General features: G+C 42.3%; 1 protein-coding gene across 1 annotated transcript; it reads left to right on the top strand.

The window, feature by feature from the left end:
* The first annotated feature begins 24,037 nt into the window (after window positions 1-24,037).
* LOC118371166 (delta-type opioid receptor-like) lies at window positions 24,038-49,467 on the top strand. Its single transcript, XM_035756499.1, has 5 exons — window positions 24,038-24,424; window positions 44,008-44,240; window positions 44,407-44,529; window positions 44,807-45,101; window positions 45,228-49,467. Exons 1-5 carry the CDS (start codon window positions 24,180-24,182, stop codon window positions 45,466-45,468), a joined length of 1,137 nt encoding a protein of 378 aa, XP_035612392.1. The 5' UTR covers window positions 24,038-24,179; the 3' UTR covers window positions 45,469-49,467.
* The last annotated feature ends 22,622 nt before the right edge of the window (window positions 49,468-72,089 follow it).

Raw genomic sequence — 72,089 nt, 5'->3', positions numbered from 1 at the left:
TGTACTCGATACCATCTATTGCATCTTGCCTATGCCGTTCTGTACCATCACTCATTCATATATCTTGTAAGTTTACAAGTTGATCACTCACATGCAGTGTATGATATACCATTTTGTTGCTCTGAGTCTCTACTTTTATCCAATGTAAGAAACAGAAGTTCAAATTTAGCTACATAAGACCAAATCCAAGTGGTGAGTCACATATGGCATATGGTCTATTTGCATATAGGCTTACTACAGCTCTGAATGTTGATTCTGCACCAGTATGTGTAGAGTACGGGCTGACTTGTGCATGTCAATTCAATAGAATCCTACTTGCATAGTTTGTTTTGTTTCGATATGTTGCATTGGAAGTGGCTGATATAACTTTGATTAGATCACAATTGCCACAGTAAAAGGGAAATGCTGATAGTGTTAAACTCTAGCACAGTGGTCACCAACCTTTGTGGTCACCAAGGATCACTTTCTGACTCAAAATGCAAGCCGTGATCTACTGCTCAGATAATTGTTTGACATAAAAAAAAACATTAAAAAAGGTACGCCTATACAACGTTAACCAATTAAAACAGTGCTGTAGCAATGGGGTTTGTGCAGTAAGCTATAGGCTCAACACATTATCACTGCATATTGGCTTTACTAGAATTGCCCTGCCAATGCATTGTCAGCCATTTTTTTTCTTACCCTTTGATTGGGTGGACATGTCAGTTCATGCTGCAAGACCTCTGATAGGTTTGAGGACATCCTCCGAAAGTTGTCATAATTACTGTGTAAGTTTATGGAAGGGGGTGAGAACCATGAGCCTTCTAGGACTTGTATTGAAGTCAATGTACCCAGAGGAGGACGGAAGGTAGCTGCCCTCCGGCTACACCATGGTGCTACCCTACAGAGTGCTGTTGAGGCTACTGTAGACCTTAATTGCAAAACAATATATTTTAATCAATTATTTGGTGACGTGAATATATTTAGTATAGGTTTATTTAAAAACCTTTACAATTTGGATTTTATTAAATTCACTAAGGTGGATGCTCATCCCCTTCCTCCTCTGAGGCGTTATGGCTTATAAAAGTGTTGAATACAACATGTTGACAGTGCTGAGTAAGAACTTAAACATGAAATCACTCATAAAAACAGCAGTTCTTTGCTTCTTTGCTGACAGTCTCTCTCCAGTCATTAAACATGAAATCACTCATAAAAACAGCAGTTCTTTGCTTCTTTGCTGACAGTCTCTCTCCAGTCATGATTGTAAACGTTTTGAAATATCACAGCATCAACTTTGATGTAGCTTTCTTTTATGCCTGCTAAATTACTTGATTTGCTCTCCAGGCCTGCCAAGAAGCCAGAGTTTGGACACCATGTACAGTATTATATACCAGTATTATATACAATATACCTTTACCAACACCTCTGTATTTTGATACATTGTGCTTCAAATCCTATTGCTTCTAACTTCAATATGCTCTTTAAATAAATTAGCTACACCACTTTTAACAGCACATTACTCAACACTAGTGAGACTCATGTTGCCTACAGTAGGCCTACAGTATATCGAAAATGACGACGTGACTCCGCCAATAATTACATATAGAGGATTGGAGGAATATAACTTAAAACCAAAAGCTACTTCATGGGTCTCCCGGTGGCAGCCGGCACGGGTATTGAACCTGCATCTGTAGGTTACGTAGCATTGCTACAGATGCAGGTTCAATAAGCGTGCCGGCCGCCACCGGGAGACCCATGAAGTAGCTTTTGGTTTTAATTTAGAATCCTCCAATCCGCTATATGTATTATTTCGCGCTGCTCTGAGACAAGCATGGGGACTGGTCTTGGTAAATCAATGAGATTGTTATTTTCACTGAATCTCCGTTTGGGTATTGGTTAGACTACAATTAGGGTGTAGAAATGTTATGCTCTTACTGTGACCTTTATTTAACTAGGCAAGGCAGTTAAGAACAAATTCTTATTTACAAGGACATCCTACTCCTTCCTCTCCATCGGGGAATTGAACCCCGGTCTCCCACGTGCCCGCACAACATGGGATTCTTTAGCAAAACAGCCCAGTACTGTAGCCTACTCCCGACCATCACGTTGTACAGCACCATATTTTTCGTTCCATCCTAACGGAAACTCGGAGGGTTAATATTAATATTCATCTAATTAAGCAACATTTCTTAAAATCAGTCCCATATACTATGTTCTTACAACAAAAGGTTTTAGATTCTCTAGTATAGCCATTATTGAAGGCTTTCAAATGCTTCTCAAATATGTCCTCTGGTTGGCAAACTAGCACTAACTTTCATTAATGGTACCAGTGGTTCACACTTAAATAACATGCCATAGAATTATTTTGGCACCATGCAAGCTGCACCGCAGTACGCTGCAACTTTTAAAGGATGAACCATTGTACCTTCAGACACATGAAATGGTTCAAAATGGCAATAGTTCCTTATCCGGTGCGCAGGGCAGCTGAATAGAGTGCACCTGTTTGGCGATCGACAAGGAATGCCTTGGAGGTCGACCAGTCAATTGCTATCGACTGGTTGGTGACCACTGCTCTAGAAAGTTGAGTGAAGTTAATTCTCGTGCTTCTCTGTGGGCTAATATTTCTTCTGCATGGCAGTCCCGGGGGAGCCTGCATGCGCAGCTTAGAAGGAACATTGTTCACTACTGTATGTTGCTCTGGATAAGAGCTTTTGCTAAATGAGTCAAATGTAAATGTAAGTGGATGAATAAGATATTTGGCTACAGAAGTGTCATTTCCTACCGAACTCTACAGCTTTCTTCCAAAAACAAATCCTGAAAGAGTTACTGGCTAGCTACAAGTGGCTAGCTTAGCTAACGAACTAGCTACGACGGGAACGACTCGCATGACCAGAATGACACAGATGAACCACCCAAAGCCACACCTCATTTCTGTTGGAAAATTGAGAGAGGAGTTTAACTGTTTTTCGTGCCCAAAGTCGCCCGTTAAACCTAATTTCCTGCAATTTGACACATTTTGTTATCGCTTATGACATGTTCATATGCTATCTGGGGGGCACCCTGGAGGTCAGAAATTATTGGGGAGGAGGAAGAACGACGACAAATCGACCTGTTCTGAATATTTGGGGGACATGTCCCCTCCTCCCCCCTGGCAATTTCGCCTAGTTGTGTAGCCTGTCTGCAAGGAGCTATTGTGACATTTCATTGTGACATTTAATTTCATCATTATGCCAGTCCTATGTTCTCTAATTTGAGAGATACCATATTTATAGCTTCAAACCATTCAATTAGGCCAGGCAGTGATGCGGATGTAACAGTTTTATTTGCGTATTTAGTGTGTGTGTGTTGTTGAGACGCCTGTGATAATTAGAAGATCAATATCTTTGTGTTTAATAAATAATATATACATTTTATCAGGAACCAGTCTAGACTGGGTGAGTCAGAAAGTAGACGTGACGGGACATGGTGAAGAATCAAGAGATCTCTCTCATATATAACCTTAAAGAGCTGGCTGGCAGGTGATGATGTGCTTGATAATGATGGTTTTGTCCTCCGCCTCTGCACGTTGTTCCACAGACAAAACAGTAAAACGGAACACAATTAATGTCATCACAACAAGACAAGCTTCTCAAAACGTCTACTTTTATACAGTAGTTTTAGTTTGTCATAAGCCCATTACATAGCTAATATGCATATCTTCATTATTCTGTTTTACTAAACCAGCCTGAGGCTACCTGATGTTTGGGCACCCCTTTAATCTTTAACGGAGCCCGTTTACCCCTCTATACCATTCTGTTAATTCTTAGGGCTGAGATCCCGCTAATGGGATCGATATGACAACAGCCAGTGAAAGTGCAGGGCGCCAAATTCAAAACAACAGATATCCCATAATTAAAATTCCTCAAACATACAAGTATTTCACACCATTTTAAAGATGCACTTCTTGTTAATCTCACCACGGTGTTCCGATTTCAAATAGGCTTTGCGGCGAAAGCACCACAAACGATTATGTCAGGTCAGAGACAAGTCACAGAAAAACACAGCCATTTTTCCAGCCAAAGAGAGGAATCACAAAAAAACAGAAATAGAGATAGAATGAATCACTAAAGGAAAAAGGGATTGGTGGCGGTGAGTAGACCGGCGACGACGACCGCCCGAACAGGCAGGGGAGGCACCTTTGGTGGGAGTCGTGACAGTACCCCCCTGATGCACGGCTCCCGCAGCGTGCTGCCACCAGCCTTTCGAGGGCGACCCGGGGGGCGAGGCGCCGGGCGATTCGGGTGGAGGCGGTGGAAGTCCCTCAGAAGTGAAGGGTCCAAAATGTCCCCCACCGGTACCCAGCACCTCTCCTCCGGACCGTACCCCTCCCAGTCTACGAGGTACTCAGGCACCACGTAGTGCCGGAAGACAGGGGTAAACAGAGCCTCCGCAGTCTGCAGGGCCGTAGGGAGACCGGGCAATGGTATGAGATGGCAGGACTTAGAAAACCGATCCACAACGACCAGGATCATGGTATTTCCCTGAGACGGGGGAAGGTCGGTGAGAAAGTCCACCGACAATTGCAACCACGGCCGTTGTGGAACGGGGAGGGGCTGAAACTTCCCTCGAGGCAGGTGTCGAGGAGCCGTGCTAGAGCGCACACCGAGCAGGAGGAGACATAAAAACCTCACATCTTTAGCCAATGTGGGCCACCAGTACCTCCCCCTAAGACTCCGCACTGTCCTCTCGATCCCAGGATGACCTGAAGAGGGTAGTGTATGGGCCCATCGAATCAACTTATCACGGACACCAAGCGGCACATACAGAAACCCTGCTGGACACTGAGAGGGTGCAGGTTCCAACCGTACCGCCCACTCGATCTCCGCGTCCATCTCCCATACCACCGGTGCCATCACACATGAAGCTGGGAGGATGGGAGATAGCTCGATGGACCGCTCCTCGGTATCATAGAGGCGGACAGCACATCGGCCTTCGTATTTTAAAGAGTTAAAGAACATGGTCCACCTGGCCTGACGCGGATTCAACCTCCTCGCTGCCCGGATATACTCGAGATTACGATGGTCAGTCCAGATGAGGAAAGGGTGCTTGGCCCCCTCAAGCCAAAGTCTCCACACCTTCAGGGCCTTGACTACAGCTAACAACTCCCGGTCCCCCACGTCATAGTTCCACCAAAGCGCAGGGGCGGAGCTTTGGTGGAGTGCCCGAGCGCCGTGATCGCACGGCTCCCACCCCAGCCTCGGACGCGTCCACCTCCACTATGAACGCCAAAGAGGGGTCCGGATGCACGCCCAATTTTTCAGTTTTTGATTTGTTAAAAAAGTTTGAAATATCCAATAAATGTCGTTCCACTTCATGATTGTGTCCCACTTGTTGTTGATTCTTCACAAAAAAATTACAGTTTTATATCTTTATGTTTGAAGCCTGAAATGTGGCAAAAGGTCGCAAAGTTCAAGGGGGCCGAATACTTTTGCAAGGCACTGTATATACACACAGTGGGGAGAACAAGTATTTGATACACTGACGATTGTGCAGGTTTTCCTACTTACAAATCATGTAGAGGTCTGTAATTTTTATCATAGGTACACTTCAACTGTGAGAGACTGAATCTAAAACAAAAATCTAGAAAATAACATTGTATGATTTTTAAGTAATTCATTTGCATTTTATTGCATGACATAAGTATTTGATCACCTACCAACCCAGTAAGAATTCCGGCTCTCACAGACCTGTTAGTTTTTCTTAAGCCCTCCTGTTCTCCACTCATTACCTGTATTAACTGCACCTGTTTGAACTCATTACCTGTGTAAAAGACACCTGTCCACACACTCAATCAAACAGACTCCAACCTCTCCACAATGGCCAAGACCAGAGAGCTGTGCAAGGACATCGGGATGAAATTGTCGACCTGCACAAGGCTGGGATGGGCTATAGGATAATAGGCAAGAAGCTTGGTGAGAAGGCAACAACTGTTGACACAATTATTAGAACATGGAAGAAAGTCAAGATGACGGTCAATCATCCTCGGTCTGGGGCTCCATGCAAGATCTCACCTCGTGGGGCATCAATGATCATGAGGAAGGTGAGGGAACAGCCCAGAACTACACAGCATGTCATATGTCTGTACTGTATGTCTGTACTGCATGCAATACCTATTTATATTGAGGTGGACATCTGCTGGTGCAAGACTTCCCTCAAGAAGAAAACAAACAAAGGAGGAAACAAAGGAGCAAACGCCAGCTAGCTCCAACCATGTTGCTTCGAGGTGCGTCCATCAGAGACAGACGGGCAGACAGACCAATGTGCTGCAGAGATATACACATACAGTCTAACTCTGCCAGAGGCCACCTCCATCACCCACAATGGCTAGCTCAAAAAGCCCAGTGGAGCTGCTGACAGATTGGGCCTGTTGAGAAATGCAAGCCAAAGTGTTGGCTTCGTCCCAAATGGCACACTATAACCTATTTAGTTTACTAATTTTGACCAGGGCCTATAGGGTTCTGGTCAAAAGTAGTGCACTGAATATAGAACAGGCTGCTATTTGTGATCGTAATGAAAGCAAATTTCTCATATTTGTTACATGAGGGGGCTCATCTCCTCTCGTCTATCTGTGTTGGTTATGAGTAGTTAATGGGGTCAGCTTCCAAGACTTCAGAGTAACACATGCACACACTGTTACATCCGTCTCTTGGAGGAGGGAACGCAACTGCTACATCTCAACTCCCTGTGGAGTGAAAAAGTATGTGATCATAGGTGTGGGGAAGGACAGAGGCAGAGAAAAATACCATTTACAGGGATTTATTATTCCTTTAACATGGGGAAAAGAGGCTGGACGGAACCAAAGAAAATAAAGTACAAATTAAAGACTCCCCCTCTCCTACCTTACCTGCCTTCCCACTACTTACCTAACTTTTAGCACCACCTGGCGCACTAACAAAAATACAGGGGGTCGTCCGCCCAGGTCTTAGCTAGTGTGCATAGACAGATTAAATACTACAGGTTATGTATGCCCGTATGCCTCAACACTCCCAAGGTGCGTTCCCCTTCCCACCCTTGGGAACAAATGAAACAGAATAATTGACCAATAATTTACGTGAACAATTTCAATGAACCAAAACCACTAAGTCCTCTTGGCATACACATACCTCTGAAGGAGCGGCCTCAAAATCATATCAACACAACTTTCACTAACCAACACAGGACATAAAAAGAAGCTCTCTTCTGACAAAGGAACACTGGGTTTTATCAAGCTGGAGAAGGAGTTGGTAATTGCAGAGACAACTGTTTCCCCTGACGAGAGGGAGGAGTCATTACTTCAATCAGCGATGGGGCTGACCAATCAGCTGCTTTGGGATTCCAGGAAGCCATTTCCTGAAATACACACACATACAAACCCACAACAACACACAAACTGGAGAACGTAACACACACCCACACACAGACACAGGCACACATGCAGAAACATAGACACCCACACAAACAGACACACATACACACACGCACACCTATCCTTTTCAAAATATGAATCAATCCGTCTTTGAAATGAAAAGAATCTCAGAGAGTCATTACTTCAATTTTCATATCACACTTTGTGCTTTTTCAAATTATTCGGCTGACAGGCAGCATTCGATCTCCCTCTATCTAGTTCTGACTTGATATGCCTCTTGACATTATAAAGTATATCAAGTTTCTATAGGAGTGCAACAGCCTTCGAAGTCAAAGTTTTGGCAGTGCTGCTAATTGGACTTCCAGACAGGGATAGAGGACAGGCGAAGCATATAAATAACTCCAATATCATTCAGTGGCGGTCGATGCCGTTTAAGATGAGGGAGGACGTTTTTTTTTATGAACATGGCCTCATTTCTATTATAGCATATTAGATGCTTGTCATTCATATTCCATTCACCCAGTTCAATGTAACATCGATAGGTTACATGATACTCTAATTTTCCCTATACCCATCATGAGGTTGCTGCAACCGAGCCTATGAATGAAAGTTTACAATGTAGGCGTACACAGGTAGAGAGAAAAATTTGAGGTGACAGACAGTGACACATGGACAGACAGTTACACATTCAATACCGCCTTGCACATTCTTCAATGCGTCTAGCTAATGTAGGGTTTAATCATGAGTCCAACAGTTGCAAACAAAAGTTTCTATTGGACAAATTCAGGTATGTTTATCCCCCGTTTTGTTCCGTTTGCCTCCATTTAAGAACCGTTTAACAACACAATCTGCAGAATGAATGCACCCCTAATCGCGTGTATACACAGTTCCTTCTTGCGTCTATGCGCTCTCCCCCTCTCAACCTTTCCCTTCATTTGTGGACTTCAGTGCACAACACATCAGCTGTATGTTCCCCTGCTCGCCCAGTGTAGTAGTGAATACCGTACAGCACCCTGTCTCACCTATTACTCTTTTCACCCTATGATCACTCGGCTACACAGCTGATGTCCCCTGGACTGTTTCAATAACACGGTACCTCATTTTGTTTACCTGTCGGCCCCAGCCTCGAACTCAGGTCCTGTATGTATCTAACTGACTAGCTCTGCCCTTTCTTCACCATTTACCCGTTGTTGTCTTAGCTCCCCTGATCAACACCTGTGATTGCTTTATGCCTCTCTCTAATGTCAATATGCCTCATCTACTACTGTCTTGGATAGTTTTTATTTTATTTCACTGTAGAGCCCTCAGTCTTGTGCCTTGAATCTATTCTACCACACCCAGAAATCTGCTCCTTTTATTCTCTGTCCCCAACGCACTAGATGACCAGTTCTTATAGCCTTTAGCCGTACCCTTATCCTACTCCTCCTCTGTTCCTCTGGTGATGGTGATGAGGTTAACCCAGGCCCTGTTGCCCCCAGGTCCACACCTATTCCCCAGGCGCTATCATTTGTCGACTTCTGTAAAAAAGTCAAAAAGCCTTGGTTTCATGCATGTTAACATCAGAAGCTTCCTCCCTAAGTTCCTCCCTCCGCCAACCCTGATGTCCTGGCTGTGTCTGAATCCTGGCTTAGGAAAGCCACCAAAAACACTAAAATGTCCTTCCCCAACTATAACATTTTGCGCCAAGATAGAACTGGTGGAGTTGCAATCTACTGCAGAGACAGCCTGCAGAGTTCTGCAGAGTTCTGTCATGCTATCCAGGTCTGTGCCCAAACAGTTAGAGCTTCTAAAATCCACCTTTTCAGAAATAAGTCTCTCACTGTTGCCGCTTGTTACAGACCCCCCTAAGCCCCCAGCTGCGCCCTGGACACCATATGTGAATTAATTGCCCCCCATTTATCTTCAGAGTTTGTAATGTCAGGTGACCTAAACTGGGATATGCTTAACACCCCGGTCGTCTTACAATCTAAGCCAGATGCCCTCAATCTCACCCAAATTATCATGGAACCTACCAGGTACAACCCCAAATCCGTAAACCCGGGCACCCTCAAAGATATCATCCTGACCAACCTGCCCTCTAAATACACCTCTGCTGACTTCAACTAGGAACTCAGCAATCACTGCCTCATTGCCTGCATCCGTAATGGATTCGCGGTCAAATGACCACCCCTCATCACAGTCAAACGCTCCCTAAAACACTTCAGCGAGCACGCCTTTCTAACCGACCTGGCCCGAGTATCCTGGGAGGATATTGACCTCATTCCGTCAATAGAGGATGGCTGGTTATTCTTTAAAAGTACTTTCCTCACCATCTTAAATAAGCATGCCCCATTCAAAAAATGTAGAACCAGGAACAGATATAGCTCTTGGTTCACTCCAGACCTGACTGCCCTTGACCAGCACAAAAAACATCCTGTGGCGTACTGCAGTAGCATCAAATAGCCGTGGTATGCGGTATGCAACTTTTCAGGGAAGTTGGGAACCAATATATACAGGCAGTTAGGAAAGCAAAGGCTAGCTTTTTCAAACAGAAATTTGCATCCTGCAGTAGAAAATCCCAGAAGTTCTGGGACACTGTAAAGTCCATGGAGAATAAGAGCACCTCCTCCCAAATGCCCACTGCACTGAGGCTAGGAAACACTGTCACCACCGCTAAATCTACGATAATTGAGATTTTCAATAAGCATTTTTCTACAGCTGGCCATGTTTTTCACCTGGCTACCCCTACCCCGGTCAACAGCTCTGCACCCCCCACAGCAACGCCCAAGCCTCCCCATTTCTCCTTCACCAAAATCCTGATAGCTGTAGTTCTGAAAGAGCTGCAAAATCTGGACCCCTACAAATCAGCTGGGCTAGACAATCTGGACCCTCTCTTTCTAAAATGATCCGCCACAATTGTGGCAACCCCTATTACTAGCCTGTTCAACCCCTCTTTCGTATCGTCTGAGATCGCAAAGATTGGAAATCTGCCACAGTCATCCCCCCTCTTCAACGGGGGAGACACTCTCGTCCCAAACTATTACAGACCTATATCTATCCTACCCTGCCTTTCTAAGGTGTTTGAAAGCCAAGTTAACAAACAGATCACCGACCATTTTGAATCCCACAGTACCTTCTCCACTATGCATTCTAGTTTCCGAGCTGGTCATGGGTGCACCTTAGCCATGCTCAAGGTCCTAAACGATATCATAACCACCATCAACAAAAGCCAATACTGTGCAGCCGTATTCATCGACCTGGCCAAGACTTTCGACTCTGTCAATCACCGCATTCTTATCGGCAAACTCAACAACCTTGGTTTCTCAAAGGACTGCCTTGCCTGGTTCACCAACTACTTCTCATACAGAGTTCAGTGTGTCAAATCGGAGGGCCTGTTGTCTGGACCTCTGGCAGTCTCTATGGGGGTGTCACAGGGTTCAATTCTCAGGCCGACTCTCTTCTCTGTATACATCAATGATGTCGCTCTTGCGGCTGGTGATTCTCTGATCCACCTCTACGCAGACGACACCATTCTGTATACTTCTGGCCCTTCTTTGGACACTGTGTTAACTAACCTCCAGACTAGCTTCAATGACATACAACTCTCCTTCCGGGGCTTCCAATTGATCTTAAATGCAAGTAAAACTAAATGCATGCTCTTCAACCAATCGCTGCCCGCACCCGCCCGCCCGCCTAGCATCACTACTTTGGAAGCTTCTGACTTAGAATATGTGAACAACTACAAAAACCTAGGTGTCTGATTAGACTGTAAACTCTCCTTCCAGACTCATATCAAGCATCTCTAATCCAAAATTAAATCTAGAATTGGCTTCTTATTTCGCAACAAAGAATTCTTCACTCATGCTGCCAAACATGCCCTCGTAAAACTGACTATCCTACTGATCCTTGACATCGGCAATGTCATTTACAAAATAGCCTCCAACTCTCTACTCAGCAAATTGGTGCAGTCTATCACAGTGCCATCTGTTTTGTCACCAAAGCCCCATATACTACTCACCACTGCCACATGTATGCTCTCATTGGCTGGGCCTTGCTTCATATTCGTCCTCAAACCCATGGGCTCCAGGTCATCTATCAGTCTTTGCTAGGTAAAGTCCCGCCTTATCTCATCTCCCTGGTCACCATAGCAGCACTCACCTGTAGCATGCGCTACAGCAGGTATATCTCACTGGTCATCCCCAAAGCCAACTTCAACTTTGGCCACCATTCCTTCCAGTTCTCTGCTGCCAATGACTGGAACGAACTGCAAAAATCACTGAAGCTGGAGACTCATATTTCCCTCGCTAACGTTAAGCATTAGCTATCAGAGCAGCTTACAGATCATTGCACCTGTACATAGCCCATCTGTAAATAGCCCATCCAACTACCTCATCCCCATATTGTTATTTATGTTATGCATATATTTGTTTTGCTCCTTTGCACCCCAGTATCTCTACTTGCACATTCATATGCTGCACATCTATCACTCCAGTGTTTATTTGCTAAATTGTCATTATTTCGCCACTACGGCCTATTTATTGCCTTACCTCCCTAATCTTACTTCATTTGCACACAGTGTATATAGAATTTGCTGTTGTTTTATTGGCTGTACGTTTGTTTATTCCATGTGTAACTCTGTGTGGTTGTTTGTGTCGCACTGCTTTGCTTTATCTTGGCCAGGTCGCAGTTGTAAATGAGAACTTGTTCTCAACTGGCTTACCTGGTTAAATGAAATAAAGGTGAAATAAAAAATAATATAAAAATGTGATCAGGCAAAAAAAACTTTCCAAGCCCAACCATATCATATCATACACACAGTCTACATATTTGTTCCCATATTAGCTAAAGTAACGTCGTACTCAACATAGCTAACAGAACTAATGCGTTAGGAACCCTTTATATAAACAATTATGCAGTAAGTTACAGTAAGCAGTCCATACCTACACGTACGCTATCGTCAAAAGAAGCAGGCCTCCTTACTGTCCCTAGAATTTCTAAGCAAACAGTTGGAGGCAGGGCTTTCTCCTATAAAGCTACATTTTTATGGAATGGTCTGCCTATCCAGTGAGAGACTGAGACTCAGTCTCGATCTTTAAGTCTTTATTGAAGACTCATCTCTTCAGTAGGTCCTATGATTGAATGTAGTCTGGCCCAGGAGTGTGAAGGTGAACGAAAAGGCACTGGAGCAACGAACTGCCCTTGCTGTCTCTGCCTGGCCGGTTCCTCTCTCCACTGGGATTCTCTACCCTATTACAGGGGCTGAGTCACTGGCTTACTGGTGCTCTTCCATGCTGTTCCTAGGAGGGGTGCATCACTTGAGTGGGTTGAGTCACTAATGTGGTCTTCCTGTCTGGGTTGCCCCCCTCATGTTCGTGCCATGGGGGAGATCTTTGTGGGCTATACTCGGCCTTGTCTCAGGATAGTAAGTTGGTGGTTGAAGATATCCCTCTAGTGGTGTGGGGACTGTGCTTTGGCAAAGTGGGTGATGTTATATCCTGCCTGTTTGGCCCTCTCTGGGAGTATCGTTGGACAGGGCCACAATGTTTCCCGACCCCTCCTGTCTCAGCCTCCAGTATTTATGCTGCAATAGTTTGTGTCGGGGGTTAGTCTGTTATATTTTCCCCTGTCTTATCCGGTATCCGGTGTCCTGTGTGAATTTAAGTATGCTCTCTCTCTCACTCTCTCCAACTCTCTACTCAGCAAATTGATGCAGTCTATCACAGTGCCATCTGTTTTGTCACCAAAGCCCCATATACTACCCACCACTGCGACCTGCATGCTCTCGTTGGCTGGGCCTTGCTTCATATTCGTCCTCAAACCCACGGGCTCCAGGTCATGTATAAGTCTCTCTCTCTCTCTCTCTCTCTCTCTCTCTCTCTCTCTCTCTCTCTCTCTCTCTCTCTCTCTCTCTCTCGGAGGACCTGAGCCTCATGATCATGCCTCAGGATTACCTGGCCTGATGACCCCTTGCTGTCCATTTACATTTACATTTAAGTCATTTAGCAGACGCTCTTATCCAGAGCGACTTACAAATTGGTGCATTCACCTTATGACATCCAGACTACTGTCCCCAGTCTACCTGCTGCTCCAGTGTCAACTGAGCGGCCTGCGGCTATGGAACCCTGACCTGTTCACCAGATGTGCTACCTTGTCCCAGACCTGCTGTTTTCAACTCTCTAGAGACAGCATGTGTGGTAGTTTTTCCAATCCACCATGCTTCTACACCTGCATTGCTTGCTGTTTGGAGTTTTAGGCTGGGTTTCTGTACAGCACTTTGAGATATCAGCTGATGTAAGAAGGGCTTTATAAATAAATTTGATTGATTGATTTAGCAGTTACACTGGTGGGCCCCGGTGGCAATTAATTACCTTGACTTGGAAGAGTTCTGGTGTTGTTTTAGATCATCATAGCCAGCTAGCTAATATAGCATCCCTCTCGTTGAGAAGGGTGTTTGAGTAGGCTAAACTAGCAAGCTGCATTTTACATTGTACAAAATCTCTCTCTTGATTCTCCTTCATTTTTGAAGAAATTAATTTGTTAAAAACTCTTTACCTTTTTCCCCCAATAAAGTGATATGTTGTATGGTGTGAGGATCTCTACAGTATATAATTCTGTCAAACAATCCATGATTTTGTTAGCCTGGTCCCAGATCTGTTTGTGCCGTCTTGCCAACTCCTATGGTCACTGTCACATTAATGTCATGTCAATGACCACAGATGTTGGCAAGAAAGCACAAACTGATCTTGGACCAGTCCATAGGCTAGCCTTGTATCTTTGTGCTTTTTTCTTTATTTCTTCTTTCTTTTTTCCAGCATGCATCCTCCCTCCATCTCTCTCTCCCTCTTTCACTCCCTTGCTCTCGCTTCCTCACCCTCTCCCTCTCTCTCTCACTCTCTCCCTCTCTCACTCCTTTCGCTTTCGCTTCCTCACTCTCTCAATCCCTCACACTCGCTTTCTCACTCTCTCCCTCTCTCAATCCCTCGCTGTGGCTCTCCCTCTTTCTCTCTTTCCCTCTCTCTCACACTCCTTTCTTCTATCCCTCCCTCCTTCCCCTTCCCCTCCCCCTGTCTTCTGTCAGGCATCAGGAGAGCAGCATGGAGGGAGAGAGAGAGTAGAGTGAACGCTTGGCTAGTAACAAGCTGGGGTGGAACAATATGCTGTTTTTTTCCTTCAGTTCTTGCCTCTCTTCTGTTCACAACCTGTTGGGTCCTCATTCCTTAAACACACGAGCGAGCACACACATGCACAAACAGATGCACAGACTCACATGGACACACGCACAAACACACACAGACACAATCACGAAAACAGCACGTGCATGCTCCCAATATCAGTCATGATCACACACACACACACACAAACTGCAGCCTGTCCTTCCTAACAACACTGTCTCCATCCCTAACCACAAATACTATACGTCACATAAATTTGTGCTTCTTTCACCTCCTTCCCCCCCAAAAAATTGGTCCCTCAACGGATTTTTCTTCCTGGTTTGGCAGAACTACTCCGCCATTCCTTGTTTCCGGCAATCATCTCTCTTCTTTACACTGTTCTCATATAAATATAGACAACCATTAATTGTAAGCAGCTGTAGGGTGATATATAGTACAAAGCAGTTATGGTGCAACAACAACATGCATTAGTCTTTCACTCTGAAGTGTGTGTGTGTGTGTTTGAAAGAACTTTGCCATTTTCCTGAGTTTATTACTGCAGAGTCTGCCGTTGCCACAGTTACTACCATCTGATGGATGTTCCTTAATGAGCATGCAAAGCAATCGCTACGGTGTTCACACACACAGACACGCACACACGCACACACACACACACACACACACACACACACACACACACACACACACACACACACACACACACACACACACACACACACACACACACACACACACACACACACACACACACACACACACACACACACACACACACACACACACACACACACACACACACACACAATAGTCTTTGCTTCAGTTCATATCATATAGCACCTTAACTCTAACAGTCATTAAATCCTGTTTAGTCCCTTACATCAAGGAATGAATGCCATTCTTGTCAGCCACAGTCATAGTAGAGTGACGGCCAAGTAGAGAAGAGAAAGAGAGGTGAGGCAGGGAGAACGTTTTCTAAATATAGGAAGAAAAACCAAGGTAGAAAAAGGATACAGTATATCACTGATTCAACAGAAAAGGTGCAATGTTAGATAACGGGCAGAAGAGAGGAATGGGGAGGATGGACAAAAGGTAGAAAAACCGCCAAGTAGAGAAGTGGCAGGGAGGAAAGAGAGAAAGGTAAAGGAGATATGACTGATTCTATTGAGCATCTGTGGAGTAGAACGGCTGTGATCACGCAAGAGGGGGAAAGGTGAGTTAATGTCTTTCTGTAAATGCTGCTGTGTTCTGCCAGTCAGCCTGAGCCTGGTGCTATTTAACATATGCTGATATAACACTGAACATGTTCTGCTGATTCACTAACTATGCCGTGAAATGTAAAAAAATAAATAAGACCTCAAGAATAACATGTTCATTTCTAGCATCTAACCAAGAGGAAATGGAGGGAGACAACTAACTAAATACAAAACACAGGAAATAAAGGTCAGAACGTGACAGTACCCAAAGGTGCGGACTCCGGCCGCAAAACCTTGACCTATAGGGGAGGGTCTGGGTGGGCGTCTGTCCGCGGTGGCGGTTCTGGCGCGGGACGCGGACCCCACTTCACCATTGTCTTAGTCCGCCTTAATGTCCGCCTCCGTGGCTTTCTCACCATGGCGCGTATGTGCTCTCCAGTAGTTCTTTCTCTATTTGTCCATACCTTGTCTCTGTGTCTGTCAAGGCTCTGGATGCATAAGCGATGGGTTGCCATGTGTCATCATGCTTTCGCAGAATAACTGCTCACAGGCCAAACTGTGACACGTCTGCAGAAATCCTTGTGCTTTTCTCTGGATCATAGAACTTGAGCATTGGCTCTTCTGTGATTGTCTTCTTCAGGTTTTTGAAGCACTTTTCCTGTTCATGGGACCATTCCCATTCATTTTTCTGTTCCAGAAGACATCTGAGTGGAGTGGACTGTGCTGACAGATGAGGTATGAACTTTGCAAGGTAGGTGATCATGCCCATGAGGCGTCTCACGTCGTCCAAGTTCTTCGGGCGCTCCATGTTGTTGATGGCTGATGTTTTCCTCGGGTCTGGTTTGACTCCATCCTCTGAGAGTACATCTCCCACGAAGGTAAGTGTTTTCACAACAAACTCGCATTTGTCCTTGTTTAGTTTTAGGTTGACTTTCTGTGTCAGGTCCATTACTTGTCTCCCTCTCGCATCGTGTTCTTCTTTTGTGGACCCCCAGACGATGATGTCATCCATCATAGTCTCCACTCCAGGAATGTGCTCGAAGATCATGTGGATTGTCTTGTGGTAGACCTCTGGCGCTGAGATAATTCTATATAGTAGATGAAGAAATCTGTACCTGCCCTGAGGTGTGTTGAATGTGCATAGCCTTGAGCTTGCATCATCTAGCTTCATTTGACAGAATCCTGATGAGGCATCAAGCTTACTGAACCACTTTGCTCCAGCAAACTGCAACATTATCTATTCTCTGGTTGGCTACTTGAAATGCTCTCTCTTGATTGCTTTGTTGAGATCTCTCAGGTCTAGACATATCCTGAGATCGCCGTTCTTTTTCACCACAATAACCAGTGAGATTACCCCGTCTGTAGGTTCATCCATTTTTGTGATGACGTCCATCTTTTCCATGCATCCGAGATCCTCCTTGAGCTTTTTCTTCAGTGCAAATGGAACTTTTCTGCATACATGCACAACTGGAGTCATTTTGTCATCAGTACATATTTTTTGTTCTCCTGGTAAACATCCAAGACCCTCAAACACCTCCTCATACTCAGCCAGTAGCTATTCTTGGTCATTGTCAGTCTGTGATGTCACTACTTTTTAACAAATTGAGCTTTTCACATGCATTGATTCCTAGAATAGGCTGTACACTCTTTTCCACGATCAGCAGTTGTGCACTGAACTGTTTTCCTTTGTGCTGTAAAGTTATTATGCAGCTTCCTTTGACTGGTACGTTCTCCCCTTATAACCTGGTTTACCTGTGCTCCAGGATCAAGCTTGAATGGTATTACAGTTTCATTCACAGTCAATGGCACAATCCATTCAGCATTTACTGCATATTTCCACAGAATCAACAAAGACTTCTTCAATCTTCTCCTTGACTGTGTGAACCTTTTTCTTTGTAGCCTCAGCTTTGCAGTATTTTGAGAAGTTATTATTTTTCACACAGTTGTTACATGATTTGCCACATGCAGGGCAATTTTGGGGCTTGTGGATGAATCCACATTTTCCACATGTAGTGTTTTGATTTCTCTCTTTTGCTTGTTTTTGTTTTGTAAGGAATTGTGTGTGGTGCTCCTCTCTTTTTATTGCATGCACTGACATCTCATCCCTGCACAGCTCTTTAGCTTGTGCTCTGGTGGTTTCAGCTGCTTTATCCAAAGTTAAATCTTGCTCACGCAGCAGTCTCTCCTTGAGTCCATTATCAAGTATGCCACAGACTATCCTGTCTTTCACTAGTGAGTCTTTCAGATTTTCAAATTCACATGTTTTCCTCAGTGTGTTCAGCTCAGCCAAATACTGATCAAAACTGACTCACTGTTTCTGATCATGAGAGAAAAACTGGTATCTCTCAAATGTGATGTTCTGGCTTGGTACAAAGTACTCCTCAAATTTAGCCATTAGCACAGTCAATGTCAAGTTTGCCTCGTCTTTGTAAAGTTATTGTAAATGTCCAATGCATCCTCTCCCCCTGCACCACTGGCTGCTAGGTAGATATTGAATCTCTGCTTGAAACGTTTCCAATTGTCAGCTAAATTGCCTGTTAACTGCATAGGAGTAGGAGGACTAAGCCTTTCCATGACAGAGAACAGGAACAGTGTCAATTTCTCTTACTTCAGTATGTTGCTCATCAACTTGCTCGTCAACAGATTCCAATGTAGCCTCGCTCTCGCTGCTGTCACTCTCGCTGCTGCGGCTCGTTGTCCTCGCTCTTGCAAGCTAGCATCTTCGACTACTCACGTCACTAGACTTGTGGTAGAATGTTCAATTGGGGAAATTTTGGGGGAAATTTTGGGTAAATTTGCAGAGTTACTCCTTTCTTTTCTCTGTCTCGTCATAGTGACTACCAATCTGACACCATTGTATGTTTGTTCCTTAAATAATGACAAACCGGGGCGGTATAACTACTTTTATTGAACTTATACCTCAGCTAGAATACTCCTTGTTTAGCCACGCAAGGCATTCTTCAACCACCTGCCCCGCCCGCATAGCCTGCTGGGTAACCTAGTCTAAATGTTATTAACAGATAACAACACACTAGGCGGTGTCAGAGGAATATATTATTATTATATATTATTATTAGGAAAGCCCAAATAATTGTCAAAGACTCTAGTCACCCAAGTCATAGACTGTTCTCAGGAGCGCCAAGTCTAGGACCAAAAGGTTCCTTAACAGCTTCTACCCCCAAGCCCTGAGACTAATGAACAATTAATCAACTGGCCACCCGGACTATTTACATTGATCGCTGTTTATTATCTATGCACAGTCACTTTACAAATGACCTTGACTAACCTGTACCCCAACACATTGACTCGTACCAGTACCCCCTGTATATAGCCTCGTTATTGTTATGCAATTTTCTTGTTACTTCTTTTAATTTTTTACTTTAGTTTATTTAGTAAAGATTTTCATAACTCTATTTCTTGAACTGCATTGTTGGGATTTTAAGTAAGCATTTCACGGTGAGGTCTACACCTGTTGTATTCGGCGCATGTGACAAATAACATTTGTATCCAGGAGAGTGTGAGGATTCACGGGTCTAGATAATGTGTCTGGACAAGACATCTCGCCCGTCTCTACCACCATCTGCTCTGGCCATGATGAAGAGGCTGTGTGGTGCAAACCGTCCCATTTGGCTGTTTGAGAGGGAGATTTAATAGATTTCAAATAAGCCACTTGCCAGTCGCCTGTTACCAACTGGGCGAAGAGGGGAAGCCATTGGCATTGTCACGTTTTACCAACTGGGCAACTGCGCATAGGGGGAACACGATTGGCACATCACCTGTTACCAACTGAGCAAAGAAGAAAGCAACTGTTATGAATTGGGTGAAGGGGGTAAGTCATTGGCACAGGAACAATAAGAACCATAGGAACACTTATACAGTACGTGCCAACCATCAATAATTGCCATGTGTCTCCTAAAAGTGCCACTATCAACATGATCGTGTCTCTTGTGACAGACTGGGATATAAGATGATCAAAATAAAGACAAACATCTATTCAATCTGTATTGCTGAAGTGTCACAGATTGTGCCACATACATTTTAAGGTAATTTCCCAATGAGCAGACATATGCAGTGTTTACTGTGAATGCACTCTCTGTTTACGAGGGAACATTACCTTTCAATTCTAATCATGCCGTAACGCTGAATGACACGGATTGAATAGAGCCCGCAGGTAGCCAAATTAAACCATCCGCAGGCCAAATTCAGTTGAGGAGCCCTGCCCTACACAAACAAAGACTGAGCAACACCTATGCCTACAGTTACATCAATCGAGAAACAAAAATTGGTGATCAATTCTAAATGTAATTCTCACTCTACATGTCTCCAACGGTAAAGTGATGAAAGGCAGTCAGAATAATACCAAAGTGAAAGTGATAGTTTGTTCCATTCCAAAGTGGGGCTGGCTCAATGATTTTGTCGCTGCCATGAAATTGCTTCTTTGCAGCTTGGTCTTTTGAGCTGCAGAACATGTTCGTCCTCAGTCAAACGAACAAAGATGCTAAAAAATGTCAAGATTACTTATTCAAATTAAGGCGATAAAAAACATCAAGATTTTATTTCAAATGATCGTTTGAGCCTGGGTGTACGACACCAATATTTTCTCATCCAAACTAAGATGCTAAAAAAATGTTAAGATGACTTTTAGGACTAACTGTGGAAGTTAATGTTTCACTTAATGTTTTGCTCTAATCAGACACTGGTATTTTAATCATGAGATCCTATATTTCCCTGACACTAATGTTACAATCCATAGATTAGGTCTCACACCAACTCCTCCATTCATGTATGAAGTCATGTTCAAGCATACATTACTCTGTCACTTGGTGCTCGCTGACAGTCAGTTACAGCACAGCTCATGCCTCAATAATGCTGTCCACCAACCAATGCTTCAGCACCCTTTGTGAGGTGTCAGCAGCCAAGTCATTACATAGTGAAACCAGGGGGTTGTATAAAGGGGAGATGAGAAAGAAAGGAGGGAGGAGGAAAAAGAAAGGGTGTCACCAGAGATCTAGGCTGTCCTGATATATTATGGTGAGGAGGAGGCTTACTTCTTTGACTGTGGCATGAATCACCCGTTCACTCTCTCTCTCTAATTGGTAGAATGATGTCCTTAGAACCAATTTACATCAAGAAATGCTGCTGGGCTTGCTGTGGCCAGGCTGTCTCTACCTAACTCAAAGATTGGCCTGCCTAGTCGTGGTCTCTGTACCTGTTGTGGGACTGTGTACCTTTCTCTTTAATGGGGAAGCCTTTCCCCTCCTCTCAGCCAGGCCCAGATGGAAGGCTGCTCTGGAAGAGGCCTCCGTAGTTCAGCGAGATGTGTCTGTCTGTTTGTCTCTCTGTCACCATGAAAGGTAGAGGAACAAACCCTTCTAACATGCTCTGTTCTCTGTGTTTTAATGAGAATCCATTTCTATTTGGATCGATGGAGGTGGAGGTGGTTGTCAGACAGACACCGGGAGATTGTAACATATATGCAGGGAATCAGGAAGCAGGTGATTAATAATAATAATAATAAACATGATTAAAATACAAAACAGGAGCCGCGTACTGAATGTAACCAAATCCAATACTTCCAATACTTGACTGAGGCTACAGAGGGCTATATGGAGGGACAGTAATCAGGGTAATGATGAAGTCCAGGTGTGCGTAATGATGGGGAGCAGGTGTGTGCAATGATGGTTGCCAGCTGTGCGCAATGTGGCATCCAGGACCGGTGGTTAGTAGATAGCGACGTGGAGTGCCCGAGGGAGGGAGCAGGAGTAGGCATGACAGAGATAGAGAAGAGATCGGAGATGGAAATGTCTAGGCTGTTTTGATGTAATGTTCTACGTTAAGGATTTCTCTCTGCCCCATTATCCCCATAACCTGGGTTCTCTATGTGTCTGTTGCCAGTTTGTTTTGTTGGTCATGCCTAACAGTGGTTTTCCCCTTGCTCCTGTCTCTTTCTAGTTACTGTTTTCTAGCTTTCCCAGTTTTGACCACTCTGCCTGCCCTGGCTGGAACGAGCTCCAACGGACACTCAAACTGGACAGGTTGATCTCAATCTCTTCATTCAAAGACTCATCATGGACACTCTTGCTGACAGTTGTGGCTGCTTTGCGCGATGTATTATTGTCTCTACTGCCTTGCCCTTTGTGCTGTTGTCTGTGCCCAAAAATATTTGTACCATGTTTTGTGCTGCTACCATGTTGTGTTGCTACCATGTTGTTGTCATGCTGTGTTGTTATGTGTTACTGCCTCACTATGTTGTTCTCTTATGTCTCTCTGATGGCAACACCGCCATCCTGACAGTAGAGGACCGGTTTTCCAAAGCCGCCCGAGATCTGCCCCTCCGGGTGGAGTCCCGCAATCTCCAAGATACTTACTCTGCTGTTCGTCTTCTGTTGCCCTGTACCCTCCGTATATATCCCACTTTTCATGTGTATGGGATCAAATCCATGTCTCACAACCCTTTGTCTCCTGTTTCCAGAATACTTTAGTGCACTAGCCATAGGGCTCTGATCAAAAGTAGGGACCTATATAGGGAATAGGTTGCCATGTGGGATGCAACCTGTGTGAACTCCAGAGGTACATGAGGCTTATATTATTAATAACGAACTGGTCCTCTAAGCCCTGTGGGTGGAAGAGTGTTGTATATTTCCTGAAGGGTTTAGTGGTGTGTGAACAAGAGCTTGTATAGCCACTTTACATAGCAGGAAATTAATGGCCATTATGGAGCCTGGTAAAGTGGAGAGTAATGAGGAGCGGAATTCAGAATATAGTCATCGACACAGTAAGAGAGGAATCAATGAAATGATGAAATGAAGAAAGTGAGAGGGAGAGAGAGAGTGGGAGGAGGGAAGAAGTGAGTGAGAGAGTGAGAGGGAAGGAGAAAGAGAGAAACTATAGACAGAGAGAAATGAAAATCTGCCTCTTTCTGACAATCTGATACAGTCTGATACTGTAAAAGCTCTAAAGCTTTGAATCATTTCAATCGATCTACAGTAAACACAACGTTTTTTTGGCTGTCATGTGTTATTAAGAGAACCCTTTGAAGAAACGTTTTTGGTTCCTGGAACCAAAACAAAGGTTATATAGCTCACAGTTATATCACTCCAATATATTGGTAACACTCCGCTGTGTGTACTGTGTCACAGGAGAAGGAGATTCCCTGCCATAAGATGGAGGCGGTGTGACCTCAATCCACACTGATGGTTGATGTAAGCCACCACTGTTGTGTTGTCCATTCTCACCAGGACATGTCTTCCCTTCAGATGTGGAAGGAAAGTCCACAGGGCCAGCAGTACAGCTCGGAGCTCTAGTGTAATGAAGCGCCTGCCGCTCCAAGGAGAGCTGGCCGACCTGCCCTTGATATGACCTGGCCGACCTGCCCTTTAATATGGAGTTGGTCCCCCTTTTCATGAAGCTCCAGACGAACAGTTATTGTGCGGTTGTTGCTTGCAGAGGCAGTTTGGAACTCAGTAGTGAGTGTTTCAACCGAGGACAAATGATTTTTTACCTGCTATGCACTTCAGCACTAGGTGGTCCTGTTCTGTGAGCCTGTGTGGCCTATCACTTTGTGGCTGAGCCGTTGTTGCTCCTAGACATTTCCACTTCACAATAACAGCACTTACAGTTGACTGGAGAAAATCTAGCGGGGCAGAAATTTGACAAACTGACTTGTTGGAAAGGTGGCATCCTATGATACTGTCATGTTGAAAGTTATTGAGTTCTTCAGTAAGGCCATTCTACTGCCAATGTTTGTCTATGGAGATTGCATGGCAGTGTGCTCGATTCTGTACACCTTGTCAGCAACTAGTGTGGCTGAAATTGCCGAATCCACTCATTTGAAGGTGTGTCCACATACTTTTGTAAACATAGTGCATGTTCTGTCACATAGCCTACAATACGTGTAGAGATGAATCTATAGCTGAGCGGAATAGGCTAAAACAATTATCAGCCTACTATGCACAGCTTTGATGTGTTAGCATATGAAAGAAAAAAAAACACTTGCAGTGCGCGAGTGTTTACATTATTAGACGTTTGGAGAGCAAGACCAAATCACCGCATGCACCTTTCCCACTAAAGGCTACCGTCAACATTATACAGACCGATCCTCCTGAGAACAGGACTCCTCTCTTTCAACCAGACACAAGACCGAACAATTCTTGAATCATCCTAATGTTCTGTGAACTCTAAACAGAAGTGAAATCATTTATGCTCTTCTATTCTTATTTTTGGGGTTGGGAAGTCTGTCATCGTTCTGTTTTTCATGTTCGACCCCTTGGTGAGACAGACCAACAGTAAACTGTGCACCTTGCCCTTTGGCGCGTGAGGATCAGTACACACCTTCCAGCCAATAAAACGCCGAGCAGGCGAAACAAAAGCGCGAACCGTGTCCGACCAGTCGACCAGTAGTGCTTGGATAAGTTTTCAGCACCACAGACCAGAGAACAGTAACAGTCACAGGCGCGCGACAGTCCTAGAGCCATGGAGCCGTCCACTGCCCCTGGTGCTGAACCGGCTGATTTCGACATGTACTCGGTGATCCCGTTCAATGTCACCTACCCGGACGACGAGATGGGGTTCGTGCCCAACGGGGGAAACTACACCCAGCAGCTCCCGGTTCAGAGCGCCTCCAATATTATAGTAGCCATCTCCATCACTGCGCTCTACTCGGTTATCTGCGTGGTGGGATTGCTCGGGAATGTCCTTGTGATGTACGGGGTGGTGAGGTAAGGCTTTTCTACTGGAACCACCCGTGGCATATTAAATTTAGCCTACAATCATTGGTGGGAACTTGCTTTTGAGATTATATGCCGTAATATTGTCTGTAAGAAAGCATGCGAATGCATATATTTGTGGGGATATCCGTGACTGAAAATGTACTTTTCTCAAGAAGGTTTTAGGCTATAGGGGAATCGTGTATTTCGTATAGAAATCGCGTTTTTTTAATAGACCAATATCTCATGTGTGCCTGTCTTTGTGTTAGTTAAGCAAACCGTGTATTTGTCAAAAGCAAGCACAGGGCGCAAATCAATGATAAAATGAATGATTTTCTGTGATTTGAAGATGCTACACTCTATAATACTTTTTTGTTGTTGTTGCTTTTGTTCAACAAGGAAACATTTTCGCTGGCGAAACAGTAAATCAGTGTTTACTCGCGCGTGAGGACCAAAGGAAAGAGAGAGTCTGGTGGAGAGTGTGTGGTGCGTGTGTGCCTACTACACAGCACTCAAAAAAGTACTCAAATTGGGTTATCTTAAAAAAAAAGTTTTATTATCAAATGCTCCCATTTTACAGACAATAATTAGGATCAACAGGATTCAATTATTGGCTATTCCCAATCTGCACCCTCCCTTCATTGAAATAGTACTGATGTCAGTGATGGGTTTTTTGTTTATGATGACATTACCATGCTGAGTGTATTTTTAAGGATAATCATTTTGCCCACATCACATAAATGCTCTAACAACCCCCCTCTGACATGTTCATAGACATGGTAGGCCATGGCCAAACTTGGAGGACTGAACCCACACAATGTGTACTAAACTGAACCCTAGCAGTGTACTAAACTGAACCCTAGCAGTGTACTAAACTGAACCCTAGCAGTGTACTAAACTGAACCCTAGCAGTGTACTAAACTGAACCCTAGCAGTGTACTAAACTGAACCCTAGCAGTGTACTAAACTGTCTGGCATTATAAGACAGTGAGTATCCAGTCTAGTAAACTGGATGTCCAGTCTAGTGCACTTACTTCTGTTACTGCCCACTGCTGTCAGACATGATAAAACCGTATCCAGTCTAGTAGCTCTAAATCCACTAATAGCTTTATTGCCCACTGCTGTCAGACATTATAAAACCGTATCCAGTCTAGTAGCTCTGAATCCACTAATAACTTTATTGCCCACTGCAGTCAGACATGATAAAACCGTATCCAGTCTAGTAGCTCTAAATCCACTAATAGCTTTATTGCCCACTGCTGTCAGACATTATAAAACCGTATCCAGTCTAGTAGCTCTAAATCCACTAATAGCTTTATTGCCCACTGCTGTCAGACATTATAAAACCGTATCCAGTCTAGTAGCTCTAAATCCACTAATAGCTTTATTGCCCACTGCTGTCAGACATGATAAAACCGTATCCAGTCTAGTAGCTCTAAATCCACTAATAGCTTTATTGCCCACTGCTGTCAGACATTATAAAACCGTATCCAGTCTAGTAGCTCTGAATCCACTAATAACTTTATTGCCCACTGCAGTCAGACATGATAAAACCGTATCCAGTCTAGTAGCTCTAAATCCACTAATAGCTTTATTGCCCACTGCTGTCAGACATTATAAAACCGTATCCAGTCTAGTAGCTCTGAATCCACTAATAACTTTATTGCCCACTGCAGTCAGACATTATAAAACCGTATCCAGTCTAGTAGCTCTGAATCCATTAATAACTTTATTGCCCACTGCAGTCAGACATTATAAAACAATGTCCAGTCCAGTAGCTCTGAATCCACTAATAACTTTATTGTCCACTGCAGTCAGACATTATAAAACCGTATCCAGTCTAGTAGCTCTGAATCCACTAATAACTTTATTGCCCACTGCAGTCAGACATTATAAAACAATGTCCAGTCTAGTAGCTCTGAATCCACTAATAACTTTATTGTCCACTGCAGTCAGACATTATAAAACAATGTCCAGTCTAGTTGCTCTGAATCTAATAATAGCTTTAGGGTTGGAATTTCTGAATTTAATTTGAATTGGCCTCACCCCACAGGAAGCAGAATGTGAATTTAATTGAAGGAAGAAGAATTGAATTAAAACCAATTGAAACCAGTTCAATTTAGAAGTGAAACATGAGTCTCATTCATTTCACAAATATTTTTATCAATGCCACTTGTTAATGCAAATAATATACACACCATTTCAAATCTTAATTTGATTATAACTTAGATGTGAAGCAGTATTTCACGTTGGCATGTCTCCATAAGGAAGTGTTTGATCTAATGCATTCTGGGATTTTTTTATTTCTGATATTTCGAACATTAAGGGAATTATGGATTATTATAGACAACCCACAACATGGTTTTAGAATATTTCCAGACCACTATAATCATTTACAATTGTTTCAAGAGAATGAGTTTAGAAAATTAAATGTTTCAACCTTATGCTATTGTAACCAAAATTATGGGGATGTGTAGAATAAATAAGTCATTTGAATTAAATTACATTTATTTTAAATAAATTACACTTCCTTTCATTCACATTCTGCTTCCTGTGGGGTATGTCCAATTGAAATACAATTCAAATTCATGAATTGAACAGAATTAAAGAGCAATTCGTGTCTCAATTCATACTTCACCCCAATCCTGTTATATACAGTGCCTTCGGAAAGAATTCAGACCCCTTGACTTTTTCCACATTTTGTTACATTGCAGCCTTATTCTAAAATGTTTTAAGTAGTTTTTTTCCCCTGTCACCAATCTACACACAATACCCCATAAGGACAAAGCAAAAACAGGTTTAGACATTTTTGCTGATTTATTCAAAATAAACTGAAATATTACATTTCCACAAGTATTCAGACGATTTATTCAGTAATTACTTGAAGCATACTTTTTTGAAATAGTTGCTGCACAGCTATTTTCTGGTACTTCAGAGATGTTTGATCATGTTCAAGTCCGGGTTCTGGCTGAGCCACTCAAGGACATTCCGTTCATCTTTGCCTCGATCCTGACGAGTCTCCCAGTCCCTTCCGCTGAAAAACCTCCCCACAGAATGATGCTGCCACCACCATACTTCACCGTAGGGATGGTGCCAGGTTTCCTCCAGACGTGACGCATGGCATTCAGGCCAAAGAGTTCAATCTTGGTTTCATCAGACCAGAGAATCTTGTTTCTCATGGTCTGAGAGTCTTTTGGTGCCTTTTGACAAAGTCCAAGTGGGCTGTCATGTGCCTTTTACTGAGGAGTGGCTTCCATCTGGCCACTCTACCATAAAGGCCTGCTTGTTGAAGTGCTGCAGAGATGGTTGTCCTTCTAGAAGGTTCTCCCATCGCCACAGAGGAACTCTGGAGTGCTGTCAGAGTGACCATCGGGTTCTTGGTCACCTACCTGACCAAGGCCTTTATCCCCCAATTGCTCAGTTTAGCCAAGCGGCCAGCTCTAAGAAGTGTCTTGGTGGTTCCAAACTTCTTCCATTTAAGAATGATGGAGGCCACTGTGTTCTTGGAGACATTCAATGCTGAAAAAAATATGGTACCCTTCCCCAGATCTGTGCCTCGACACAATCCTGTCTCAGAGCTCTATGTACAATTCCTTCAACCTCATGGCTTGGTTTTTGACATATATAGACAGGTGTGTGCCTTTCCAAATAATGTCCAGTCAATTGAATTTACCATAGGTGGACTCCAATCAAGTTGTAGAAACATCTCAAGGATGATCAATGGAAACAGGATGCACCTGAGCTCAATTTCGAATCTCATAGCAAAGGGTCTGAATATTAATGTAAAATAGTAAAAAAAATAATGTAAAAAATATATATTTCGCTTTGTCATTATGGGGAATTGTGTGTAGATTGCCAAGGAATTTGATTTACTTAATCACATTTAGAATAAGGCTGTAACTCTTGACATAAAGAGCAAGGAGGCTACTATCAGTATGAACTCTCCTCTCTGGTTTTCAGGGAAAAGATATGTATAGTGGCCTCTTCTGCTGTTTCCTGTCAGATAATGAAAGGGGTTGTCATGACAATGGACATTAGTTGGTTTTCCGAGAGCCATATATTTAAGAGAGTTCGTCCAGGTATTCGAACGGATGCCATGTTAGCTCCTTTATTCTCAAAATGTTGGTGATGTACAATATGAGAGTGCCTCCGACAATTCCCTATGAAATTACTCGCTGTCAACAAGCAAAACAGAGCAGTGGATTTAACAGACATTTTTTTATTTATTAGCATTCGGGATAATGTGTATCCAAGTCGGTACTGTGTTTTGGTTTCAACAAACTACATATCTGCTTTCACTTGACATCTTCATAGGTTTTCAAAACTATCAGGAATAAACAGCACAATACGGAAGTGTCAATTATCACTTAGCAACAGCTGTGGAGGAGAAAGTGGCGCTCTCAGAACATTCAGAGAGAAACCGCTTTGGCCCAACTCTCAAAATATAGGACTCTGGTTTCTCCCTGTGGAGGTGCTTTAAAGGGGTTTTACTAGATGGTAGGCCTATACAGCTACGGACGGAAGTTACTTTTCGTGGCAGGTTAGGAGAATCTACGCAGTAGGTTAGGAGAATGAACGTAACAGGTTAGGAGAGTAAGATTAAGGTTACGAAAAGGGTTAAGGTTAGGTTAGCTAAAATGCTCTCCTAACCTGCTGATACAGTATGATATGTGTTCCCTTCAGTGTCAACAGCAAAAAGATACATGGAATCTGATCTTTTGACTCCAGATTTATACCACCTCCATATGTGGATCTGAATTCTGATACAAACCGAATCCTCTGTCTGGACGCACAGATCAGATTTTTTGCTCTAAAGTGGGGTTTTCTTTGCACATGACCTGCCATTACCATGACTACCACCACAAAATGTAAGGAGAGAGAGAGAGAGGCAGTGACAGACAGAGAGAGTGGGTGTATGAGAGGGAGAGAAACAGAGAGAGACAGGGAGAGGGAGAGGCAGTGACAGACAGAGTGGGTGTGTGAGAGGGAGAGAAACAGAGAGAGACAGGGAGAGAGAGCGGAGAGAAACAAAGAGAGACAGGGAGAGAGAGAGAGACAGAGAGAGTGGGTGTGTGAGAGAGGGAGAAACAGAGAGAGTGGGTGTGTGAGAGGGAGAGAAACAGAGAGAGACAGGGAGAGAGAGGGGAGAGAAACAGAGAGAGACAGGGAGAGAGAGAGACAGACAGAGAGAGTGGAGAGACAGACAGAGAGAGTGGGTGTGTGAGAGGGAGAGAAACAGAGAGAGACAGGGAGAGACAGGGAGAGAGAGCGGAGAGAAACAGACGGATTTAGTATTTTATTATTTTATTAGGATTCCCATTAGCTGTTGCTGAAGCAGCAGATCCTCTTCCTGGGGTCCAACACAAAACATAAAACATGACATAATACAGAACATCAATAGACAAGAACAGCTCAAGGACTGAATTACACACATTTATTGGAAGAGACAGGGAGATATGAAGTGCGGAGAAAGTGGTGAGGTTGAGTTGGGTTCGATGCTTTCTGATTCTCTGAAACTGTGTGCTAGGCATGGAGTAATCAGCCTTACACAGGAAAGAAGCAGGAAAGAAAACATTGACTAGTGGAGTAAAATGAGTGTTTTAGCATCCACAGTCAGTCGCTATTGTTCATTCACTGTGAATCGTGATCTGCATTGGATATTCATTTTGAAAACACAGCACAGTGAGTAATTAAGCTATTTAGTAGCCATCTACAGTATCTCCCCTCCCTCTGTTCTAGAGAGCTGTTGACTGGATCCATCTGGCATTCCAGGCAGGCTAAATCAAACACTCAATGTATTTGAAAGAAAATTAATACTATTTGAACCCAGGTGCCGGCTGCTTCAGAGGGAGAGCTGCCTGGGTAGATATGAAGGCTATGTTTTAGTATCCATAATAGCATTACTTATAATACGAGCCAAAGAAGACTCTTTTGTGATTACTGACTGAGGGGACTGAGGGGAGAGCTGGGGCTGACACCACCAATATTGTGGTTCATCCCTCTGTAACATAGCCCAAGTCAGAAGCATTCGCTCTGCTAGCCAGCCAGCCAGCCAGCCACACACACACACACAACACACAACACACACACACACACACACACACACACACACACACACACACACACACACACACACACACACACACACACACACACACACACACACACACACACACACACACACTCACACACACACACACATAATCAGTAATAGTGTAGAGATGATTGTACCCAATGTACTGTGCTATGACCTACATTGAAATGGCTAATGTTATGAATGAGGGTGTGCAGTTGATAAAATTACTTCTTTGAGTGGTGTAGCTGATGTACTAGGTGGTGTACTTGGTTTATTCATACGCAGGGCATAAGCAGAGCTGTCTTAGGAGGAAAACTCCCAAACGGGGGAGAATCATCCAATGAGAACTGGTATACACCATAAGCTGACATCTTATAACTCTGATTAGGTGGAAATCCTTTCTTTGGGTAAATACATCAGGGTTTACTCAAACAAACAAAGAGCAGCCATTCCTGCCTGAAATATTGTACCCAGTGGAGTGGAAGCTTTAGTTGGGTGTTTTTTAGGACGGGTGTGAGTCAACACCAGCTCCCGTGTCTCGCTGCATGTCTACTCTCTTACTCAACAGTGTGTGTGTGTGTGAAGTGTGTGTGTGAGAGAGAGCTCTGGAAGGAGTCGTGTGTGTTTGGTCAGGAAAGTGGTGGGAAGCGAAGTATGGAGGAAACAGTGATGTAGAAATGATGACAGATCAGAGCTGCAAATACACATTTTGACATCTTTCCCATATTCAAGTCATTTTAAACATATTCAAGTTATTAGCCTTATAAACATAGAAACGTCGTTGCTGTTTCTGTGCCACAACTGTTAAAAAATGTATACATCATTACTGGTAATTAGAATGTGTTCTTAAGTGTGAGTTTGGTGTGAAGTGTGATTTTACGATTGCTTACTAAAATGCGGTTGTTTAAAGACCCTAAAAAGCTATTGTTTACCTGTCCTATTTCTAAATACATCATGTCTTGTTGGGCACCATTCAGATGTTATTCTGGCCCACCAAGCCCAAAAGTTTGAGCACTGCCTGTCCAAATGCTAATGTCTCCAATTCACAGTAAACTTACTGAATGAAGGACCCTCATAAAAGAGTGAGTACTCTTTTGACTGTCTCCAAGCAGTGTGACAAACTGATGTTTGAGTCTGTGTCTCCCATGCGCCACATTACTGTGTCAGCCCTCTGAGCTAAAGCCTAGGTAACACAACTTTTCAGGTCTGAGGCAAGGTTAGCTATCAAGCAAGCATGGTTTACCAAACCACCTCCGTTACAGCAGCAAGACACACTACATGGCCAAAAGTATGTGGACACCTGCTCGTCCAAAATCATGGGCATTAATATGGAGTTGGTCCCCCTTTTGCTGCTATAACAGCATCCAATCTTCTGGGAAGGCTTCACACTAGATGTTGGAACATTGCTGCAGGGACTTGCTTCCATTCAGCAACAAGAGCATTAGTGAGGTCAGGCACTGATGTTGGCCGATTAGGCCTGGCTCGCAGTCGGCATTCTAATTAATCCCAAATGTGTTCGATGGGGTTGAGGTCAGGGCTCTGTGCCGGCCAGTCTAGTTCTTCCACACCGATCTCTGCAATCCATATCTGTATGGACTTCACTTTATACACGGTGGCATTGTCATGCTGAAACAGGAAAGGGCCTTCCCTAAACTGTTGCCACAAGGTTTGAAGCACATAATCGTCTATAATTTCATTGTATGTTGTAGCGTCAAGATTTTCCGTTACTGTAACTAAGAGGCCTAGCCCAAACCATGAAAAACAGCCCCAGACAATTATTTCTCCTCCAAGCATGATTCATCAATCCGGAGAACACGTTTCCACTGCTCCAGAGTCCAATGGTGGCGAGCTTTACACCTCTCCAGCTGACGCTTGGCATTGCATGTGGTGATCTTAGGCTCCCGATGAACAGTTTTTGTGCTGATGTTGGTTCCAGAGGCAGTTTGGAACTCAGTAGTGAGCGTTGGAACCAAGGACAGACAATTTTTATATGCTACGCGCTTCAGCACCCAGTGGTCCCATTCTGTGGACTGGTGCGGCTGAGCCGTTGTTGCTCCTAGACATATCTAGTTCACAATAACAGCAGACCAGGGAAGCTCTAGCAGGGCAGAAATTTGATGAACTGACTTGTTGAATGTCACTGAGTTCTTCATTAAGGCCATTCTACTGCCAATGTTTGTCTATGGTGATTGCATGGCTGTGTGCTCAATTTTTATACACCTGGCTGAGATAGCCGAATCCACTAATTAGAAAGCGTGTTGACATACGTTTGTATATATAGTTCAACTTTTCATGGTGTGCTGCCTTTGGCTGAAATGGACACATATCGGACTGGAGCCCAGTGAACATGGTTAATACTGGACCGAGTGATTAACTTGTGGTGACAGACTATGATCAATGGCTCTGGGTGTACAAATGTTGCCTGTGGTCTGATGAAGCTGTGATCAATAAGACAATAATCAATATTCACCAGCGTCAGGAGAGGGAAGTATTCAATTTCCATCCGGTTTGTCCTGGAACCAAGGCCACTGACTGACGTTTTTAAAATGACCCTCTGTTCCCTGCTGCTGTGAATTTAACAAACGCACACAAATACACACACGACCCTCTGTAGCCTGCAGCAGTGATTCTAACAAGGATCTGCCTCCTCCATATGTTGATTAACCTCTAAGGCAGTAGTTTTCAACCTGTGGTCCGTGGTACTTTTTTTGGTGCAATTTATTTTCCTTCAAAAATAAAAACAGTTGGGGATATTAATTATATTATATTATAAGAAATGTTAATTTCTTTAAAAAATACAAATTGTTCATAATAATAATAATAGGCCTTTTAACTGTTACATTCATGGATAAAACGGACTCAAAATTTGTCCGGCAAGATATTTAATGTTAAAACATTTAGTGACTCCACAAATAATGGTCCTCAAGAGGTTTTGACGGTGATTTGGTGGTCCACTGAATGGAAATGGTTGTGAACCACTGCTCTAGGGACACGAGATGACAGGGCAGGACAGCAATGACAGCTCCACAGCTACAATCCCCAACTAGACTGACATCTATGATACTATCACAGTTACAGATCATGGTTCTCATTTTGAACAGCATGATTTAACATGACATTGGAAGAAAATATCCCACAGTTTTCAAGCTTTTCAGGCTTCCAAACAAGGAGAATTGACCACCCCTATGAACCTGTGGCATTAGCTAACTACTACAGGTCCAGAACCAGTTAAACGGATGGCATGAACAGAGTGGGCACCGTGGGAAAATATCAAAAGCTCATCTTCTCCCTCCTCTTCTATGATTAATGCATGCACAGGTGTCATCCTCCAAGGGAAATGGAACATAGCATGTTGTGGTGAAACCTGCCTTGGTGCTGTAACCTGACGAGAAGATGCTTCAGGTTGTCAGTTACACCCCCTTTAAAGATAGCAGTGAGGGACCGCCTATCTTAGCCAGTTCCTTGAATCGACTGTACTGTACAGTGCTGTACAGAACACCGTATCCTTTCAACATCTTGCCAGTATCTGGCCACTTGTGTGTTCTCAGCTCCTGTATGTGTAACATCGTGCACATGTGACATTATGTCTCTTCCCCCACCGCCCACCCGCCTCCTCTCCCCTCGTCTAGCCACTTCATCAACATCCATCCACACAAACAGAGCCCAGAGGCCACCCACTCGATGCGTCTTTCGTTGCATCTCCATCTCTGTGTGTGTCTCTCTGTGTGTGTGTGTCTCCTGTAACATTGGTTCAAGGCAGAGGGGAGTGGGCCATGGTTAGGACAGGAAAGACAAGAAGGGACATGGTCCCAGCATGGGTCTTGGTGGTGAAGGAGAGGTGAGGGTGGGTGTGCCCTGACCACGCCAGCTCGGATCAGGGCTAGCGATAAGCATTCTACATACGCAGAGAGCAAACCCATCCAATGGATATAATGACTGCCTGTGATTCACCGTCATCTTCTAAATACGAAAAATATAACATGTAATAACTAATTCTCTCCTGCTGACAGTGGCGCTAGGGAGCACAGACGGATTCATAGATGAAGTTATGCTGAATCAAAGGGTTCTAACAGACAGAGAAAGAAATCTCCCATCAAGAACAACCTTCCCTAGCGGTAAAAGAGTCTGTAACCTGCTATAGTCTGACTCATCTGAGCACCGGAAACTTCAGACAATAGATTTACTCTGTCTCTGGCACCCCAGTGCATGACTCAAGCAATATTTCCTAAAACATATCTTCCTTGCCCCATTGAGATATAGTTGTGATACACTATGAGCAGGTTCACAGCAATGGACAAGTGATGTGTTTGTACAACATAGACCCATTTAGAAACCACAATGTTACTGACCACAGATGGGATGCATTATAGATGTAGGATCTTAATTTGAGCCAGTTTGAGCCAGGAAAAGAATCCTGCAGCAACAGGAAATGTGAATGATTGTGTGAATAATAAATAACGGACATTTATGTAGGGGTTTATACGTTTTGCGCAAGGGAAAATCAAGTCTGAAATTTCTAAGTGGACATTACAAACTTCAGAAGCCTTTTTACACCTCAAATAAACAACACGTTTTAATTGTCCTGCATTGTATGAAAGTCATCCTGTAACAGGGTGATCAAATTAAGATCCTACATCTGTATACAGTACTGATATTATTAAATGTGACAATAAAATCCAATGTATAACTTTACAGCATAGGAATAGAGCTAAAAAGCTGGAAAAGCATATTGTATAAGTCAGGTACAGGATGCTGTTCGTTGGAATGATTCTTGACAGATTTGTTTTGCGTTCATCAATCCCTCCACCTAGCCTGTCTCTACTTTTAACAGTGGGATTGTTTAATTGCCAGGGCTGCGTTTATGGTGTAGAGAGTGACTGATACCCTGGAGAGGCAGAGCCAGTAGATCAATGACCATCTTACTGACTGACACCAAGACCCAATACAGACAGAGATGGCGAGAGAGAGAGATAACCAACAATTAATCTAGTTAACCTTTTGTTTGAATAGAGACAGGTGCAATTAAAACAGAAATACATTGAATAGAAAATATTTAGATCCACTGACCTGACCTTGTTTCAAGTTAAAGCGTTTGTCCCTGAGTTGGCCCATATCACAATGCCTGTCACGACTCTTCTCACACACAGGCACACACACGCACTTTTGTTGTAAAGTCTGTTCAATGTCGGCCAGTTGACTTGACCTGACAGGGATCACAACACATCTGTCAGATGAACAATCAAGAAGGTGGCTTTCATGGACTATTTCAATCGGGAGGGTGTAACCCTCCTGTGGGAGCCGGAAATCAGCAAATCACCAGCAGCTCTCAGTCCACATACTCGACAGTCCTGTCCCCTCTCACCCCTAACCCACCATCAGGCTCATAAGCAGATGGGATGCCTAAACATGGAATGGTCATCACAGTCCTGGCTCAAGGCCTCTTTGCTGACTTACAGCAAAGAGACATTTTGCATATGGGTGATCCTTTGTAGCTCATTTTGTAGAGTATTCCCAGACTACCCATAAGTAAAATGTATGCACGCATGACTTTAAGTCGCTTCAGATAAAAGTGTCTGCTAAATGGCATATATATATTATATTACATTATAGCACACACATGCACGCACACAAGCACAGACACCGACATACATACACATACACTCCACAGACCTAGATTATAGCCCCAGTCTCCAGAATGATTTGGCTGGTAGTGTTTATGCACTAAGAGATGTAAATTAGTACATGTTATCGACCATATCTTAAAGAGGGAGAAAGGGAATGGGAAATCAATAGGCTATAATGTATTTATTACTGAGCCACAGGGATCAGGGTTATTCCACCTCAATAAGTATGAGGATTTTGACACCCACCATGTCAGATTGTTCTGAAATCATTTCTGTTGTTAGAAACAGACAAGATAAGCATTTCTGCAACAGTCCTAATTTCTTACTTAGTCACCAGCTTCATCAAAAAGTGCATCGACAACGTCGTCCCCACAGTGACTGTACGTACATATCCAAACCAGAAGCCATGAATCACAGGCAATGTCCGCACCAAGCTAAAGGAAAGGGCTTCCGCTTTCAAGTGGCGGGACACTAATCCGGAAGCTTATAAGAAATGCCCTCAGACGAACAAGCAAAGCGTCAATACAGGACTAAGATTGAATCCTACTACACCGGCTCTGACGCTCGTCTGATGAGGCAGGGCTTGTAAACTATTACGGACAACAAAGGGAAACGCAGCGAGCTGCCCAGTGACACAAGTCTACCAGACGAGCAACATGCCTTTTATGCTCACTTCGAGGCAAGCAACACTGAAGCATGCATGAGAGCACCAGCTGTTCCGGAAGACTGTGTGATCACGCTCTCCGTAGTCAAAATGAGCAAGACCTTTAAACATTCAACAGTCACAAGGCCACGTGGCCAGATGGACTACCAGGACATATTGAATATTATATGAATTTGGGTGCAATCAAGCAGCTTAACCTCTTGCTCCTACCTGACACGCAGGCGTCCCATCTAGACATCTGGAAATGCAAATGCGCTACGCTAAATGCTAATAGTACTAGTTAAAACTCAAACGTTCATTTTTTTAAATTAAAAAAGTCGACGATAAACTTTCACAAAACACTTCGAAATACTTTTGTAATGCAACTTTAGGTATTAGTACACGTTAATAAGCAATCAAATTGATCACAAGGCGATGTATATTCTTTAGCTGTCCGTCTGGAAATAATGTCCGGGTAAATCTCAACCAAAATATCCGGTCGGAGACCTGAACAAATTGCTTGTCTCTTCTTCGTTTGACCAAGAAACAAAGCCTAGGCAAATGACAAGACTGTTGACATTGTGTGGAAGCTGTAGGTATTGCAACCTCCGCCCCATTTATTGTGGTTCGCCTTTATCAATGGGTTGAAGTGGCGGATGGATATATATTTCCATTTTCAGTGATCAGATTTTCCTGCGCTTTTTGATGAAACGCACGTTCTGTTATAGTCACAGCCGTGATTTAACCAGTTTTATAAACGTCTGAGTGTTTTCTATCCACACATACTAATCATATGCATATACTATATTCCTGGCATGAGCAGCAGGGCGCTGAAATGTTGCGCGGTTTTTAACAGAATGTTCGAAAAAGTAGGGGGTAGGAGTAACAGGTTAATTTCTCAGAGATCAAATTATATTTCAGCAAAAGGATTTATCAGGAATGCTAATTTTATATTTTTCTAACTACAAAAATGATTTCTTAATCAATCTGAGATAGTGGGTGTAACGGCTTGCTGAAATGACATGGAACGACCCAACAGGGAGTTAGGATTAGGAGCTTACAGTCCCTGTCAAAGACTGACCAACGCCCAAAGCTGATTTCCATTTTCCAGTAAATGTTGTTTACTTCATTCTGAGTGTTGTTTGGTTTGATTTTGTTGTCCTTTTGACTTTTGAACATCAATAGCTTTTATGGTGAACACACACATCTGGACCATTAACTAAATGGACTGTACAAAATATTCACTTAATGTATCCACAGAGCCACAGTGCAAAAATCTATTGACAAGTACCGTTCTCACTTAGGCACACCAATTTCAACACAGCATATTCTGTAACTCTTAGAGCATTTTACATACAGACCAATGGGCTATGACTAATATTATACTGTTTTGAAGGCAAAGTAGGTTAAGTTATAATATATCTCTATGAACACATTTATATTGTGCCTTCAGAGAGATTCTGACCCCATTAGGCCAATATCTCTAACTACTCTAGTGACTCAGCCAACATGCTCCCCACTGGGCAAAAACTGGTTGAATCAACATTGTTGCCACATAATTTAAATCCCCAAAATCTACGTGATGATGTTGAATCAATGTTTTGGGTCAGCAGGTCACCTAGGGGTGAAAGGTAGCCTAGTGGTTAGAGTGTTGGACTAGTAACAAAAAGGTTGCTGGATTGAATCCCTGAGCTGCCAAGGTAAAAACCTGTTGTTCTGCTCTGTACAAAACAGTTAACCCACTGCTCCTAGGCTGTCATTGTATATAATAATTTGTTCTTAACTAACTTGCCTATTTTTATTTTTTTTATTTTTTATTTCATCTTTATTTAACCAGGTAGGCTAGTTGAGAACAAGTTCTCATTTTCAACTGCAACCTGGCCAAGATAAAGCATAGCAGTGTGAACAGACAACAACACAGAGTTACACATGGATTAAACAATTAACAAGTCAATAACACAGTAGAAAAAAAAGAAGAAAAAGAGTCTATATACATTGTGTGCAAAAGGCATGAGGAGGTAGGCGAATAATTACAATTTTGCAGATTAACACTGGAGTGATAAATGATCAGATGGTCATGTACAGGTAGAGATATTGGTGTGCAAAAGAGCAGAAAAGTAAATAAATATAAACAGTATGGGGAAGAGGTAGGTAAAATTGGGTGGGCTATTTACCGATAGACTATGTACAGCTGCAGCGATCGGTTAGCTGCTCAGATAGCAGATGTTTGAAGTTGGTGAGGGAGATAAAAGTCTCCAACTTCAGCGATTTTTGCAATTCGTTCCAGTCACAGGCAGCAGAGAACTGGAACGAAAGGCGGCCAAATGAGGTGTTGGCTTTAGGGATGATCAGTGAGATACACCTGCTGGAGCGCGTGCTACGGGTGGGTGTTGCCATCGTGACCAGTGAACTGAGATAACAGCGGAGCTTTACCTAGCTTGGACTTGTAGATGACCTGGAGCCAGTGGGTCTGGCGACGAATATGTAGCGAGGGCCAGCCGACTAGAGCATACAGGTCGCAGTGGTGGGTGGTATAAGGTGCTTTAGTAACAAAACGGATGGCACTGTGATAAACTACATCCAGTTTGCTGAGTAGAGTGTTGGAAGCTATTTTGTAGATGACATCGCCGAAGTCGAGGATCGGTAGGATAGTCAGTTTTACTAGGGTAAGTTTGGCTGCGTGAGTGAAGGTGGCTTTGTTGCGGAATAGTAAGCCGACTCTAGATTTGATTTTAGATTGGAGATGTTTGATATGAGTCTGGAAGGAGAGTTTACAGTCTAGCCAGACAACTAGGTACTTATAGATGTCCACATATTCTAGGTCGGAACCATCCAGGGTGGTGATGCTAGTCGGGTGTGCGGGTGCAGGCGGCGAACGGTTGAAAGCATGCATTTGGTTTTACTTGCGTTTAAGAGCAGTTGAAGGCCACGGAAGGAGTGTTGTATGGCAATGAAGCTCGTTTGGAGGTTAGATAGCACAGGCCGGAAGTATACAGGAACGGGACGGAAGTATACAGAATGGTGTCGTCTGCGTAGAGGTGGATCAGGGAGTCGCCCGCAGCAAGAGCAACATCATTGATATATACAGAGAAAAGAGTCAGCCCGAGAATTGAACATGGCCAGCCGTTGAGAAATGCTTGTTGAAGTTTTCGATAATCATGGATTTATCTATCAGTGGTGACCGTGTTACCGAGCCTCAGTGCAGTGGGCAGCTGGGAGGAGGTGTTCTTGTTCTCCATGGACTTCACAGTGTCCCAGAACTTTTTGGAGTTAGAGCTACAGGATGCAAATTTCTGCCTGAAGAAGCTGGCCTTTGCTTTCCTGACTGACTGCGTGTATTGGTTCCTGACTTCCCTGAACAGTTGCATATCGCGGGGACTATTCGATGCTATTGCAGTCCGCCACAGGATGTTTTTGTGCTGGTCGAGGGCAGTCAGGTCTGGAGTGAACCAAGGGCTATATCTGTTCTTAGTTCTGCATTTTTTGAACGGAGCATGCTTATCTAAGGAAGTTACTTTTAAAGAATGACCAGGCATCCTCAACTGACGGGAGGAGGTCAATGTCCTTCCAGGATACCCGGGCCAGGTCGATTCGAAAGGCCTGCTCACAGAAGTGTTTTAGGGAGCGTTTGACAGTGATGAGGGGTGGTCGTTTGACTGCGGATCCGTAGCGGATGCAGGCAATAAGGCAGTGATCTCTGAGATTCTGGTTGAAGACCGCAGAGGTGTATTTGGAGGGCCAGTTGGTCCGGATGACGTCTATGAGGGTGCCCTTGTTTAGGGTTGTACCTGGTGGGTTCCTTGATGATTTGTGTGAGATTGAGGGCATCTAGCTTAGAATGTAGGACTGCCGGGGTGTTAAGCATATCCCAGTTTAGGTCACCTAACAGAACAAACTCTGAAGCTAGATGGGGGGCAATCAATTCACAAATGGTGTCAAGGGCACAGCTGGGAGCTGAGCGGGGTCGGTAGCAGGCGGCAACAGTGAGAGACTTATTTCTGGAGAGAGTAATTTTTAAGATTAGTAGTTCGAACTGTTTGGGTATGGACCTGGAAAGTATGACATTACTTTGCAGGCTATCTCTGCAGTAGACTGCAACTCCTCCCCTTTGGCAGTTCTATCTTGACGGAAAATGTTATAGTTGTGTATGGAAATGTTATTTGACAACTCAACCAAATTTAAATAAAAAAAACTGGATGTTGAACTGATGTCTCTGCCCAGTGGGTCTTGGGTCTAATTACAAAAAAAGTAAAGAAAATCTTCTTTGCAGGAGTTTTTTAGAGGAATAGAACATATCTCAATACAGCAAATAATCCTAAGCGGTCCTCAAAGTGCTTGATCAGACACTAACAAGCCTGAAGTATATCAATTATCTTTAATCACTCATTCAGAAAGAAATAGAACCGCGTATGAAGAGAATTAGAATAACGTGTTTTGCTGTTCCACGCATGTTCAAGAGATCGATTAAGTGATCATGCCCGAGAAGCTGGTGTTTGGGGGATATTGGTATGGGTGTTGTTAGGCCCCAAACACCGGCTTTGAAGGCATTATCACTTTTACACAACGGGTTACCAACATATTGAAATAATGATGACATATTTTCATTAAATGTTATTTTGATGAATTTATTCATACAATTTCAACCTTCCACAAGATATAGTCCTGAAACCAACTTAGGGTTTACTACCCAAGCCGGCTGGTCGTCCGTTCTATTGGTTTGGTCGCCAGAGACGCGACCCAGGCGTTCAGTCTTTTTGTTCTGTTTCTATGGACGCGACCAAGTCGTTCATTCCAAATGTTCCATTGCCATACTGGCTGGCAATGATCTTATCCGTTGCTTGCTAGCTAGCCAACTACGGCTAACTTACAATCACGTCAAACAGTGCATGCAGAAAAACAACAGTACCTGCATTTGTTTAAGCTGTTTTCTTGTGACATTTATTTGGATACATCCATAACAATGAGCTAATGAGGCACGATTTTGCCTGGCATAGAAAATGTCCTCTGTCGTTAGGACACTGTTGTTCAGAGGAGCTAGCCAATAACACAACGAACACAATAACTTCAAACTGAAGCTGGAAAGACAGCCAACTAGCTGCACTTCGTTACGCTTTGCTTTTTTTCAATTGACATTTCTTTGTATATATCCATAAAAATGATGCGAACTGAAACACTGCCTTTCTCTTTCTCTCTCTCTTGTCCCAACTCCTGACCCCAACACGTTCATTACTATGGGACAGTTGGAGATCGAATTTGAATATCGAAAAAATGTTGCAAATGTCAGAGAGAAAGTCAGCAAGTTTTATTCAAATCTCCGCTGTTGAAAACTAAATGTTAGTCTAAAAGAAATGTGAGATAATGTCGTGATGCTTTTTATAGTGGAGATCAAGATGATAACTTCCCTGCCTGGCTGATGAGACAGTGGATTGCACAGTCAGATGGAACAGAGTAAATAGCCATTTTAACATCATATATTTAGCCGGTTGGACCTTGTGGAATAGACACCGGTTGGAATGCGCTTTTAACCAATTAGCATACAGGATTAGACCTACCCGTTGTATAAATATCTTTAATCACTTGTTCACAGAGAAATAGAACAATGTGCAAAGAGAATTGGAATGACATGTTCCAAATGTTTCTCTGCTCAACATATACAGCAAGAGGCAAGTAGTTTGAGTTCGAGTCAAACGTTTTGCGTAGCCTTCCACAAGCTTCCCACAATAAGTTGGGTGAATTTTGTCCCATTCCTCCTCACAGAGCTTGTGTAACTGAGTGAGGTTTGTAGGCCTCCTTTCTCGCACAAGCTTTTTTGTTTTGTTTTACCCACAACATTTCTACAGGATTGAGGTCAGGGCTTTGTGATGGCCACTCCAATACCTTGCCTTTGTTGTCCTTAAGCCATTTTGCCACAACTTTGGAAGTATGCTTGGGGTCATTGTCCATTTGGAAGACCCATTTGTGACCAAGCTTTAACTTCCTGATTGATGTCTTGAGATGTTGCTTCAATATATCCACATAATTTTCCTGCCTCATGATGCCATCTATTTTGTGAAGTGCACCAGTCCCTCCTGCAGCAAAGCACCCCCACAACATGATGCTGCCACCCCTGTGCTTCACGGTGCTTCCCTTTTTCCTCCAAACATAACGATGGTCATTATGGCCAAACAGTTCTATTTTGTTTCATCAGACCAGAGAACATTTCTCCAAAAAGTACGATCTTTGTCCCCATGTGCAGTTGCAAACTGTAGTCTGGCTTTTTTATGGCAGTTTTGGAGCAGTGGCTTCTTTCTTGCTGAGCTGCCTTTCAGGTTATGTCGATATAGGACTCGTTTTACTGTGGATATAGATACTTTTGTACCGGTTTTCTCCAGCATCATCACAAGGTCCTTTGCTGTAGATCTGTGATTGATTTGCACTTTTCGCACCAAAGTACGTTCATCTCTAGGAGACAGAACACCTCCTGAGTGGTTTGACGGCTGCGTGGTCCCACGGTGTTTATATTTGCGTGCTATTGTTTGTACAGATGAACGTGGTACCTTCAGGCTTTTGGAAATTGCTCCCAAGGATGAACCAGACTTGTGGACGTCTACAATTATTTTCTGAGGTCTTGACTGATTTCTTTTGATTTTCCCATGATGTCAAGCAAAGAGGCACTGAGTTTCGGTAGGCCTTGTAATACATGCATAGGCACACCTCCAATTGACTCAAATGATGTCAATTAGCCTATCAGAAGCTTCTAAAGCCATGACATAATTTCCTGGGAATTTTACAAGCTGTTTAAAGGCACAGTCAACTTAGTTTATGTAAACTTCTGATCCACTGGAATTGTGATACAGTGAATTATAAGTTAAATAATCTGTCTGTAAACAATTGTTGGAAAAATTACTTGTGTCATGCACAAAGTAGATGTCATAACCGACTTGCCAAAACTATAGTTTGTTAACAAGAAATGTGTGGTGTGGTTGAAAAATGTGTTTTAATGACTCCAAACTAAGTGTATGTAAACTTCTGACTTCAACTGTAGCTTTCTCAACCATAAGTGTATAACAGAAAAGTCTACCATCCGCACCAACCTCTGTCATTACTGACTGCAAAATCTTTTTAACTTAATTATCTTTCACCAAGGTTGAGATAAATTCAAAAGTCAATTTTGTAGGTGAATTGAAATTAAATTAATTCATGTCAAAATCATCACAGAATATAACATACGGTTTGATAGCAACATCTATTTAGCAAATGTCTCCATCCACAGATACACCAAGATGAAGACATCCACCAACATCTACATCTTTAACCTGGCTCTAGCTGATGCCCTAGCCACCAGCACACTGCCCTTCCAGAGTGCCAAGTACCTGATGGGGACCTGGGCCTTCGGAGAGGTCCTCTGTAAGGTGGTCATCGCCATCGACTACTACAACATGTTCACAAGCATCTTTACCCTGACCATGATGTCTGTGGACCGCTACATTGCTGTGTGCCACCCAGGTAAAGGGAGAGAAGCATTCCACATGGCACCCTATACACGTTATGGTGCACTACTTTTAACCAGAGCGTATCCTCTCGCAAATAGAAATGAAAGGGAGCCTAGAGCCAATAACACTCACTGTAATATAAGTTGCAACTGAAACGTAATCTTCTGTGTGTCACCCAGTGAGAGCCCTGGAGTTCAGGACGCCCGCCAAGGGTAAGATCATCAACGTTCTGATCTGGGTTCTGTCCTCTGCCATCGGAGTGCCCATCATGGTCATGGCGGTGACCAAAACAACAGACAGTGGTGAGAAAGTAACGTTAAACTAGCTAGCACGTTTTTGACACTTCTTTCAACGGATTTCTTGTATATTTTCCCATTAAATAAGAGAATAAGTCACTATTCCTGCAAATTTACAGTACAGTTTATTACATCTTTGGTCAAATATCAATTATCTCTATAACATAAACTTCCTACAGTCTCCTCTCTAGAGCTGTCTCACCCCCGCTCTCTTTAAACGTGTCTGACTCCTCTCCTTCTCCCCCCCCCCTCTCTTCTCTCCTCCACCCCTCTCTACTCCTAGGTCAGACAATGTGTACACTGAAGTTCCCCGACCCTGACTGGTACTGGGATACAGTCACTAAGATCTGCGTTTTCATCTTTGCCTTCATCATCCCTGTCATGGTCATCACCATCTGCTATGGTCTGATGATACTGCGTTTGCGCAGCGTCCGTCTGCTCTCCGGCTCTAAGGAGAAGGACCGCAACATGCGCCGCATCACCCGCATGGTCCTCGTGATTGTCGCGGCCTTCATTGTCTGCTGGACGCCCATCCACATCTTCATCATCATCAAGACTCTGGTGGAGATCGACTCTGGGTTAGTCGTTATGTTTTGTGTACTTTTATTTTCTTGTCAATTTTTTTCGGTCAAATTACTTTGGGTGTGTTGGAAAAGGGCATCAAATAAAATGATGCATAACTTATTATGATTCATTATTAACAGGAACCCCTACGTGAAAGCCAGCTGGCACCTCTGCATTGCACTGGGCTACATGAACAGTAGTCTCAACCCTGTTCTCTACGCTTTCCTGGACGAGAACTTCAAGAGGTGCTTCCGGGACTTCTGCCTGCCCTGCCGGACCCGCGTGGAACGCAACTCCCTCAACAGGGGTCGGAACGCCAACCGGGAGCCCGTGTCCGTCTGCGCTCCGACTGTAGCTGGGACGGAAAGGAAGCCCGTATGACTAGGCATGGACCAGATCCCTCGTGGTTCTCGATCCAGAAGGGTCCAGCAAGACCTGCAGTCTGAGATCACCCAGATCTCCACAACGGAATTCTGACAGGACAAACAATGATTTAGTCAGGCTCACACAGAGATGTCAGTAAAGGAGGTTCCAAAACACACCATACCTTTTTTTTAAGACATCATCGACATTCCTACCAGTGAGATTTAGGAACTTTCTTTATTGTAGCTCAGAAGTAGAGAGATTAAATTCTTCATCATAAATCGTTTTCAATAAAACTCTCCACACATCTCTGAAGGTCTAGAGACAATCTGCGAAGGTGCCAGGCCTTTTTGAGTAGTGAATTTCTGGTTTATGACAAATGGATGTCTGGCTGCAGAGTGAATACACAGGATGTTGTCAAGGACAGTGGTCCAAAGTATACGACATGGTTTTGTCAACAAGTCATCCCTGTTTGTGACTGATGACAAGCTGCACACATATGGGACTGGGGTTGTTTTGAAAATAAGACAACAGGGTAAGGGAAACCACTGAATGAGTAGATATGTAGACATCTGAAATGAGGACGTTTGACCCAGGAGGGGTTGGAGAAAACACCCAACACTGTTCAGTGACAATGACAGTTGTTACAGCTGACGGACTTCGCAAAGATTCAAAATGCTAAGCAGTGGTCTATTTTTTATCTCATGTACCAGAGACTGCATCATCCATCTTGAAGTAGTGTGAATAGACAAAACAGGCTGTAGCATGGGTACAGTACCTTGTGCTTTGACAAACTGAGAAAGTGGAGAAGCATGGATGTCCAACCTTTGTTTATCAGACCTTTCTGTTCTCTGGGAAGCAAGCACCTGTAAACTAACATCGATGATGAATTTTCAAAGATTGCTGATGCATATTCCATCACGCTTGACTAAGAAAAAAAAGTTATTTTCCACTTCCCATCTCCAAAAGGCAAAACAAATACATTGCACGCGCCACAGAGGAAGAGGAAACTACAGATCCATTGTGACAGCTTGGATGATGGATGAAAACACACTTTAGTGCAAAGCACTGGGGCACGAGACACTGAAACAAAATGGGAAAATGGGGCTGATAGCTACATGAATCTGCAAACAATGGAAATCTACCACAGAGCTCTGTGCCTGCCTGTGCTCCACTGCTGTACCATAGCATTTCCTCCCAGACACCTCGGCTCTCGGCTACAAACCTAATAGACTTTCATAGATCGGAGCAGAGAGGTAGAAGGGACCACTGAGAGGAATAACTAAACAATCATAGAACACTGAGGGCGGAGGAGCAGAACAGCCTAATCTAGATCTACACTCTGTGTGAATGCATTACTACTCTGATGAATGTAAAAATGAAACAACCACAGAAAAACAACTTTAAAACTGACAAGCGTGAAGATTATGGCGGCTTGTGAGGCCAAGACAACAAACCTCTTGAGAATCACTGAGCATGTACATAGCTGAACCAAGTGAGATTTGGAAAGGACTTTTACTATCTGTTTTACTGTGTAATTGGAGAAAAACATTATGTCATCTGTCAAATTAAATCGATGGCAGATTAGAGAGATTTAACTATGGCATTAAGTCATGATAAGATTCCTAAGAAAGAAGACGACAGCGCTCAATTTTACCTTGAGGGCATCAACTAATTATAGTGATTAAGATTAAAATGATCCTTCATATTTCATAGGCTGTAGGCTATAATTTATGACTTTATTATAGGGTATAAATTCTCCCGGTAACCTTGCAAAACATCAATGCTGATGAAAGATCAAGCCTGTAAATCGTTCCATAGATTGCAACCCACACGGCACCCTATTCCCTATATAGTGCACTACATTTGACCAAGTAGTGCACTACGTAGGGAATAGGGTACCATTTCAGAAGTAGCTATATTTTTTACTGACCTTGGGCATGATGCTATGTCATGAACCACTATGACAAGCCCAAAAATGTGGACGAGAAGTTTGTGAATCGTTTTGCATAATGATACTAGCTAGCACAGACTACAGAAGAAAAGAGAATATAAATCATTACTGTTTATGTCGATGTCAGTTTAGATGACATAGTCTAACTATTAATGGTTAGATGTCAACATTTTGGCATATTTCTAATAAGATGAATGTGCATGTCTGTGGAAATACTGAAGTCAGAAGGATGTACCACAACATTGTAGTTTGCTGAAGGTAAGGAAACCAAAATCAGTTCCAAACTAAAATCACTGAACGTGACTTTGTAGATATAGATATTCTCAGAACTCCGACATATTATTTACGTAGTTGGCTAACTTTTTCAGTGACAGGTCAAACTAACTGGCTTCCGTTTGTGTATGTGATTCTGTATGCTGTTTTGATGATGACTATCGCTCCATTTTCACAGTGATATTTGATCAAATAGCTGTATGCTTTATTAGCTACTGTACTGCATAACTGCTGAGGCTAGTCTTACATTAAAAAAGAAAATAAGAGAGAAACAGATTAAGTCCCATTTATAGAATGAGATTATTTTCATCCCGTATCTTCAGTATATGTCCTGGCAGTGAGTGAAAATGCTTCAGGTCTAATAACACAGACTGCTGAATTATTTACAGCCGAATCCATTTCTGCTTTATGTTCTCTTTGCTTTTGTCAGTATTCCTGACAGACACACTTTATATTATTATGTGGATCTAAAATGATGTATTTACATGGCTTCTACAAAGAGAGATAGTCTATTAAAATGTGGAACAGCCTACACATTATTATGTATAACAGATGTGATATTGATTACATGCATTAGCTTTGCAAACAAGCTCAAATCAACAGGGTAGAGATATTTAAGTACTGTACTCCAGTGTAACAATGCTCACAACTTCTGTACATGAATTGTACATCTAAATATGGTTTTACCACCCTTTCATACACAGTAGGACCATAATGGTAAAAGGTACAGTACAGTACATCAAACTGACAAATGCCACAAAAATAGAAAATGACCACTTAGCCACCCATTTTTACTAGAGCAACAGTTGCTAATAGCCTACTATAACCTTTTTGCCTCTGAGTGTCTGTTACAGAACGATGGATTTTATATTGATCAAGGCTAACTCCCACATAGTATTTCTCGGAACCGCTGTCAATAGCTACAATACTGCAATACAATTGTAACTTTCATTTCTCTTGTCATGTGAGTCACACTTTGTGTTGAAAATCTAATTTCATTATTTAACAATCTATCATTCATGGTTTTTATACTTATACACTGAGTGTACAAAACATTAAGGACACCTTCCTAATATTGAGTTGCACCCCCCCCCCCCTTGTTGACCCCAAGGCCCGTGCTGGCCTGTGTTGACTCCAATGCTTCCCACAGTTGTGTCAAGTTGGCTTGATGTTCTTTGGGTGGTGGACCGTTATTGATACACACAGGAAACTGTTGAGGATGGAAAACCCAGCAGCATTGCAGTTCTTGACACCCAGTGTATTTTGGTAAAGCATTATATAAATAGCCAATGTGCAGATGTTCAACAAACTAGCTGTAGACTATCAGCAGGATATCAACAGTATGTTTTTAGCCTACAGATTCACTATTTAATCCAAATATAGCTTTACCTCTGTTTTTTCTAGCACTGTTCTTCTGCCCTGCTTTGGATATTGCAGTTAGGGAATTTTGTCATTTTTATGAATTAATATACATTTATAAGTAACTTCTTTAAAGACTATTGAATACTGGAACATTTCTGTAAAATGTATACAAAAAGCTGTATGTTTGCTTATATTCAATGTATTGCCAGAGACTGTAAGGTATTTGTGCTAGTCACACTTGAACCCATCATGATTAACTTTACAGTGCTCATGCAGTGATCCTTATAGTTTATAGTTTATAACTTACGCTAGCTAGATGAGTATCTATTGTAAAATGCATTAATGAATTAACAGCAAGCCAAGATGTTTTACAAGAAGCTTCTCGGATTGTTGATTAAAACAACAACAAAAATCAATAAAATGAAGACGGTAGCAAATGATGTTTCCCAATTTGTAAAAACCATAGAATGATATGTAGAACCAACACTGTCTCACACCCATTCACATTATGTTGTGGTGTTTTTGTGGCCCTCCATTTCGTATGATATGTTACGTCCTCCATTTCGTATGATATGTTACATCCTCCATTTCGTATGATATGTTACGTCCTCCATTTCGTATGATATGTTACGTCCTCCATTTTGTATGATATGTACGTTCTCCATTTCATATGATATGTACGTTCTCCATTTCATATGATATGTACGTTCTCCATTTCATATGATATGTTACGTCCTCCATTTCGTATGATATGTTACGTCCTCCATTTCATATGATATGTTACGTCCTCCATTTTGTATGATATGTTACGTCCTCCATTTCATATGATATGTTACGTCCTCCATTTTGTATGATATGTTACGTCCTCCATTTCGTATGATATGTTACGTCCTCCATTTTGTATGATATGTTACGTCCTCCATTTCGTATGATATGTTACGTCCTCCATTTTGTATGATATGTTACGTTCTCCATTTCATATGATATGTACGTTCTCCATTTCATATGATATGTTACGTCCTCCATTTCGTATGATATGTTACGTCCTCCATTTCATATGATATGTTACGTCCTCCATTTTGTATGATATGTTACGTCCTCCATTTCGTATGATATGTTACGTCCTCCATTTTGTATGATATGTTACGTCCTCCATTTCGTATGATATGTACGTTCTCCATTTCGTATGATATGTTACGTCCTCCATTTCGTATGATATGTTACGTCCTCCATTTTGTATGATATGTTACGTCCTCCATTTTGTATGATAAGTTACGTCCTCCATTTCGTATGATATGTTACGTCCTCCATTTTGTATGATATGTTACGTCCTCCATTTCGTATGATATGTACGCTCTCCATTTCGTATGATATGTACGTTCTCCATTTCGTATGATATGTACGTTCTCCATTTCGTAGGATATGTACGTCCTCCATTTCGTAGGATATGTACGTTCTCCATTTCGTATGATATGTTACGTCCTCCAATTTGTATGATATGTTACAAATGGTCTGGTGGTGGAATATCGGTCGCATAGTATCATACGTTTTAGCGGTCTTACATTATCATGCGTCTTGTTGCGTTAGCATTTGTGGCTAACGATAGCTGGGCTAGGGGTTAGGTGTGTTCTATGTCAAGTCGAAGAACTGTGGATGGATAGCTAAACTACAGTGCCTTGCGAAAGTATTCGGCCCCCTTGAACTTTGCGACCTTTTGCCACATTTCAGGCTTCAAACATAAAGATATAAAACTGTATTTTTTTGTGAAGAATCAACAACAAGTGGGACACAATCATGAAGTGGAAGGACATTTATTGGATATTTCAAACTTTTTTAACAAATCAAAAACTGAAAAATTGGGCGTGCAAAATTATTCAGCCCCCTTAAGTTAATACTTTGTAGCGCCACCTTTTGCTGCGATTACAGCTGTAAGTCGCTTGGGGTATGTCTCTATCAGTTTTGCACATCGAGAGACTGACATTTTTTTCCATTCCTCCTTGCAAAACAGCTCGAGCGATGTGAGGTTGGATGGAGAGCATTTGTGAACAGCAGTTTTCAGTTCTTTCCACAGATTGGATTCAGGTCTGGACTTTGACTTGGCCATTCTAACACCTGGATATGTTTATTTTTTAACCATTCCATTGTAGATTTTGCTTTATGTTTTGGATCATTGTCTTGTTGGAAGACAAATCTTCGTCCCAGTCTCAGGTCTTTTGCAGACTCCATCAGGTTTTCTTCCAGAATGGTCCTGTATTTGGCTCCATCCATCTTCCCATCAATTTTAACCATCTTCCCTGTCCCTGCTGAAGAAAAGCAGGCCCAAACCATGATGCTGCCACCACCATGTTTGACAGTGGAGATGGTGTGTTCAGGGTGATGAGCTGTGTTGCTTTTACGCCAAACATAACATTTTGCATTGTTGCCAAAAAGTTACATTTTGGTTTCATCTGACCAGAGCACCTTCTTCCACATGTTTGGTGTGTCTCCCAGGTGGCTTGTGGCAAACTTTAAACAACACTTTTTATGGATATCTTTAAGAAATGGCTTTCTTCTTGCCACTCTTCCATAAAGGCCAGATTTGTGCAATATAAGACTGATTGTTGTCCTATGGACAGAGTCTCCAACCTCAGCTGTAGATCTCTGCAGTTCATCCAGAGTGATCATGGGCCTATTGGCTGCATCTCTGATCAGTCTTATCCTTTTATGAGCTGAAAGTTTAGAGGGACGGCCAGGTCTTGGTAGATTTGCAGTGGTCTGATACTCCTTCCATTTCAATATTATCACTTGCACAGTGCTCCTTGGGATGTTTAAAGCTTGGGAAATCTTTTTGTATCCAAATCCGGCTTTAAACTTCTTCACAACAGTATCTCGGACCTGCCTGGTGTGTTCCTTGTTCTTCATGATGCTCTCTGCGCTTTTAACGGACCTCTGAGACTATCACAGTGCAGGTGCATTTATACAGAGACTTGATTACACACAGGTGGATTGTATTTATCATCATTAGTCATTTAGGTCAACATTGGATCATTCAGAGATCCTCACTGAACTTCTGGAGAGAGTTTGCTGCACTGAAAGTAAAGGGGCTGAATAATCTTGCACGCCCAATTTTTCAGTTTTTGATTTGTTAAAAAAGTTTGAAATATCCAATAAATGTCGTTCCACTTCATGATTGTGTCCCACTTGTTGTTGATTCTTCACAAAAAAATACAGTTTTATATCTTTATGTTTGAAGCCTGAAATGTGGCAAAAGGTCGCAAAGTTCAAGGGGGCCGAATACTTTCGCAAGGCACTGTATTAGTTATTGTCTTCACAGTACATTAAAACATTCAAAAACAGAAAACAGAAAAACAAAGACCAGTGGCACTTTACTTGGATAATCAATCGGTAGATGCTCTACAGACTATCTAGCAGTGGAGGCTGCTGAGGGGAGGACGGATCATAATAATGGCTGAAAAGGAGTGTATAGAATGGTGAAACCATGTGTTTGATACCATTTCATTCACTCCATTTCGGCCATTATTATGAGCCATCTTCCCTTCAGCAGCCTCCACTGCTACCTACAGACTATCAGTAACATTTCAACCAACTATCTACGAATCTTAACCCAAGCTCTTGCTCTTGCTCTAACACTAACCCTAACCCTTGTCTTAACCATAAACTTAACCCTTACCTTCACCCTTATTCTAGCCCTAATCATAGCAGTTGCTTATCAACAGATAGTTTGTTGGTAGTATGGAAATCAGGACTATCCAAATAAAGTGTGACCTTCCCTATAGAATCAATTTTGAACCAATACGTCTAGTGTAGTCAAAAACATGATTTCCTGTTTTTCAAATGATATTTCCATACTATGAGGTCAAAATAACACTCTGAAATTAGGAAAATTCTGATAATGCCCTTTTAGTGTAACAGTTTCAGCCTGTTCAGATGGGATGAATTTTGTGACCCACAGCATGACATCACAATCTGATCTGATTATTCTGACCGGTCATATTTTATTTGCATATGTATCCTCCTACTTTGAAGGTGTAAGCGGGGTAGGCTCTCTAGTCTAGACCGCGTAATCAAATTCATTCCACGGAGGGCCGTGTGTCTGCAGGTTTTCACTCTACCCTTGATTTGATGGATGAATTAATGTCACTAGGAACTCCCCTCACCTGGTGGTCTAGGTCTTAATTGAAAGGGGAAAAAAACAAACCCGCAGACACTTGGCCCTCCATGGAATGAGTTTGACACCCCTGGTCTAGACGATTCTATTCACAAATCAGGGTTGTGTATGTAAATATATTTACATTTGTATCAAATCGCCCACACAACCAGACTCAACATTTAATGGCAAAGGGAGGCTCAGGAAAATAAATTAACCTTGATTTTTTTTAATGTAAAAATGTTCATAAAATAAACACCTACAGTGATTTATTGGACACACAGTAACGATTTTAAAAATAAATTAAAAAGACAGCATGGGGTTTTTAATGCAAGCAAGCTTAATGGAGGCTTTCTTCAACTTCAAAAACTAAAACAACATCTGGGAAACTATCTACTGGCATTTTCCATGTCACAGAAATCATTGCCCCTTTAAAATAACCCATCAATTCATCCATGACCAGAAATCCATTTTAAAGTTCTGCCGAAGTCTTTAAATAAAAAAAGTCAGTCATGAAATTAAACAGATCCCTTCAATATGAATGTGTCACAAAGATGGCCCCAAGGCCTCCGTCAGTGAGCTCTAGCGTGCAAGTCCCATCGCATCGAGCCGCTCACTATCAGAAAATGAAAGTTCCCACTCTGTTTGCCTTCTCTGCAGATCCAGCCAGCGACATCATCCACTGCAGTCACCATGGAAACCAGGGTACCAACCACACTACCCACAGAGACACAGTGTTCGCTTCACTGAAGCATCTGAAGTGTTTCTGTTTCATTAATGGGAGTTTTCTTTCTACCAGCGTCATATTAATTACCCTTAGTGAGGTGTTGGATTGAAACAAAGTGAAAAGAGATATTTACATGAACCTAACTACAATGGAGGGCAGGCCATATTTAAGAACACCGTAGCTCTGTATGTTGGTTCAGATGTACATATTTTCGGCAATTCTCAGCAATAATACGAAAATGTAGTCCATGATCCTCATGTGCCCCCTTTCAGAGGGCAATACAGAATTGTTGTTTCTCACTTCGAACTAGTGAATTGAATCCATACTAATCAGGGCACTGGTTAAACAAGAGCAGACTATGGCCGTGTTTGAGATGATCAATTTTGCTCAGTCGCTGATCACAGAGAAAAAGGACTGATCTACAAAAAATAATGAGTAGTCATTTAGGATGCAAGGTGATTTGTCAATCAGTTTGTCTGTAGTTTCCGAACGCAACAGTCAATCTGATACACATACAACCTCTCAGTAAGAATACTTAGTTCTGTTAAACTACGTGGCCTGTTGCCTCTGATGTACATCGCTCTTTGATCAGAAGAGTGTGGCATTAATGTTGTGGAACAGAAGTCGTGAACAAGAGGCTATCGCCATAAAACATAGACTATACTTTGATCTTAATCTTTTAAGTTTATACTTGAAAAAGAAGAAGAGGATGAGAGAAAAAGGGAACTAGGGTTGTGGGCGTGATGAAAGACTAAAACAAGGAGAAAGATAATTATTCATATGAGGAATACAAAGGGGTTCCACAACTCCATACCCTTATAGCTTTATAGCTCACCATTTCTCATGGCTAAAGGACCAATGGGGACAGAATCTGGCTATAGAATCTTACAACATGCAATAGATTATATAGGATCGTATAATATTTTATTCGATGGAAGAAGGCCTAGAATGCCTATCATTGGCTAATTGGCATGCTTCATTAAGCATCGTTCGTCCCGAGAGCTGCACTCCCAAGGTTATCATTCCCCTCTCAGACTTTTGTTATCAGATACAATAGTCTTCACTGTAGTAGGCTCTCTGAATGCTAAAGCATCCCTCAAAAGGATGTTGTTTGTCTCAACGTAAAATGAATCATCCAATTCGTTATGCTTGTAAAACATTGCCTAAAGGCTATCTTAACTCTGTATAATGATCATACTAGGGAAAATATAGTGTCAGATACGGTAGGAAAGGCTACAGGTTTTTAACAAGAACTAGGGTTGTAAAATGAAGGCAACTTTGTCCAAATTCCCAGGTTTTCCAGAAATCCTGGTTGGAAGATTCCTGTAATTAGAAGGGAATAATAAGGAAATCCGGAATAATCCAACCAGGATTTCTGGAAAACCAGTGCGTTTTTGTAAAGGACACATTATTTTTCCTCCAAGTTCCAATCTGATTAGTGTGACTGATCTCTCTGAATAGGATGCCATTTCAGATGCAACCCCAGTCTCATCCGATTACCGTGACTGACACTGGTTCTAGTGATGAATATCTTCAGTAACATGATCTTATGCAAAATGGTTGGATGAGAATGATATTCAGATCACAAACTCTCCAATGACAATAATGGATGATCATATTGATCTTCAGACTGGAGCTGAGTTGACAGAGAGGAACGAGTGATGTTATCATTATGCTGAAGCATGGGGAGTCACAGTGAGGTCAGGGATAAGGCTATGGCTGAAATGACACCCCCATTCACTCAACTAGCTCCCACAGTCTCACGTCAAATTTCAAAGTTTTCCAGAAATGTTTTTAAAAAATCTAAAAAACAACTTTTAATCACTGGACTTGCAACCTTCCTTCGTCTGGTTCCTTCTCTTTGGCAGTTTTGGAATCAGAGGCAGATGCTTACGACCATCCGCCGTCCGTGTCCACAACGCCCAACAAAAACTAAATCTATTTGAAGGAAACAGCACTCACTATTGCCCCTATAGGCTGGTTTCCATGTCATCACCTGGCATCCTCAGACATGGATGGATGTCGAATACTGACTTGTATTACAGGTGACCTGGCTGATTCACTATATAGTGCACTACTTTTGACAAGGGCAAAATAATCCTGCATCAACAGCATTTGAACGTTTAGTCCATGATGTTGTTTGATCAGTGGTTAGACGATTTGCTGGTCGAAAATAGGCTGCATGAAAAGTACAATACTGTTAATATAACTGTGTGTTAATTTGGTTTTTCAGTGAATTTGTGAAACACAAAGCTCATCTGTGGTGCAGGAAAATTCTCAGCAACAAAAAAGTGATCAAATTAAGATCCGACATCAGTATATAAGCATTAGGGTGCAATTTTGATTGTACACTATGTAACTATAACAATTGTCCAGAAAGGAAAGCATGGGGTGTCACATTGAGGCTAGGCATAAAGCTGTCTGCATGAGGATGTGGGATGAAGATATTGGTCTTAATCTGTTTTTACTGGCAAGCGGACTGCCTGTGTTGTTATCAGCCTCAGACAGTGTGTGTGTGTGTGTGTTTGTGCGTGTGCATGGTTGGGATTCATAGACCTGAGTGTCTGGTGGTACTGATAGAACGGGGAGGCCAGGTGAGACGGTGTGAGGTGCCCAGTGGGCATGGAGAGACAATGAATGCCTCCCTGCATCTCCACATGCACACATGCACATGCGCACAAACACTCATACACATGCACGCACGCACAAACACTCACACACGCACGCACAAACACTCACACACGCACGCACGCACAATCACTCACTCACTCACGCACGCACGCACGCACGCACACACACACACACACACACACACACACACACACACACACACACACACACACACACACACACACACACACACACACACACACACACCGCTCACCCCATCTGCCAGTGGGAATACTATGAGCAACACTATGGTTTGGGACACAATGTGTGCTTTCTTATGGTGTCAAGTTAACTCAATATTACTAAAGGTGTCCTGCGGGGATTGATTTTGGAACATGTCCTCTTTACTATTTATATAAATAATATTGGTCTATGAGCCACCTGTAACATTGATCTGTATGTAGATGACACTGTTATGTATACTATGGTTGACCAGGCTATGATGGAGCTGCAATGTGATTTTGTCACCTTGCAGAAAGTCCTTGTTGCTTTAAAACTGGTACTTAATGAGGGAAAAACTCAATGTATACTGTTTTCTAATTCTCTTAGAAATATTGCAGATGTCTTACACATTTACAGTGGGGCAAAAAAGTATTTAGTCAGCCACCAATTGTGCAAGTTCTCCCACTTAAAAAGACGAGAGAGGCCTGTAATTTTCATCATAGGTACACTTCAACTATGACAGACAGAATGAGAAAAAAAAAACAGAAAATCACATACGATTTTTAATTTATTTATTTGCAAATTATGGTGGAAAATAAGTATTTGGTCACCTACAAACAAGCAAGATTTCTGGCTCTCACAGACCTGTAACTTCTTCTCCTCTGTCCTCCACTCGTTACCTGTATTAATGGCTCCTGTTTGAAGTTGTTATCAGTATAAAAGACACCTGTCCACAACCTCAAACAGTCACACTCCAAACTCCACTATGGCCAAGACCAAAGAGCTGTCAAAGGACACCAGAAACAAAATTGTAAACCTGCATCAGGCTGGGAAGACTGAATCTGCAATAAGTAAGCAGCTTGGTTTGAAGAAATCAACTGTGGGAGCAATTATTAGGAAATGGAAGACATACAAGACCACTGATAATCTCCCTCAATCTGGGGCTCCATGCAAGATCTCACCCCGTGGGGTCAAAATGATCACAAGAAAAATCCCAGAACCACACGGGGGGACCAAGTGAATGACCTGCAGAGAGCTGGGACCAAAGTAACAAAGCCTACCATCAGTAACACACTACGCTGCCAGGGACTCAACTCCTGCAGTGCCAGATGTGGTAAAAACTCAACTCGTCGTGTTTGGAGGACAAACAATGCTGAGTTGCATCCAAAGAACATCATACCTACTGTGAAGCATGGGGGTGGAAACATCATGCTTTGGGGCTGTTTTTCTGATCCGTGTAAAGGAAAGAATGAATGGGGCCATGTATCGTGAGATTTTGAGTGAAAACCTCCTTCCATCAGCAAGGGCATTGAAGATGAAACGTGGCTGGGTCTTTCAGCATGACAATGATCCCAAACACACCGCCCGGGCAACGAAGGAGTGGCTTCGTAAGAAGCATTTCAAGGTTCTGGAGTGGCCTAGCCAGTCTCCAGATCTTAGCCCCTTAGAAAATCTTTGGAGGGAGTTGAAAGTCCATGTTGCCCAGCAACATCCCCAAAAGATCACTGCTCTAGAGGAGATGTGCATGGGGGAATGGACCAAAATACCAGCAACAGTGTGTGAAAACCTTGTGAAGACTTACAGAAAACGTTTGACCTCTGTCATTGCCAACAAAGCGTATATAAAAAAAGTATTTAGATAAACTTTTGTTATTTTTCTCATTTTGTCCTTCCTAGTTGAAGTGTACCTATGATGAAAATTACAGGCCTCTCTCATCTTTTTAAGTGGGAGAACTTGCACAATTGGTGGCTGACTAAATACTTTCTTGCCCCACTGTATGCTTTGGATGGTTCTTTCATTGAGCAGGTTTCCATCTATAAATATCTGGGCTTTTGGATTGACAATAATTTGACATTTGACATTAGCTTGTTTGGAAGCTGTGATTTAAAGTTGTCTTCTTTTATAGAAATATATCATGCCTCTCCCTAAACTGTGAGGATCGACACTGGAGATGAGAAGCAGGTACACAGAGTGAACATTTAATAACCAATGTGCATGAAACAGAACAGGAACAGCGTCTGGACAGGGGAAAAACAATGACATCATCGCTGACATAAGGAACAAAGTGAGGAGCAGACAGATGTAGAGGGGGTGATCAACAAAGTAACGGAGTCCAGGTGAGTCCAATATTGCGCTGATGTGACAGGTGTGCGTAATGAAGGGCAGCCTGGCATCCTCGTGGCCCAGAGAGGGAGAGCGGGAGCAGGCGTAACATAAACAGCAGGAAGCAGATTGTACAGTCAACTTCCCTGCCAGTTCTTTACTATGATGAAACCATTTATTGGAATGCAGAAGCCTCTACATACAATTTAAGAAAATCATCAAGGATAACACAATAAAGCTTAAAAGCTTATTTCCATTGTGGTCCTTTTGAAGAGGGAAGATGGAGGGGGAGGGGAAATGCAACAAGGTCAAGCAGCAATAGTAGTTGCAACAGACAAAGGCAGACAAATTTGTTGTTTGATTCATAACATGAGATAATTAGTACAATTCCCTTTCCTAATGAACAACTATGGACAGGTACATCTCCCTTGTCTCACATACCCTTAATATATAAAACAATGTTGAATGAATGTATTGTATTTGTACCGTTTGAAGCTGTAGTGTTGATTCTGTCATTTGTAGTTGATTTTATTTTTATTGATCATGTTGAATGTGTTGTATTGGATTGTTGTCCTCGGGGAACCATTGTAAATGAGACCCTGGTCTCAATGGACTCCCCTGAATAAATCAAAGTTCAATAACATTCCTATTTGTCCTCACACCTGCAATGAATGTGAATAGTTCGATGTTGGAGGACCTGCAGAGTTGTTTGTGTTTAACTGGTGTGGATCAGAAACATGGAATGGGATTGTCAAGATGAGGAATGAGTCTGTGGGTATCCTAATCTCTCCTTCAATACCCTTTTAAGGTCATTCAAAAGAAATTCAACAGAAATGGTAACGCAGATTTTGATTCATTACAGCTACAGTGAAATTATTTGGGAAAACACACAACAAGACCTTCATTTTTTCCTTTCTATCTCAATTCTTCTCAATGGTCTTGACAAATGTAACTTTTTAGATTGTCAGGTTCATGTTGGTGTCATGTCAAGTTCACCCTGTGTGTGTTCAACTGTTTGAATGACCGTTCCCCTCATTCCTTTCCATCACAATCCTCTTCTTCATGGTACATTTCAAAGTTTCTCATGGTTGGGTACGTTCAAACATTTTCATGCAGTTTCTATTATGACATTGTATTACTATTCTATTAAACCTTTTGAACCACATCCGTCTTTTTAAGAGACCTTTCAAGGATTGTGACCATGTCTATCTGGGTTGAAGGATTGTGACTCAGAGGTAGACATAAAAAAAAACAGCTACAAAACAGCCTCCAACGTCCAAACATGAAATAAAAATGTCCCTATTTGCTATCCTGAATCACTTTTATGGCTATTTTATCTCAGTGCAGCCATGCATGTGTAGTGTATTACTCAACCCACTTTCAGACTCCTTTCTCTGAGGGCATCGCTTTCTCTAATTGACAGCTGTCAACGTAGTGACAGTTTAGCACAAAGCCAATATGTCTAAGTATCCAACAAAGCCTCAAAACATTGATATCATAAATGAAAGCTCAGAGACGAAGCAGAACATCCATTTGTCAGAAGTAAGGACATGATAACTCAAACACAGACTAAAGGGTCTCTCTCTCTCTCTCTCTCTCTCTCTCTCTCTCTCTCTCTCTCTCTCTCTCTCTCCCTCTCTCTCTCTCTCTCTCTCTCTCTCTCTCTCCCCCTCTCTCTCTCTCTCTCTCCCTCTCTCCCTCTCTCTCTCTCTCTCTCTCTCTCTCTCTCTCCCTCTCTCCCTCTCTCTCTCTCTCTCTCTCTCTCTCTCTCTCTCTCTCTCTCTCTCTCTCTCTCTCTCTCCCTCTCTCTCTCTCTCTCTCTCCCTCTCTCTCTCTCTCTCTCTCTCTCTCAGCTAGTCTGGTGAGACAATGCTGCTCATGCTGAATATAAAGACACTATCAAGAGTTTATATCAAAGCAGGGACTTTCAATAAAGAGACCAAGCACCAAGGAGTTTGGTGAACATGTAACACAAACACAAAGAAAGTCCTAACTAGAGTTTAGCTGCCAGCTCTGGGAGTTTTAATACTTTGAACAGGAAGACTAAACTTGAAGACTAATCAATAAGAGATCATAGCTTTCAGCTGGAGTCACCTGGTCAGTCTATATCATAGAAAGAGTAGTTGTTCTTAATGTTTTGTACACTCAGTGTATATAGCAGTTATTCTGAGAAGTTTGGTCGACATGAAGGTGTATTTATTCAAACTTTTAATCCTAACTTCAACGTCAGTCGAATTTTTACTTAGTCATGTTGCATTGATGCCAATTTGATTTATGGGCTGGATTTGATTTATGGGCTGTTAAGTCTCTTCTGTTCCTGGAACTTGATGTTCCAGTGGGGTGCAGCCTGTTTATATTTTTCCTGACCAACCTTCTGCCCTACTGCGTATGTGACTGAATTGACACGGCTTCTCCTCATCCTCACTGTTAATGGCTGTCAGCACTTGTTAAGGTGGCTGTCCAAACAAATAATGCAACTAATGAACTGAAAACACCAGCCTCCGGGCTGAGAGCATTATGTTGACGTGTCTGTGTGTGTGTGTGTGTGTGTGTGTGTGTGTGTGTGTGTGTGTGTGTGTGTGTGTGTGTGTGTGTGTGTGTGTGTGTGTGTGTGTGTGTGTGTGTGTGTGTGTGTGTGTGTGTGTGTGTGTGTGTGTGTGTGTGTGTGTGTGTGTGTGCGTGCGTGCGTAAGCCTCGTGGATGACCTGTGGTAGGAGTGAGAGAGAGTGTGTATTATTAAGGAATATTATATTATAGATCATACTGAAAGCACTCTGTTCTCTCTGTCCGGGCTTTCAGTCCTGCTGAGCCTTCTCTTACGACCGATTGATGGCTATTTTCAAGAGGTCCTATTGTACAGGTAGGAGATAAGAAGACAGGGAACAGTATTGTATACCCACATCAGGTTCAATGAAAATCTTAAAAATGGGGTGATAGTTTTGTGCAGAATTTACATCTATGGGTTTGAAACGTTAATCCATTTTCTGTGACATTTCGGATGAATACAAGAGTGAATTCAGAAGAAACAGATGGAAAAGAATGCTAGACAATCTGACCAAACAGACAAAACTATTGTCCCCCAAACCCATTAGGCAAATAGATGCCTGGAAACTGCCAACAGATTAGATGTGGAGTACCTTAAATAGCCCATTCATTTAAGAAGAGAATCACAAGGAACATACATAACAGTTGAGGCAAATCATGTTGCTGTCTTTACCTTTGTTATAGCATGTAATCAGGTTCAAGGACTTAGTTATAGTGTGTCTCCAAAAGAGAGATAATGCATAACAGTAGACTGAAATACAGTTTTGTGCTAACATTCCATTCCTTGTTTGACACGACAAGAACTGGAATGTTATCCCACGCAGAATGGTACCCAGGCTATACAGGAGGTTGGTGGCACCTTAATTGGGGAGGACGGGCTCCTGGTAATGGCTGGAGTGGAGTAGGTGGAATGGTATCAAATACATCAAACACATGTATTTGATACCTGTGTTTGATGCCATTCCATTCGCTCCATTCCAGCCATTATTATGACTGGTACCTACAAACACTATAACTACCTTCTAGCAGAAATATAAACAGATAAACATGCAAATATAATCTCATTCTAGCTGTGTGGATATAACAGGCATTACAATAGATTATGGGACATTGCAGTACATTCTGTTGCTGTTTCTAGAGTGTTTAGGTGCAGAAAATACTGTGGTTGCGTCTCAAAATGGCAACTATTCCCTATATAAAGCACTACTTTTGACCAGGGACCATCTAGGGATGCCATGGTGGTGACCACTTCCTGGAGTAACTCAAAAGACATCTTGAATAACCACTTATAATTGTTTTTGCTCTCAACTCTTGTAGGGAGACAACATCTTTCATCTATTCCAGGAACACAAGAGTATACAGCATTTGTCCACTTTCAAATCCCCAAATCTTCTCTGGCCTCAACCACGAACATCTCTCAGCAAAGAGTTGGAAATAACGATCAAGATATACCGCAACAGCGATCGATGGTTGCTATCATTTACAGAATAACAGATTGCCTGTTGATGTCCTATAACTTTGCCACGGCAGAACGCTTTGCATTAACAGATGGGTCACCTAGATAATGAGGCTATGTGCAAACACATCAGGGACATCTGTCACTCCTCTTCCCAGCACAGATGGAGCTGAAGGTGATCAACTCATCTCATTGACATCCACTTCCGGATGGGGCTTTAAAACAGGAGATCAGGAAATGGCATCCTATTCCCTATATAGTGCACTACTTTTGACCACGGGTCTGTTCAAAAGCAGTGCAGTAGGTAATAGGGTGCCATTTCGGATGCAGCCAAAGACACTTAAACATGATTTTCAGTCTGGACCGGGCTGTTTTATGCAGTGTAGGACATATTTTATGACCCATTACATTCACTGACTCAACACTATAAAGGAAAAGGCTGGTGCCGTAATTTAGAACGGACAATATAGTTGAGGGACACACACGCACAGTTGAAGAAACTGAGACCTTGATTGCTCCTAGCTAACAGCCTGGGTTTGGTAATTGAAAGGTGTTGCTTGTGGTCCCTTAGTTTCTAGGGAAAGTACAGAGCATTCGGAAAGTATTCCGGCCCCTTAACTTTTTCTGTATTTTGTTATGTTACAGCCTTATTCTAAAATGGATTCAATTGATTTTTATCCCTCATCAATCTACACACAATACCCCATAATGACAAATCAAAAACAGGTTGTTAGACATTTTTGCAAATGTAAGAAATATCACATTTACATAAGTATTCAAACACTTTACTCAGTACTTTGTTGAAGAACCTTTGGCAGCGATTACAGCCCAGAGTCTTCTTGGGTATGATGTTACAAGCTTGGCACACCTGTATTTGGGGAGTTTCACCCATTCTTCTCTGCAGATCCTCTCAAGTGCTGTCAGGTTGGATGGGGAGCATCGCTGCACAGCTATTTTCAGGCCTCTCCAGAAATGTTCAAGTCTTGGCTCTGGCTCGTCCACTCAAGGACAGTGAGACTTGACCCGAAGCCACTCCTGCGTTGTCTTGGCTGTGTGCTTAGGGTCGTTGTCCTGTTGGAAGGTGAACCTCTAACCCAGTCTGAGGTCCTGAGCGCTCTGGAGCATCTTTCATCAAGGACCTCTCTGTACTTTTCTCCATTCATCTTTCCCTAGATCCTGACTAGTCTCCCAGTCCCTACCACTGATAGAACATCCCCACAGCATGATGCTGCAACCACCATGCTTCACCGTAGAGATGGTGCCAGGTTTCCTCCAGACGTGATGCTTGGCATTCAATCTTGGTTTCATCAAACCAGAGAATCTTATTTCTCTTGGTCGGAGAGTCCTTTAGGTGCCTTTTGGCAAACTCCAAGTGGGCTGTCATGTGCCTTTTACTGAGAAGTGGCTTCTGTCTGGCCACTACCATAAAGGCCTGATTGGTGGAGTGCTGCAGAGATGGTTGTCCTTCTGAAAGGTTCTCCCATCTCCACAGAGGAACTCTGGAGCTCTTTCAGAGTGACCATCGGGTTCTTGGTCGCCACACTGACCAAGGCCCTTCTCCCCCAATTGCTCAGTTTGGCCGGGCGGCCAGCTCTATGAAGAGTCTTGGTGGTTCCAGACCACTTCTTCCATTTAAGAATGATGGAGGCCATTGTGTTATTGAGGACCTTCAATGCTGCAGACATTTTTAGTACCCTTGTGCCTCGACACAATCCTATCTCGGAGCTCTACGGACAATTCCTTCGACCTAGTGGCTTGGTTTTTGCTCTGACATGCACTGTCAACTGAGGGACCTAATATAGACAGGTGTGTGCCTTTCCAAATCATGTCCAATCAATTGAATTTACCACAGGTGGAATCCAATCAAGTTGTAGAAACATCTCAAGGATGTACCTCAGCTCAAGTTCGAGTCTCATAGCAAAGGGTCTGAGTACTTACAGTACCAGTCAAAAGTTTGGACACACCTACTTATTCAAGGGTTTTTCTTTATTTGTACTATTTTCTACATTATAGAATAATAGTGAAGACATCAACATTATGAAATAACACATATGGAATCACGTAGTAACCAAAAAAGTGTTAAGCAAATCAAAATAGATGTTATATTTGACATTCTTCAAAGTAGCCACCCTTTGCATTGATGACAGCTTTGTACACTTTTGGCATTCTCTCAACCAGCTTCATGAGGTAGTCACCTGGAATGCTTTTCCATTAACTTGGCTGCAGGGGCAGTATTGAGTAGCTTGGATGAAAGGTGCCCAGAGTTGCCCAGAGTAAACGGCCTGCTCCTCAGTCCCAGTTGCTAATATATGCATATTATTATTAGTATCGGATAGAAAACACTCTGAAGTTTCTAAAACTGTTTGAATGATGTCTGAGTATAACAGAACTCACATGGCAGGCAAAAAACTGAGAAGAAATCCAATCAGGAAGTGGGAAATCTGAGGTTGGTCAATTTTCAACCCAGCCCCAATTGAACACACAGTGGGATATGGATAAAGTTGCACTTCCTAGGGCTTCCACTAGATGTCAACCGTCTTTAGAAACTTGAATGAGGCTTCTACTGTGTTGTGAAGACGGATGGGAGCTCTTTGAGTCAGTGGTCTGTCAGAGAGCCAGGTCCTGGTCATGCGCATTTCACATGATAGCGACCTGTGTTCCATGGCTTCTCTACAGACATAGGAATTCTCCGGTTAGAACTTTATTGAAGATTTATGAGAACAACATCCTAAAGATTGATTCTATACTTAGTTTGCTTTTTCCGTAAAGTTTTTTTGGAAATCTGACACAGTGGTTTTATTAAGGAGAGGTATATCTATATTTCCTTGTCCTTGTATTTATCAACATTTATAATGAGTATTTCTGTAAAATGATGTAGCTCTCTGCAATATCACCAGAAGTTTTTGGAACTAGTGAACGTAACGCGCCAATGTATACTGAGATTTTTTTAATATAAATATGAACTTTATCAAACAAAACATACATGTATTGTGTAACATGAAGTCCTATGAGTGTCATCTGATAAAAGTGATTAATTTTATCTCTATTTGTGCTTTTTGTGACTCCTCTCTTTGGCTGGAAAAATGGCTGAAGTTTGGTGGTGACCTAACATAATTAATTGTGGTGCTTTCAATGTAAAGGCTATTTGAAATCGGACACTGTGGTGGGATTAACAAAAAGATTACAGTTAAAACGGTATATGTTTGAGGAATTGTAATTATGAGATTTCTGTTGTTTTGAATTTGGCGCCCTGCACTTTCACTGGCTGTTGTCATATTCATCCCATTAACGGGATTGCAGCCCTAAGAAGTTTTTAACAGGTGTGCCTTGATAAAATATAATTTGTGGAATTTCTTTCCTTCTTAATGCTTTTGAGCCAATCAGTTGTGTTGTGACAAGGTAGGGGTGGTATACAGAATATACCCCTATTTGGTAAAAGACTAAGTCCATATTATGGCAAGAACAGCTCAAATAAGCAAAGAGAACGACAGTCTATCAGTCAATCTATCAGAAGATCAGTCAATCAAAAAATGTTTCTTCAATTGTTGTCGCAAAAACCATCAAGCTCTATGATGAAACTAGCTCTCATGAGGACCGCCACAGGAAAGGAAGACCCAGAGTTACCTCTACTGCAGAGGATAAGTTCATTAGAGCTACCTGCCTCAGAAATTGCAGGCCAAATAAATGCTTCACAGAGTTCAAGTAACAGATACATTTCAACGTCAACTGTTTCGAGGAGACTGTGTGAATCAGGCCTTCATTGTCAAATTTCTGCAAAGAAACCACTACTAAAGGGCACCAACTAGAAGAAGGGATTTGTTGGACCAAGAGATATTGAGATTTTTGGCTCCAATCGCCATTTTTTTGTGAGACGCAGAACAAGTGAATGGATGATCTCTGCACGTGTAGTTCCCAACATGAAGCACGGAGGCGGAGGTGTGATGGTGTGGGGGTGCTTTGCTGGTGTCAGTGATTTATTCAGAATTCAAGGCACACTTAATAACCAGCATGGCTACCACATCATTCTGCAGTGATACACATCCCATCTGGTTTGCACTTAGTGGGACTATAATTAGTTTTTCAACAGTACAATGACCCAACACACCTCCAGAATGTGTAAGAGCTATTTAACCAAGGAGAGTGATTGAGTACTGCATCAGATGATCTGGTCTCCACAATCACCCTACCTCAACCCAATTGAAATGGTTTACTATGAGTTGGTCCGCAGAGTGACGGAAAAGCATCCAACAAGCGCTCAGCATATGTGGGAACTGCTAAAAGACTGTTTGGGGGGGGTCAATGTAAATAGTCTGGGTGGCCATTTGATTAATTGTTCAGCAGTCTTATGGCTTAGGGGTAGAGGCTGTTAAGGAGGCTTTTGTACCTAGACTTGGAGCTCCGGTACCGCTTGCCATGCGGTAGCAGGGAGAACAGAAAATGGAGTTGACAGAAGGAAGGGCAAATGGCAAAGTGACCTGGCTCTCTGCCTAATAAACACATTTTTCTCACTCTATCTCTGGCTTAATTTCAAAACCCCCACCTTTTTTCCCCAGCCCAAATCGCCCTCAGGACAGAGCAAATCGACAAGCATACTTAAAATCGAGTGGTACCCAGGGTGCCTCTCTCTCTCTCTCTCTCTCTCTCTCTCTCTCTCTCTCTCTCTCTCTCTCTCTCTCTCTCTCTCTCTCTCTCTCTCTCTCTCTCTCTCGCTCTCTCTCGCTCTCTCTCGCTCTCCCACCCCCCCCCCCTCCTCTGGACGGTCAATATTCTGCCGCAGCAATAACTGCCAACAGCAGCTAACACATTGTCATTTAGCCAGAGGAGATAAAGAATGAGAAAGAAATGTGTCTTCCCACAGTCCTCATTGTACTGAACAGAAGTTATAGAGAGAGGGCTTCTCCTGTAACATAAGGATTCATATGGCTAATGGATTCTTGTCTGTCATTTATATATTTTAGAGGCCCACTATGTGATATTTAAAGGCATTTATGATTGTTTCTATAAAATGTTTATAATGTACCCACTGATTCTTAAAGAATATCACTTATAAATGGCCGAGGAGCTTAGTTGAATTTACTGTCTTAATATTTGGGTCTCCCATGGCTGATGTATTCTTGTCAGCCAGTTCTATACTTTCATGGACCAATGCAGTCAAAAGTCTGTTTTGTCTGTTTCATATTGTACAACAGTTGATGAAACTAACACTTTAAAAGAGAGAAAAAAATATATCAGTGTTATTTCCTGGTAGACGCTTGTTGAAAATATTACCTTCACAGGACCTTCTAATCACAGGACCTAAGGTTTTGCATGGGTGGAGTTTTGGTGGTAAATCAACCAATAACAAAGAGAGTTCTAAACCTCTCAATTAGTTTTAAGGTGCCCTCTCCCTCCCCACTCAGACCACTCTCAGACAGTCTTAGCAAAGGTCCTGCTTGAGAAAAAGTTTCTTGCTAAAAAGCTATATTTGCTTCTTTTTGACCATTTAAATGGAAAACAATTGTAATGAAGTACTTAGTTGTTCCCCAGACATGATTTGATATTGATATAACAATTGCTGCATTGGGCCCTTAATAAGCTTGAACCTGTCAGATGTCTGGCGTTGGGCTGTCTAGCCCCAGTGTCGTCTCCTGCCAGAGAGACTGTGTGATAGAAGAGGATTGATAATAAGGATTGACAGGCCGAGTGGCATATTGTGTGGTCGAGCCAAAGCATCAATCGATTTATGGGTGCTGAGATAACACTGTGTGTGCTTGCGCTCTGCTGTGACCGAGACAAACATGCACACCATGCCTCCACCTGTTCATGTCAGTCCCGCCAGTCCCCCGCCTCCACAGTCTGTGAGGGATGTCACGCTGTGTCCCAACAGCCGTCTACACACCAAGTCTCCCCATCAACTCACAGAGAAGTCTACACAACAGCACATTTTACGAATCAATGCTTTGTAGAATGTGGTTATTCATGTCTTTCAATGTGAGTTATTTACCTATGCAAGATGAGCTCAGAAGTGAACATGTTATGGACTGAAAAAGAACACAAAACTGAAAACACAAAGCTCACACAAGAACAGCCCAAAGTATCATACAGAATTATTCATGGCTACCCACAAACCCAGACACCAACCCAAACACCAACCCAGACAAAAAGCAAGGCCAAACCAGTTCTAGTCACGATTCAAACCCACTGGCTGCTTCGTAAACACACTCCACTATACAAAGAGCTGATGGCCATCTGCATGGCCATTCTCTGAGTAGCAGAAGTTATTGATAACCTTGCTGCATCGTAAATACACTTTACTATACAAAGACCTGATGGACTTCTCTGCATGATAGAGGAAGCAATAAACCTTGAAATGTCTTAACAATAGCTTTGGTGCTTTCTTTTACATTCCAAGGGTACTGGGTAAAAAATAGATTTAATCTGATTACAAAAAAACTGTAATTTAATCAGTTTTATTACTAGCAAAAATATTGTAATCAGATTACAGATACCTTTGAAAAACTAGATTATTACTTCTTGGATTACTTTTAAATACAGAAAGGATGTTTATGAAAAAATACATTGACACCTTTCTGTTTTTCTCAATGACATTCAATTCAACATTGACAAAAAGCACAAGTTTAAATTTGTTCCACCTGAGCAAGTATGACCACAAGTCAGAGACCACTATTATGACACACCAAATGCATTTGATGGGTCATTTTTGTCTTCTATTAATGCCTCTTAAAGGGAAAGTAATCCAAAAGTTACTGAAAGTAATCAGATTACGTTACTGAGTTTGGGTAATCCAAAAGTTACATTACTGATTATAATTTTTGATAACCTTGCTGCATTGTAAATACACTTTACTATACAAAGACCTGATGGACTTCTCTAGTAACTGTAACTGATTACATTTAGAAAGTAACCTGAACGTTTTTTCTTCAGTAAATTTTTCGGGTGGCAATGAAGGCCTCTTTCTCTTACTGCTTGAGTGCTCATAAGTGGTGACTCTTCTCCCTGCTACCGTTTAACTTCAAGTCATCTTAAGCATCTTAAGCTATGTAACAAAATGCACACTATTCCCGATATATTACAATAATTTTGACCAGGCTCTGGTCAAAAGTAGTACGTTATATAGGTAATAGGATACCATCTGGGACGCACTGTTCCCAATCTGAACTAGGGGTTAAAAGAGGGGAAATAAATAGACAATAACATATTGTAATAACGCATTAAGTAATAACCAATTATGCTTTTATCATTGAATGTCCACTTTGTGTAGGCCCAAGTCTGCTGCAATTACCTGTAGAAAATTACTCAGATATAAAGGGCTCATCTTGAGAGTTTTGTCTGCTCTGATAACATAATTACTGTGGATGATTGAGCTAAATATATGTTAAGATATCTGAATGATATGTTAACATATTTCATAGGCTCCAGACATAATCATAAACAAACCATCTTCATAGTCCTTGGTTCTCAGAGGTCCTTCCAAAACCAGCAGTGGCACGTTCTGCATGACGCTGATACATTCCCTCTTAAATAATTAACCGCATATCTCCTTAAATAGCTTTAGCATGATCCATTCCTAATTTGGTTTTCAGCACGAGGAGACAAAATAAAGATTGAATCATGTTTTGAGGACTAAAAATACATAGCTATGCCGATACACACATTAGATCGGTCTTGTTAAATTATTGATGAAAAGGTGTTAATGGATTGATTATTGATGTGTGTCAAAGGTCAGGTCAGGTATCAGAAGCCTACTGACGTCACCAAAGCAGTGTCATGATGGACAACATGAAGAGGGCATATAATCACCATTAAACCACAATGAAAAGCTATGATATGAGAAAACAAATCAAGCATAAGTATTTCCACAGAATGGGTCTAAATTCTATTCTGTTGTTTTAATAATATGTTTGAGTTTTATTTATTCCTTTGTTTCATTATAAACTCCTAGTGGAATGGATAAGGACCTCAACAAAGCTCTGCTAGTTAATTAGCCTTAGACTGCCAAGCAGCATTTTGTTAATTACAGCCACATTCACAGTGGAGGCTGCTAGAGCGAGAAGGAGGAGGGTAGCACTCCTCTGAAGATCCACTTACAAACCTGAAGGGAGAGCCAGTGGACCCAGGGGATTGAGGGATCTGTCAACAATGGATGTGTCTCAAATGGCACCCTATTCCCTATATAGTGCACTACTTTTGACCATGGCCCAGAGGGAATAGGGGACATACACAATGGCTAAGGAGTGCTAGTTAGCAGGGGCTAGCAGTTAGCAGACACAGGGGGCTTCATGGTAAACAATGTTTTTAAATAGGATAAAGGGGGGAAATCATAAAAAGCATTTAGCGTGAAGCTAGAGGAGGCTGATTTGAAGTGGAGGATCGAGGTTAATGGAAAACGGTTCATTAGCCCCCTGTAGTGTCTAACTCTGATCTTAGAACAAGTGTTCACAGAAAAGTCACTAACAAGGAGAAAGTGAATATTTGACTTGAGTTTTTCAAGATGGGAAACAGCTTGAGGAAACAAGAGGGATTTTCTGTTGTCTGTGGTAAAGTTCCAACAGTTAGTCTCTTAACAGAACATAGTTGCTCTACTTACTGCATCGATCCACATGGACATTGAATATTAATAATAATAATCATGATGATGTTAGAAAATTATCCATTTTATCTGGCATTTGTCTTCCTCCATAGAGACTATTCAATGTTGTTAGCAGTTGATCTTATTCTTCAATAACACAGACCCCAAAGCAAATCAGGGGGAGAAAATTATATGTATTCAAAGAGAACAAATCATAGTTGTTATGATGGGAAGTAGATGGTAGATGTTTATTATTCCCTGTCCTCAATGTTTTCTCCCCTGAACAAAGAGACAGGATGTAGTTTATACCCCAACCCTAGCCTGTGGTTGACCAATTAGAATTCCTTGCAGTGAAATTGGGCCGATGGCCAAATAACAAGTATCCCGTTTCAGGCTCAGTGTATAAACAATTCGGACCAATGAAAACTTGCCACATGTAGCTATGAGTCCTAGACTGAAATTCCTCCCATGCCCCTAACCCATTAATCTTCAGTTCCCCATTACAGAAAAACAACTATTTCCATTGATCATTAATTCCCTCTTGACCTTTAGTCCTCTGAGTTGTGTATTTATCTTTGAATATTCTTACACTGTTCATGCAACAGCAGCCAGGGACTCAAGAGTAGGAAAGGGTATGGATTCAGTTTCATCCACAAGACAGACAACTCCCAA

The sequence above is a fragment of the Oncorhynchus keta genome, chromosome 19, assembly GCF_023373465.1.
Source record: "Oncorhynchus keta strain PuntledgeMale-10-30-2019 chromosome 19, Oket_V2, whole genome shotgun sequence".
Taxonomy (NCBI): Eukaryota; Metazoa; Chordata; class Actinopteri; order Salmoniformes; family Salmonidae; genus Oncorhynchus; species Oncorhynchus keta.
The sequence above is the reverse complement of the archived record's forward strand: the minus strand, read 5'-3'. Positions and strand labels throughout refer to the sequence as shown.

Bases quoted from the DNA above. Each gene is read 5' to 3' on its own strand.
- LOC118371166 (XM_035756499.1), top strand. From the start codon at position 24,180: ATGGAGCCGTCCACTGCCCCTGGTGCTGAACCGGCTGATTTCGACATG. The intron at 44,241-44,406 runs GTAAAGGGAGAG...TGTGTCACCCAG, and splicing joins CATTGCTGTGTGCCACCCAG to TGAGAGCCCTGGAGTTCAGG. The intron at 44,530-44,806 runs GTGAGAAAGTAA...CTCTACTCCTAG, and splicing joins GACCAAAACAACAGACAGTG to GTCAGACAATGTGTACACTG.